Consider the following 72,089-nt stretch of genomic DNA (forward strand, 5'->3'; position numbering starts at 1 on the left):
AATATCATTGTTCATATATCACCTTCACATTAATGCGGCTAGAGGGTTAGCTGCAGAGCCTTTTATGCGGTAGTAACAACTTTCTCTAAGATATTTCTTAACTTTCCTTTATCCTATTCCCTCTTGATGTTTATCCTTACCAGTAGAATCATCCAGAGTATTGCTCTTGATGGCAGATCAAACCTTCTGACTTTTGTTTTGCTTAGTTGATGAGGCATTTCTCCTCGGCTACCTTCCCAAACCTTCATGGTTGGAATCCTTCCATAATTCACCGATTTGTACTTCTTTGCTAACATTTACTTGTCATCGGGTTACTAAATGTTATCGGACAAGGCCCACGGCCCAATATACATTCCTGAGTCTTTCATCCCTACAGAAATAATATAACAAAAAAGATAAAAATGAAGACTATCATAATTATATCAAACATGTAATATAATAATTCTTGATTAAAGATTTTTTTTTTCAAATGCATTTTAATAACTTTTTTGAGAATCTTTATTACAGTTATTGATGCATAATTTTTTTTTTCAAAATTAAAATTGAGAAAAATCCTACTTAAGATTGATTATTTACTAACTTCACATCTTAAAAAGCCGAAAAAAGTTTAAGATAATAATATAATATTAAAAAAAATAAAAATATCACTTAAGATATTTACACATAAAAAAAGACTTCTCTTATCTCTGTAATATTTGGCCTTAAATTGTTTTAATTCGGTCTAGCATGTTTTAGCTTGGTCGACAATATGTTATCTATATCTACTCACTTCAATTGTATCTAGCCAAATTGCATCTCATTTGACTTTTATTGATTGGATTTTTTTTTTTTTTGAAATTGAGCTAACTAAAATCTACTTGTACTTAAAATAAAAAATAAAAAAGCGAGATTTTAAAAAATTATAGATAAACAAATATATACTTGATATAAACATATTTGGATTGGAAGGAAACCAATGAAAAAGGCATGTATATGAACATAACTAACGTTATATATCATACGTGTTAACCAATAATATCATAAATGCAAAATGAGTTTTACTATGCTTTCTATATATGATAACTCAATTGTCACATCAATTTATTAAATAATAATAGTAAATTTTTTATACACGTCGATATTTTATTAAAAATTGATTTTATTGAGTATGATGACTCGGAATACGCCTCTACTAGCTCACATAGTTTTTTTTTTTTTTTAGATTTATAATCCATCAATAGTTGTTTCACCATCGTTTGTAAGTAAGTATATATATTGCAATACATATTAAACAAAATAAGCAATGCTCATGTATGTGAGAAGCAAAATTTTGCTTTGAAAGGAGTTGTGCCTCCGCTTGGCACTTGTATGACCTTTGGGTTGTGGTTAGGATCATTAAATTATAATCATCGTGTAATGATATTAAAAAAAAAAATACCGAATCTTTATACTTTCTGAGTCTCTAGTTGGAAAGGGAGATAAAAAATAAAATTAAAAAAAAAAAACATTTTCTAGAACCTTTTCTACATGCATTGAATCATGAGGTTCATCCCCTTCTCGTATGCCTCTAATTAGTGATTTTGGAATAAATCTTGTATGCCTCTAATTAGTAATTTTGGAATAAATCCACAAGTTATTACAAAGAAGTAAAAGGTTATCCAGATGAGTTTACCATTGAGGATAGCCAAAAGACTTAAATGATAATAATAATAAATTTATACATAGCTATTTGATTACCAGTTTACCACTTGTTTTCGGAGAGGACATGGGTACGTTGCAAACCACTTAAATCTTGTCATGTTATAATCACTACACATCTATATATAAATCTTGTCATGTTATAATCACTACACATCTATATATATATATATATATATATATTTAAAAGCTGAAGCGTAACATTTATTATTGCTATGTTCATATTGCGTCATCTTATCTACCATGTCATTGACTACATAATCATTTTTTTTCTTATTTAATTTTTATTCCTAAATTTTGTTGACAATATTAAATATATAGATATTTTTTTGAGAATATTATATATATATATATATATATATATATATATATAGATTGACTTTACACATTTATCTTGAACGGTTTTAACTTTATATATAACTTTACCTTTACACATTCATCTACTTTAATTCAGATGCTATAACTAAGCAATAAAATCAATGAAGAACTTAAAATAAAAAACAATGTCCATACATATCTATCTATACTATTATAAAATAATGGAAGTTTTAAAATAAATTTTACAAAAGTCCTTTTTGTGTCATGTCATTAGCAGTCTTTTTTTAATTTTTGCAATTTCTACTTTGTTTAACCTCTCATATTTTTCAACCATTGTCTTCTTAGTTCAATTTTTCATATTCTCCAATCATTGACTTCTTAAATTTTTCATTTGATTTCCTTTATAAATTTATAAATTTTCTCCTTTATATCTTCATAAATTCTACAATTTCACTTTTTTGAACCTTTCATCTCCTTCCACCCTTCCAGCCTTTCATCTTCATAAATTCTATGGTTTCACTTTTTTGAACCTTTCAACTGCTTTTACTCTTCCTCTTCCAACTTGATTTTCTTATAAATCTCTTTTACTTCAATTCCACCTCTCTCACCTAATCCTTTCATGTTGTTCATTGCAAAAAAGGTCAATTTTCTCTCTCTCTCTCTCTCTCTCTCTCTCTCTCTCTCTCTCTCTCTCTCTCTCTCTCCAATTTTGTCTCTTTTGATGTTTTTTTATTGTTTCAACCACTTTTTCCCCCCTAATGGTTCTTTTTGTTATTATTGATTTAATTGTTACTTCACATTTATTTCTCTTTTTGGAAAATTTGTATCAACTTTTATGCATATTTAGGTATTTTGATATTCTAATTCCCGAACAAAAAAAAATCATTTTTTTAGTGATTTAATTAGATGTTAAACTATGAGACTTTACTAAGTTTTATTTATTTTTTTAACCATTTTGTGTGAACAAAACTGTAGTTTTTGTAGAGAAAGTACTCTTAGTATTAGAAATACTTTATAGTGCCACTTATTTAGATAAAAGCAAAGGTAATCAAATGGAAATAATTGAATGAATGACATATTTTAGCTCTCACAATTGTATTTTCATAATTATTTTTGTTATTGTTGTTATTATTACTAATTATCATAATGATGCACATAGAAACTTAATTATGAGATTTGCTAATAATTGTTTATTTTATAATCTTTTTGAGAGTGGACGAATTTGCAGTTTCCACAGAAAAAATAATCTTAATAAATTATAAATAAAAAGCTATTTTCCTAATCGATCAAATTAATCATTGTTCAACAATAATTGATATGACATTTTGCAAAACGATGATTAATGAGACATTTTGTTTTTTTGCAAAGCATCTTCATATAGGTATGTTTTGATTTGATGTACTTTTATGGATGTATAAGTAATGTATTCAAGAAGAGAGATCATGATTATACTTTTTATACTTCAAAAGAGTGGTTTGGAATTAAAGATAACATTAAAATAGGATGCTAGAAGTTGAAATTTATTAACAGTGGGAAAAAAACTATTTTTCTCATTCTTTTCTAAATGTCATAATTGGAAATTTTTAATCCACACTATATTCTATCACTAGCAAATTGACTCATAATATGAATAGATGAAAATAATCTTAATATAAAATAAAAATATATATATATATATAATTTTTATTTATAGGGAACAAAAAATTCATTACTTCAAAAAAAGAAATCATTGCCCTTTGTTGGTTTCGTAAATAGTTATTTAAAAAAAAATTCTTACTTAATAGTTTAATACATTTAAAATGAAATTCTCTTATGAGAAAACACTATGTTAGTTCTAATATATAATTTTATAAATATTTTAAAAAATAAATTATATATTACATATTATTTTAAAATAGTTGGATATTCCCGTGCATTGCACGGGATTGCAACTAGTATGAAAGTAATGTTATACCAATCATAACTCTTCGTCTTAATAACTTATGATATTATTTGCAATTTTTTTTTAATCTCTAATGTTATTTTTTCTCTAGGGTTATATGCTTGTGTTCCCCACTAGTACATTGTGGTTAGATTCCATCAATTGGGAATAAAAAATTTTAATGGGAAAAAATGAAAATCATGACATGTTATGAAAGCAAAGCTGAGAGAAGTGAAAAAGTGGTGGGGTGAGTAGTTTCTTTTTCTTTTGACTTCTTTGGTGAGGGGGGGAGTATTGGTCCTATTGAATACAGTGGATGATGTAATGCTCAATACTTCAAGTAAAACAAAAAGAAAAATGTATTATAAAAAAAAAATGACTTGAGATAAAACTCTAAGAAAGATTATAAACTAAACAAGAAATGCAAAAGCAGCCAAAAGTAGATGGGTAGACATGAAGATTAAATTATAATTCGCTTCATATTCCCTGATACAGGAGCAACTCCATTTACCCAAAGCACAAATTCTACTTGACTACCAGACAAAATCTCAAGAGGCAGCCATTGCCAAGGGCTTTTCTTCACTGCCCCTGAAAAACACACTTAAAAGAGCAGCTGACCCTTTTAAAGACTTTTGCAGTTCCACCACTTACCCCATACCAGTACATCAGATACAAGTACTACTACCACCTATATTACTAGCAAGAATTGAACCCAAGAAAAAAAAAAAAAAAAAAAAGATTACGTGGGACCCAAGGTTTAGAATGATGATGATTTGATGGATGGTGTTGATGCCACAATATGATGATGCTGATGAGGATGATGACATGGTGATAATGGTGAAGGTAAACGCCAAGTTACTCAAGGAAACCTGTTTTTGTCAAGATAGCATTCCTGACTTTGCTAAGATCCCTTCCTTTCAGTGTCCTTCCAATCCCTTCACAAACAGAGAAAGATGAAATCTGACTCCTTGCAAGCTTCTTAGCAATCCATTCATGTGGAGGAACCATATCACCATCATCCTCATCATCATCATCACCCCCATAATTACCTACACCATGACGATCTCCATCATCATAAGCAACAGTTCCATTATATCTGTTACCATCCTCACCATCATCCACCAGTGATCCAACCCTTGAGCCCATTTTGGCACTTTTCCCATAAATTTTAGACCAATCAGGAACGTTCACAGGAGCTGAGGATTGCTTAACAACCACCTTGGTTTCATGGGTTGTTGGAGTAATATTGCTATTAGCCCTTGGAATCATTCTTGGGGTAGTAGAGAAGCGCCATGCAGAAGAAGAACCAGAAGAGTAGTCTTTGGATTTCCTCATTTTCTTAGGACTTAAATCCTCACTTTCCTTAATAGAACCCCACACATCTTCTTCTTCAAAATCTTCATCTCTCATTGATCTCCCACCAAGACCATTGCTTTTGCTCATGGTACCATTCCAATCTCCCATTGCTAGCTATTTGCTCTATGATTTCCAAAGAAGTTCAAATAGGAGAGAGAGAGAGAGAGAGAGAGAGAATTGAATGGAGTTAAGAGTTATTGAACCACTTCTTTCAATATAAATAGAAAGCAAACAATTTGAATTATTATTTTTTAAGTTATGGTTTTAATGAGCTAAATCTGATTTGTTCCTTGGGAATAGGAAAGGAGAAAGGTGAAAGAGAATAATATCAGGAATCTACCTTGCCTTTGTTTCAATATCCTCCAAAAGAACAAGGGCTTTTCAAAGATTTCTCAAATTAGTACTGTACATAACCCCGAAAAACCAACCCAAGACAAAGCAAGAGAAGCTCTGGAAGCCCTTTTCCCTTGCCAGAATACCTCCAAAGAAATCACAGATTTCAAGGGTCTTAGGCTCAGAATGGTACCCTGCAACCACAGAGAGCAAAAAGACAACAAAAAATATGTACCACATCAATTGATTTATTAACTTTCATACCTATCATAAAACCTGAAATGGAAAGGAAAAAGGCAAAAGGAAAATGATGGGCTTTGATAAGAATCTCTTACTTCCCAAACAACTCACCTAGATTCACTGTGAAGTGGGTTTATTACAAAAATCCAAAAGCCCACAGAATAGAGAATCCAGAACAAGAAGAAAAAGAAGAAGAAAGATGGATATTTTGGCATTGAGCAAACCCAGAAACCAAGTCTAATCCAAGCATATTTCTTTTACTACCACCTAGAGAAACAGTCAGTGGTGTGAAAGACTTCTTTAAATGGGGTTAATACATATACTGATTGATATACATGCTCTCATTTGTTTTGTTTTGTTTTTTTTTCTTTTTTGTTTTTCCTAAGATGAACAGTGAAAAAAATATATTATTTTTAATAAAGCTTAATAAAAAAAGGCTAGCTTTTGATTGGGAAAGGTGGAGAAGAACGATTGGTCAGACCCAACCCTTCACTGATTCCCGCAAACCTTATCTACAACTCACTACAACTCAGCTCAATCGGCGTTATATCAGTGAAAAAAAAAGCTCAGCGAGTGAAAAGGCATAAAAGCTTTCTCTATCTCTCATATTAGTGTGTGCGTGTGAAAGTGTGAAGCAACTTTTTTAAGGATGCCTAGGAGAGGGTGCTAGCTAAGCTTAAGGAGTAAAAGCACTTGTTGGTTGGTTGATATTGCCTTGAGAAATGTGGTGTGAGTGATTGAGTGAGAGAGGAGGGTTTAACTGTGACTGAAACTTTTCTTTTTCTTTTCTGTGTAACTCTTACCAGTTCATTCTTATTCAATGCTTCCTGGGTTTTGGGGATTATTGCAGAAAGATGAATAAAGGACCTAAAGACAGTAGTAGTAACGAAGAAAAAGAGAAAAACTTGCAGAAAAATTTAATAATGAAAAAAAAAAAAAAGTGTAGAGAGAGAGAGAGTGAGAGAGAAGGAGAGGAGAGTGTGGGGGCAAATATAGGTCAGGGGGAGTGGGAAGGTCAGGGGTCTTCTCAAACTTAAATCAGGAGGGTTCTGTTGGATTATGACCCAAGGGGAGATGTGTGGGTCAACGCTTTTATTTGAGGTTCATGCAGAAACCTCTTATCTCATCTTACATTGGAGTATATCTACTTTAGTTAATTTGTTTGCTTACTCTCCCTCATGCTCACTCATTTATTCCTAGGTTAAATAAGTTATATAGGCTTAATGCAAAATTACCTCTTGAGTTTTTATTCTTACTTGTAACTCTCTGATGTTTCTCTATTAGCCAAATTTACCATAGAGAGTAATTTTTATTAGCTTTTATAAATAGAAAAATTATATGAATATCACATCAGCATTAGCATTTGGAATTGCAAAAAAAGAAAAAAAAAATACTATCTTAAAAACTATGTCTATTATATCATCCTGCTATACAATAGACCCAACGTTTTTTATCTTACTATACAATATATTAAAATAATATATCTATCCAATAAAATACTATAAGCCAAAAGTTGTGAGAGACAATAAAAATCTATTTAAAAAGAGGTTTTTTTTTCAGGAACATTTAAAAAGAGAGAGAGAGAGAGAGAGAGAGAAATCATATAAAAGAGGTGAGAAACAATATAAAACCTTTTTTTTTTTTTAAATGCCATCCTACTTATTATAAGATATTACTAGAGCTGAGTTGTAATATATTTTAAAAATAGCTTTCCGAGTAATGTCCATTTTTGTAGTTTGATGGTATAAAATAGCAATTTGGGGGTTTTGCAACTTCCAATACTAATGCTCTTAGTGTCTTAGTGGCATGGATAAAGTATGGGAAAAGTTTCTCTCCAAACTAGTTTGGAGAGAAACCCTTCAAACTTATCAAATATTTTTATATTGAGTGTGAAATTTGAAATTCTAACCGTTGGATTGCATGTTCTTATTATATTATTCATGCTTGCAAAATTTCAAGAAAATCAAAAATCAATTGCTATGTCATCAAACAAATGTTAAAATTTCAAGTTTTTGTAATCTAAAATTGTGTATAAAAAATAAGTTCATTGATCAAATAGTAAATAAAATCCGATTTGAACGAAATTTGATATGCATGTTAAGAACATAAGGAACATGAAATTCAACGGTTAGATATTTTAAATGCCATCTTACTTATTATAAGATATTACTAGAGCTGAGTTGTAATATATTTTAAAAATAGCTTTCCGAGTAATGTCCATTTTTGTAGTTTGATGGTATAAAATAGCAATTTGGGGGTTTTGCAACCTTTAATGCTAATGCTCTTAGTGTCTTAGTGGCATGGATAAAGTATGGGAAAAGTTTCTCTCCAAACTAGTTTGGAGAGAAACCCTTCAAACTTATCAAAGATTTTTATATTGAGTGTGAAATTTGAAAATCTAACCGTTGGATTGTATGTTCTTATTATATTATTCATGCTTGCAAAATTTCAAGAAAATCAAAAATCAATTGCTATGTCATCAAACAAATGTTAAAATTTCAAGTTTTTGTAATCTAAAATTGTGTATAAAAAATAAGTTCATCGATCAAATAGTAAATAAAATCCAATTTGAACGAAATTTGATATGCATGTTAAGAACATAAGGAACATGAAATTCAACGGTTAGATTTTCAAAATTCACACCTAAAAAAAAGATATATGATAAGTTTGAAGGGTTTCTCTCCAAACTAGTTTGGAAAAAAACTTTGTTCATAAAGTATTTAAGTTCATGGTTTTAAAAACCGAACCGGAGGCAAAACCGTTTTTGCCTCTGGTTCCCAATTTAACCTGATTATTGATTGGTTTTAAGCGATTTTTGACCGATTTTGGGAATTTTTACTAGACCAAATTCGGACAGGCCAGTCCGGTTCGATTTTTAAAACCCTGTTTTTCTTAATGTGGTCACATAATGCTTGTGTGATTCTTCCATATATAAGGGCTAAAGAGAGTTAGTTCCACAGGTCAATTTAGTAAATACGAAAACCTTAAGGTGTAATAAAGAAGAATTGAAACCCTATTAGGTGTTTTTGCAACTGATCCCATGGGATTTTGGCTTAGGTTTGGAGTTAATCTTCCTCCAATGTATTATGTGACGATTGAAGAGATCATTCATGTGTAATTTTAATCATATAACTTTTTTAATGAATTATGTGACTTATTTAAATAATACACATTGATAGTCTTATAAATTGCCGTGTAGTAAGTTGGTGGAGATAGTTCTAAACTAGTTTGAAGCTAAAATTTGTCCTAAATAAATTATATCTTTGATCCTTAATCTCTAATCTTTATTCCAAAACACATATATATTTTACAATGTATAAAAAAATCCTTGCGGTCATATGTTGGATGGAAAATATTGATATAACAAAAAAGAATTCATAAAACATTAAACCTAGGTCATTTGATGATATGAAACCTGCTATGATATCACATAAATTTGTTTATCCTAGTAGTATTTTCTATCCATCAAATAACCATAATGACATTTTTAAACAAGTTTGAAAGTAAAGAGACTAAGGCTGCGTTTGGTTGGGTGTAAAATATTTTTCGGGTGTAAAATAATTTCAACTGAAAATATTTTCGGGAAAAGAAAATATTTTTAGGTGTTTGGTAACATTTTAAAAAATACTTTGAAAAATATTTTCAGGTGTTTGGTTGTGATCTTGAAAATATTATAGAAAATGCATTTTCTATTTGTTGCTCACATTTTCTCAGCTTCCAAACAAATATCATTTCCTGATATAGAACAACAAAACTCAAAAAAAAAAAAAAAAACTCATCAAATTTTCTCAATACAGCACAACAAAACCCAAAAATAAAAAAAAAGCTCATCATCAATTTTTCTCAATACAAATCAACAAATCTCAAATCCGGTCAGAGAAGAACGAAGACAGAGAGAGAGAGAGAGGCGACTGGCAATGGCGAAGGGGAGATCGCGCCGGCGCGGCGCGGCGATGACGAAGGCGAGATCGCGCTGCGATGGAGATGGCGAAGGTGAGATCGCGCGGCGCGGCGCGGCGATGGCGATGGCGAAGGGGAGATCGCGTCGGCACGGCGATGGCGATGGCGATCTCACTCTCTCTACTCTCTCTTCGTGCTCTCTCTCTCTCTCTCTCTCTCTCTCTCTCTCTCTCTCTTCGTGCTCTGTGTCTTTGTAAATCATGCTCTCTCTCTCTCTCTCTCTTCGTGCTCTGTGTCTTTGTTTTCTGGAAAATTTCAATTTGAAGGTAAAATAGACATGGAAAACGTTTTACGGGTGGGGAGGGTTTATTTTATGGTCAATTGGTTTGATTTTCCGTTTGACCAAAATTTCAGGTGTTGCCAAACACCCGCAAATGCTGAAAACATTTTCCGGAATTGATTTACTGTCGAAACAAACGCACCCTAAGGTGAAACATTTTAAAATATGAGGGCAATTTTGAAACAAAGGTTAAAGTTAATGATGAATTATGCAATTTAGCCTTTTTGATAGGTTAATGAGTGCCAAAATGTTTTTATTGTAATCAATTAGTTTTTCTAGGTAGTCAACCAATACTTAGTTAAAATAATATTTGATTATTTGCTTTTACTACATCCCAATGCACTGAAACCACTTGATTAATTTTACACGTGCACTCACCGATTAACATATTTCATTCTTAATTTGGTTCTAAGTGTAATCCCCAAATAAATAAATATATATAAATATATATAAATTTATTTATTTGGTAGTATTGTTTACCATATTATAAAACAAGAACTCTTTCTTACACAAAGTCTCCTATGAGATTTCTTTTAATACAGTAAGGTACTTCTAATCACTTGGCCTTTTTCAATATCCTATAGCTAAAAAAATGAAAATCCACAAGCTCAAGTTTCTTCAGTCATAACAAAAGGGAATCTGGACTTTCTGCAGTCATGAATAAGCAATGGCACGCCGCGTGAGAGGATCTCAGACTGAACTAAGGAAGCACATACCTGAGTTTGATTACGTGAGTGGTCAATATTAAGGAAGCATATATCCAATGTGTGTGAATTATGCAGAGCAGAATGTTTAGTTCTTTCAACGAATCCAAGCATATCATCCAAAACATGTCTTTGTTATTATCATAGTCCTACATCAGCTTATTTAATTTTATGTGTGGTGGTTATAACTTAGCCAAAGAATATATATATATATATATATATATATATATATATATATATATAATATCACCCAAAAATATTGTTATTTTATGAACTCTTAGCTTCATAGTTCATACAAGAGCCTCTGCAATAATTAACATCATACGTGGCGCTTGGACTAGGTAATCTCATTACAAATAACTCACCTAACTTTTCTTTATTATAATATATGTGTATTTTATATGCTAAACATCTCTCTTTTCATTGGGTAATTTTTTTTGCATCAGAGAACAGGAATAGTAAATCCTAGTAATGTCTTAGTTTGTTATGCATCACAGTTGCTACCCTTTTCAGCTACATTATTAGTGTAGTAGATGATTTGTCACAATCCAAAGCAGCACATCTTTTCACTGATATAACATAAAATTAGGTGGGATCTAAGAAATTCTTAGTACAGTTTGCCATTTGTTGATGGCACAACTAAAGTAGTCTCATCCTTTTTTTTTCCCCTTTAGAATCAAGTTGTCTTGTGCTTTGTTATAAATATTAAAGAATGTTAGCATTAATTTTGAAAATCTATTTAATCATATAGTTTATGACAAGGCAAGGTTCAGATTGATTGGAATCAGGATGGAATCAGCCATCTCAAACCCAACTCAGTTAGGCTCAACTATCTTTATCTCTCCTGGGTTTCAGTCAGCACAATTGAAAAAAAAAGTAAACATTATGAAACTCATATTATTAGAAGTTTCAAATCCTATTGTATCAAAACATAAAATAAAGTGAGAACCAATAGGTCTCTCCCTCACTCACTCTCTCTGGTCTGCCAGGGAAATTTTGAGAAAGCATAAATTGAAAATGGAGCTGCCCCAGAAGCTTTGTTTCAAAGAAACAACCTGTTGGGTTTGAGAAATAAGTTTTAAAATACATGAGTGGGAGATAAGCTTCAAATGTATTTGACATTGGAGAATAATTAGATATATAAACTATAATATGTTATAATAAGATCAACCAAACACTAGTGATTTTTATATAATATTATATAAATCCAGCTTGTGGGATTATCAGAACCATTTGAAATTGAATTGATAATCTACAAATGAAGCATTGAAATACTTAAAAGTCCGGGAGGTCTCAATGGCCACGATTTTTCTTATTTGTTTCTTATTTTTCCTGTAGAACGAATCATATATCTTGTTAAAAAAATATTTCAGATAAAAAAATCAGTTACAGTTCTATGCATGTTATTATAGTAACCGTACAAGCATCTCAGATTTTGAGGCTTAGCATGCTTCAGATTCCAGATTTCAGTTTGAAAAAAATGTATAATTATGTGGAATCCTTGTAAGAGACTTGAATTGGACATCAAAATCAACTTATCACAGTGTGTTAATCATTCTAAGAAAGAAACCATCTCTACCATCCAAAAAGGATCTACTTGATTAACCAATTGATAAGATAAGCAAAGTGAGACGCCTTTAACATATATCTTTCGGCCTTTCCTTTTATAGGGAGATAAGTGGGGTCTTATAGCCCAATAATCCTCCAGTTATTTGCTCCCCAAATTTTAGTCTTTAGTCCACCACCCCTTTGCACAAATCTATCATTTCCACACAAGTGTTGGTCGTTTCATTGCCAGCCAAAGATGAAGCAATTTTGGTGGCCAATAAGGCAAGATAGACTTATCAATTTGAGGACCTTTTTGCATTATGAACCCCTCTGTATTGCTCAAATATGTGATTAGGAGCTTGACACATTAGATACATTCTACCCCTGTTCCATATTGGTTGTACTAATTAAAAAAATTTTTTAGGAAACATCATTAATGCATTGTCTATTGGATAAAAATGTACAAAATTTTAAAACTACCACTATTAATTTAAACTCCAGGAATAGTATTAACTTTTTAAATAAAATAATAGATTCTATCCGATATACAAAACTCTCACTTTTACAAGGTCTAGAAGAGGTTATGATAAGCAACCTTACTCCCAATTTATTAGAGATGTTGATTCTCAAACTCAAACTTGTAACCTAAAGCTTTTGGTAAAAGGCATTTGCTATCGCACCAAGTCTCAATTTTTTAAAGAAGTATGTCGGTAAGATAAGAACTTTATCTATTAACTTTTTAAGAAAATTACATTTTGGAACATTTCAAATGGAGGACCAAATTATTGGGATGGAAATGAACATAAATGTGAGAGAGAGAGAGAGAGAGAACCACCATAAAATTTGACATTATTGAATGAAAGAAAATTTTCAAGTCAAAAAAGAAGATCAGATCTTGGTTTGTTTGGGTTGTACATACCCTAAACTCTAGAGTCTACACTGGACTTTTTTTGTAAATTACACCATTATTTGTCTAATCGGTTTGAAAAATTAAGGATAGTAAATGATGGAAGTGACAAGGATAATGCAAGAAACAATGCAATAAATGTGATCTGCCATAATTAATTTGTTGAGAATTTATAACCAACCACAAAATTTGACACTATAATTTTATTTTTACTATTATGATGATTGAGATATTTGCTAAAGATGATAAAGGTTTATCATGTTGGATCATGAGAGCATTATCATCCAGGGGAATGGAAACAAAAACAAAAATATAAAAGAGTACAAGCTAGGGTCAAAATTATGAGATTCGAAAATAATGCATTCACAATGTAAATAGAAAGTAAAAACCATTGACAAGATATTCAAACCTCAGTCACAGGCATTCCTTGGATGCTTCAAATTCAATGCCTCTTGTGCACCACTGGAAGAATTCAGCTAAATATATGCTTATAATTGTCCTCGAGCTCGTATTAGAAATACGGGCGTTAATGATTGAACAGCAAAAATAGTCCTTTTATAATGTGAGTGTGTCCTATTCCCATGCTGAAAATTAGAATATGTTTGGAATCTTTTTGCTCATTTGCAACTTGTCCAAATTGACTGAGCTCTCTTGATGACCCGGGTTAAGTTCGAGGAGCCGAATTCCCTACTTGAATCTACATGGACAATAAGGAAGGTTATAAAAATTTAATACGCAACACCCAAATCTCATAACTCAGTTTCCATAACTCAAACTCAATTCTCATAACTCATATTTCTAACTCTACTTTTTCACTCACTCTTGAAAATATTTATTTAGTTTCATATCTTGGTTGCATATCTCATCTCTAAAACTCAAATTTGTGCATAAAGTGGTGGGACCCACTTACTGTAAAAGGTTAAAACAGTAACTCATACCTACGTGCCCCTTCTCCAAAACTAGCACATTCGTAACTTCGGTTCACAAAGTCTAGGAAAAGAAATTATAACAGGATAAAAAATTTTCACAGAGCAACATCTCAAGAAATATAACAATGGACGAGGGAGAGATGGTAGTCACCTAGGATAAGAACTAGCAAAATGAAGAAGGTGAGTGACAAACCAAAAGTGACGGAACCAAAGGTTTTGGAACTTTTGATCTTTAGCTAGACTTGTGATCTTCGGCTAGGTTGAAGGTCTTCTTCAGATGCACCAAAAATTTTTAGAGGAAAAGTGGAAGGAGGAAGGAGAGAGGGTTAAGGAAAAGGAAATGCATTTATGAAATGAGAAGAGGTGGGTGTGGACTTCCCTGTGACGGGTGTAAAATTACAGGAGAGAAGCCTAAAAAGGTGGGGAAAAATAAGCAAGAGTAAAGAATTAGTTCCCAATGGTTACACACTGATTTGATTTAGCAATACACTGACGCATGCCCACTATGACTAAGTTATTTACAATAGTACCATTGAAATACTTAACCCAAAATTTGGAAATATCCAAATCTTATTTTCAATTTCCGTAACTCAAGTTTAAAATTTTGAGTTTGGAGTTATGGAAACTTAACTCAAAAATCAATCCAAATAACATGGTTTTCAGTGGAACCCATGTTTTTTGAGTTTTGGGTGATGAAAACTGAGTTATATAACTCAATTTTCATCAATCCAAATACCCTCTAAAATCAGTTGTTTTCATAACTCATTCTCACTTTTTTGAGTAATGAGTGATGGAAACTAAGAAAAAAAAAAATCAAACCAAACAAGAGTGGTGGTGGTGGTGAGACCTATAGAAACAAGAAATGAGTGATAGAAGGCTGTTTGGATTGATGACTTCTATAACTCATAACTTTATTTTCATAACTTATAACTCAAAAATGGTGGGACCCATAGTTGAGAAGTCCGTTTGGCACTCCATAACTCTGTTTCTAGTTTTTTGTTTCCATCACTCAATTCTCAAATTTTTGAGTTATGAGTTATGGAAACTGAACACATTTTAGGTGTTTTCAGTTTCCATAACTCTGTTTTCAATGGCATTTCTGTAAATAACACCACATACCTAGTCCCACAGTTAGAGTAATAACTCCTTTGGCGCTCCTTTTGATGCTCTCATCAACAGCTCTCTTCAGTAAAGCAAAGCTCTCATCTCAGACCTCTCTCGTCTCCATTTAGTGAAACCACAAGCTAAAAAAAGCTCTCACTGCCCTCACCTCCTCACGCACTATTTCACCGATCCGAGCTCAGCCAACCCGCACCGCCGTGTCATGGTCACGCAGTGCTTCACGCGCCAACCAGTACCGATCTCCCCGACCTCTTTCTTAGCTTTTTTCACAAAAATACGAAGGTATTATTTACATTTGAGCTGTTTATATATTTGATTTGTTGGTAATAGCAAGGTTTTTCGCATCTTTTACATCGAATCAAGGATTGGTGATGAGAAGTTTGCTTCTCTGTTTTTTTTTTTTTTTCTTCTTTGTTTGATGTTTGGGTTTTCGCATCTGATTTAACTGTATCAACCCGTGGTGATGGGTTTTCAACCCATGGGGAAATGGGTCACATTTCGTTATGCTCGTTGGCGCCACTGGGTCGCGACGGTAGAGATCGTGCCGCCATACACGTTAGAGAGATGGGTGTTGTTCACTAGTGACGGTCCTGATGAGGTGAGGGAGCTTGAGAAATTTTTTATGGGTTCATGTTTGTGCTTTGGGAGAGTGACAGGGCTGAAGGGGGAAGGAGAAATGAGAAATGAGAACAAAGAAGGCTGATGGGGATGAAAACCTTCCGCGGGTAACAATACAGCTTCGCTCTAACCAAGTGGCAGGTATGGGGCCCACAAATAGTGTGAAAAATATTGAGCGATGGCAAGTAAGTGATGGTACCAAACGGGTGTGGTATTTTAAAGTGATGAGTGATAAGTGACAGAAATTGAGTGATGAAAAAAAAGCATCCAAACAAGCCCTTAGTTATATGGGCTAAACCAAACATAGCTTTCCATATTTTCTTTCCTCCCAACCAAACCAACCCTTAGTGAGTTTGGTTCACATAGTGTAGGAAAATTTGGATTTGAACTTAATGCTTCTCTCAGTCACGAGCTTCGATTGATTCCCTGTTGTTTTGCTTCAGTTGTAACAAGTTAATTTTAGCAAGAAGTAGACTAGGATTGCTCCTTCACATACCTTCTTGGACCAACCACATAACTTAAGCCCACGGATGTTTTGTACAGGTTCTTGTGGGCTAAACTTAGTTGAGTGTTGACCCAATGAATTACATGGTGCAGGTTTGAACTAAATCAATCCATGGGTCAAGTTCACGGTCGTACGTGTTGAATACTTCATAGGCTTTGTTCTATTGATGGATTCTTCGGCTAGTTTTTGGAGATAACTTTTTCAATTCCTAATAAAGACTTTATATATATTAACCAGACACTTTCTCTATTGGTAAAATTTGTGGACCTTAATTTGGTGGGCCTCTTAACAAGTGTTTGTTTGGCATAAACTTTTTAACTTACACGTTAATGTATTGCTTTTCAAAGCCTTACCCTTTCTAAATACAACTATATTTCAATCGCCTTTCAGCAAATAAACAAATAACCAAATTTTTTTTTTGGTTCTTTTTATGTTGTCTGCAAATGAAGAAAAGCATTAGTGAACTCATTGAAAGTGAGACTATTTTCCACAATTGCTAAATCTCAGAAAATAGCCTTCATGGCTCTACTTATTGTTATAATTCACCTCTTTTGAGTCTTGATATGAACTGATAATTCATTTCTGCTTATTACATAAGTACACATTATTCTGAATCCAACCTATTGTAATATGCTACACAGATATGGATGAACCATTTTAAGCTCTAAAATGTGTCACCTTGCATTATTCTGACTATGGTGAATTATGTGCAACTAGACAAAGCTTTTTAATGAGAAAAATTAAATCAAGATATACCACTAAACCTGTACAAAGTGGGTAACAAGATTAAATTGCACTTCTAAATCAATTTCTTGCTTCACTTGCATGCTGCATGGTAAAGCTCCATGTAATCAAGAGCGGGCCGGTTCCAAGACCAGTCTTGCTCCATCACTGTCTTGCATAATGAATTAAACCAATCCCGACTGTCATACCAAGCAGAGATTGCCCTGAAAATCCAAGTGTGAATGAATATTTATAAGGAAAATACTAGAAGAATGTGTGCAGGGGCATACTTTTGTGGTTTTAGTGTGTGTGTGTGTGTGTGTGTGTGTGTGAGAGAGAGAGAGAGAGAGATTATAATAGTACAAACATATACTTTGAACCCTTTGGCTTCCCCCTCCCTCCCCCAAGACAAGTCCTAGAGAAAATATTGAATTGGTGAATAAAACAAGTGTGGGGTTACATTGAATTGTTTCTGTGCCACAGCATCTGTTAAGAACGCATGTCTAGAGTCCAGGCACAGGCTATGGTTTTCTCACCTTTGTGGTTTGTTATAAACCAACAAAGAAACATGTGCATTTGGAAACTAATAATGAGAAATAAATCCATTTGCCTCAGAAGACAAAATATGCATTTACTCACCTATTGAGAGCATAATCAACACCAGCAGCATCAGCTCCATCAAAATTAAATCCATTTGGTTCAAGACCCTGTGCTTGTGCTCTCTCTTTATCATGATCAACGTCAAATACAGTGTCGTAAAGTCCTATAAAAGAAATACCATGAAGTTGGATGGTTAACAAGAGAATCTCACTGAAAATCCCATGGTGCAATTATCTCATGGTCATAAGAAATGCAAGCACAAAGATCCAGTCCAACTGCATGAGATAATGTTAGTACCACCCGATCCTTCAAAACCCACTCATACACAAGCGATTGTAATTCTACAGTTAAACATGTCCGTTGATATTGCTGTTCCTACTTGACCCCAAGACAGAGTATCAAAGTCAATGTAAGATGTCTTACATCAAAAGCTAGGCACTCAAGGTAAAGTACCACAATATAGGCTAGATAGCATGGGTACAATATGAAATTTGCATTTCATGAGAATTAAAAGGTTGAACTACTTCAAAATTTTGGTATTTGGGAGAAAATTATCAATGGAAAGGGGGAAATCTATAATGAATATTGATGGGGGCAATGGAGATAGATTTTAGAAAGCAAGAAGCACATTTAAGAAATGATACGGAATTTTTTTTAAAAGACTTAGGAAGTTGTAATTGCTAGTATGAGCACACTATTAGTACAAAAAGCTGAAGCCATAAGGAAGTCGACCAACAATGTATTTTGAGCTCACACATTTATCAACCCCTCATATGCAGACCAGCCCATGACCAAAACCCAAATGCAGGCCTTCCATGTGGATATCAGGGTTACCAAGACTTGAATCAAAAACTTCAGTTAAAACCCAGTTTGTTTCCATGTTGGTGACGATCCCAAAAAACTTGAGCCGTTGGGAAGTTGGCCAACAATGTATATTAAGCTCTCACACATTTACAATAAGAAAATCAATAAGGTGCATATAATTAAATCTAACATCACAATATTGGGTCCTATGCTTAATTATGAAAAACGGAAAAGGCAATATTAGGTTGTCAGTGATAATTTCATAAAATAGAGTTACAAATTTACAATATCAAAGGGAAAATTCCTTGAAGATTTACAATTTACAGAAACTTAAAAAGTTTTCTTACCAGGCACAAAGTACAAAATTATGCAAAATGGTCTACATAGTGAAAACACTGTTCAATACAATTGCCTAATTTCAATGTGAAGGTCATTGAGAAGACAATAATCTAAAAACTTGAGGTATGTGCTACCACGACCTTGATGTCACATATTTAAGTAAACATTAAAAATAACAAGGTATCATTAGCAGTAAAGACAAAATAGACACATGGTTGAATGGCATCACTCTCTAGTTTTGTATGAACGTACCTCCAGTTTTGCGAACAACTGGTATTGAACCATATCTCATTGCTGTGAGCTGGGTCAGTCCACATGGCTCAAAAATTGAAGGGACTAGAATGAAATCAGCACCGGCATATATCTATTTTAAGTCCAAATGTATAAGTAACTTCCAGGGTCACACTGCAGATGTAAGTGGCAAACATGCATCCAGGAAAACGGAGAAAATTTGAAAATTTAAGTTCAGTGAGAACATACTAAGTGTGATAGAGGCTCATCATAAGTCAAACAAAGGCGAGCACGGTCACCATGAGTAGAGTGCAATTGATTGGCTAAATTCACAAAATCATTTTGAATACGAGGATCTGGGGCTGAACCAAGCAATACAACCTGCAGGTAGATGTTTCATGAGCATAGACAAGATATGCTTTACCAAAAGAAAAATGTTGTAACATTATTAGCTTATTAACAAGCATATTTTCAAAGTATACATTATAGTCATTCTTACATTCACACGCAACTATATGTGACAACATCATCCATGATACGAAGAGAAAAAGGAAGAAGTGTGTGTGTGTGTGAGGGAGTGACAAGAGAGACAGAGACAGCGATAGAGGGTTGTTAAAGTAAGTGAGCATTCTGGAGGATTATCATATTATTGAATTCTTATAATTAGTTGTACAATGTTCACATGCTGAGGAAAGAATAAAATGACATTCATAGTACAAAAATAAATAAATAAAATAAAATAAAAAAGAAAGAAGACAAAAGATGACCTGTCCATTGCGATCTAAGGTGCGCCAGATGGTGTGCTTGATGAGATGAATTCCTTTCTGATGAGTTAAGCGAGTGATAATTCCGACCATAGGGAGATCAGATATTTTCAAACCAAGCTTCTGTTGTAAGGCTTCCTTGGCAGCTTTTTTGCCTTCAACAACATTGTCTGAGGAGTATGATATCTGGAATAAATGCATCATGTGTTAGCTATACACGTAAAAAAAAAAAAAAAACCATCAATAGGAAGAAATTAATGGCAGAAGAAAAGAGGGGTGGGAATTTGGGGGAGTGTGCACGTGCATGCACACATGAGAGTGAGAGAGAGAAACCGACTTACAGGAATGAACTTATCATTATATGGGTCCCATATATCTGGGTCAATTCCATTTAATATACCATGGAACTTGTAGAGATGAGGAGCAACTGCAGGATTTCCAGCAACCTCCTTTGAGTAAGTGTGGGATACCTGCATATTCAAACATAACTTAGATGCTACAACAATAAGAATATGGATAGACAAATTGAATCTATACATATGATGCATTAGCTTTTCCATTTTCAACCATTTAAGAAACTGATACACTGGAACAGTATAGAAATGTAATTTGCATATCAAGGGACCAGTAACAGTTTAATTAACTTTATCTGTCACTTATTGGGATCATTAGGAGGTTTAACAACACGCTGCACAAGGGACCGGTAACAGTTTTATTTTGCATAATTTTTTCCGTCAATCTAACCAATTCTATTTTGAACAATCAAAACCTACCCAATTCTAAACTCAAACACCCCCCAAAAATGTTACATCTATGCAAAGAAAATAGGGAAATTATAATGTATAGTTTCATACGATTAAGTCATACTGAAATATAACCAATTCTTAAACACTGCCATCTTTTTCCTGCTTAGATATGATTCTGTCTTTGCTACTCTTCTCACTCAATTCCCAGTTCCCAAAACTCTAAACTCTAATTAAGTGTTCCATATTAGCATTGATTCATATCCCCTACAGCTAGCTGAGTGGGAATTCAATGACAAAGACAATTAATTGCAACAACCTAAAACCCCTTTATTCCAACAAACAAAATAAAACCACCAAATGAAATAGAAAAGTAAATAAACAAGCAAAATACTAATAAAATCTAGAGTAATTTAAGGATAGAGGGAAGCATGTCACTATTACTCATTTCTTAACAGAGTTGATGACCATGAATATCTAAGTGTTATAGAAGCACATCACACAGCTCCAAAAGGAACAAATCAACTGATTAAAAAAGAACGGTATAGAAAGCATAAATAGTATGGAGACTGAATAATCTTAGGAAATTATAAGTACTTACAGTTGTAGCCTTGTCTGAATATGCCACAGCTTTCCCAATTAAGGCTGCCCCAAATTCAAGGTTGTGGATCGTGAAGACAACCCGAGCTTTACTGAGACCATAATGCATATAATGATCCTTAAACAACCATGCAACTGGTGCAGTGGACCAATCATGGCAGTGGATGATATCCTGCCCATTGTAAAGCACCAACAGATGGATATTTATAAAATTAAACAAAAAATTTCAATTTTTTCTTGTCTGGAAGTGTGTGCCTGTGCATAGTAAGAGGAGAGAAAAAGAAAAGGTTTGATTTGATTTAATAGAAATGCAATCTGCTCTAACAGCAACAGAACTCAACATTGGCAAAAGGTGGTCTTGACAATTGCCCATATAAATTGATAGTAGTCATAAACACACATATAGCACGATGAATTAATGCAATGGATTTAGTTAATTTTGCAATATTGGCAGGAAAAGATGAAAGGTCACTGAATAACTTCAAACTGTTGCCATTCACAATAATTGCTCAAGCAAAACTCATAAATGAAAGACTTGATATCATAGAACTTACAGGATGAAATCCACTTTGGAGTAGAAATTCAAGAGCAGCATGGCAAAAGAAGCCAAACCTCTCTCCATCATTCCTACAGCCATATATGCAACCTGTTGAAACGAATCTGCAGGAAAACCAAGCACATTAAGAAACCTTGTAAAATATATTTTGTTGCATTTGGCAATCAAAGTTAATGGAGACAGTGCACAACAGTAGTCATGCAAAGGACGGACATTCTGAGAAAGAATAATATGGATATGTGTCTCAATATTCCGACTTGCAAGAATAGGTTCTGAGCAGAGTAGCATAAGTTAATAATTTCACAAATGAGCCCCATATAACTGCAATCCCCAGGATGAAGAAAAGAAGGTAAAAAAGAACAACCAAAGATGAAATTTGTACACTGTATCAATGTGGATGTGTGAAAAAGAATATTTGAGGTTCAAATGGTTTATATGTCAACAAGCTGTGTTTCTGAAGTTGTTGAATTTTCCACATAGCTGACAAATCTAAAAGATGGATCTTTGAAGATCATATCATTAGGAGTGTAAAACATACTCCACATTAATACAGCCAAAATCCTCACTATAATTTTAACACATAAAGCAACTTTTTCATTCATAATTTTGCAATGCAGTGGGGTGGCATATTGCCTAGAAAAAACAATAAAGCTATGACTCACTCTTCAAGTGTTTGATCACAACTCTTAGTGCAATTTTACTTTGTATTGAGTGTAGTCAATTATCAGCACTAAAGTGAGTGAAGAAAACAAAAAGAAACAAAAAAAAATTAATACATGTTTGGTTTAAAGCAATATAATAGCCTCTGTAAAGTAAGTACAGAGAGTGAAAAGTGAGATACAGATTGCCCATGAGTACATGTTGTAAACTAGATCAAATACAGAACATATAGCACAAGAAATTTTATGAGCGCAGCAGGAAAACAGAATTACCCATTTTGAGGCTCCAAAAAGTAGACAGAAAGGCCTTCGACCTTCCCAAACCATACTTTAATTTCGGTCCCACCCCAGGAATAGCTTCTGTTATACTGAAAGTCCTTCACCTGTATCAAAAAAAAATATTAAGTTAATTCAACATCGAACTGAGGTTAAATAAGTATAAATAAAACCATAATGCAGGAAAAAGGGCAGAGATGGCGGAGTTTATAATATTACAAAATATAAAAATAAGAAACATTTTTTACTTATCATAAAAAAGGAATGGAACACAAGAAGCGTCCACACAGCCATCACATGTATATTCAGAAAGTCAGAGAATAGAAGGGCCCAACTAGCAAATTATGGAAATATCATTGTTAAATACCCATTCGGTCTAGCAAAGAAATCATCCAATAAGGCATATCTCAACTTAATTCTGAACATAATAAACTCATACTACAGTCATCGCAAAATGGACCTCTACGAGAGAGTATAACCACCGCATATAGGACCTACAAAGAACATGTTCTCTCTTCTAAATCAATAGAGAAAACCCCAAAACTTGAGAATAGAGATTAAAAATACTTGCACAAAGAAGTAAGACATTACAAATAGACCAAAGAAACAGCAATGAAGCTTACATTGCTAAATTTCAAACAGTCATACTTTGGAAGAATGATGTCCACATTGTGGTTCAAATCTTGTACAGCACGAGATAGACTAGTAACAACGTCACCAAGGCCTCCAACCTGCAACAGATATTAGACATGACAGATAAAAAAAATACGCAAAAGATATTGATTTTGATCCTTAAGCTACTATATTTAAATAACCTATTCTTTAACAAGAAAACTATTATAAATAAAGTAAAATTGCCATCCTTTGGAAACAAAAAGTAATTATGCCAGGAAAAAAATCACACTGCCTATGCTCCCTCCCTCTGTCATTTAAGACATCTTTTTCACATTAACAGAGGTGTATGTGTGAATTTGTCTCTTTTTTGCATTTCCATTAAGGTATTAGGGCTGTAAACAAGTCCAGCTAAGCCAAGTATTAAAAGTTCAGGCTTATCTATTTAGTTTTATTTCAAACACAAGCCGAGCTCAAGCTCATTAGTAAACAAGATACATGTTCAGGCTTGGTTCATTTTCTTGTTGAACAAGCTCAATCTTGTTCACAAACTACTTGATTAACTTATTATCTTCTCATATATAGTAAAACCATGACTAAAATTTTCTACTACTTCAAAAATATATGAATTTTTTACTACAAATGAACTGCTTATATTATCAATAAACTACAGATAAGAATTTGAAATCAAAATTTGAAATCATATGTACCTATTTATAAACTTACACAATACAGTTTCAAGCCTATAAGTAAATTTTTAGACAAGTATAAATATAAAAATATAATATTTTGTATAAGTAAATTGAGCCTCATGTTCACGAACACGTTAATATGTTTGAGCTTGGTTCGTTTAATATTCGAGCCTAAATTTGGGCTTAAACTTAGCTTGTTAGCTAAATAAATGAACATAAACAAGCTTTTTCTTAAGTCAAACTTGACTTGTTAATAAACCCACATGGAGAAATTTTCCTCCTTTTTTGCAAGCGATAAGCACTCTCCATCAGAAACCCACGAGGTAATAATGCAAAGTAACCACTTATTCCAGACATTAAAACTGTGTTCCAGGATTTTAAACAAACTTCAATTGGAACTGCTAGATATCAGTAAATTAACTAGAGTATTGCCCATGATACAATTACAGAATGTATGGTCAAATTCCTAAAATAATAACCTCAATATTTAAACCCCCCCCCCCCTCCCTTTCTCCAAAAAAAGAAAAAGAAAAAGTGCACAATTTTATTCACAGATCAACATACCCAAAGATTAGATGAAAAATCTTCCGTACATATATTAATTAACTTAATATTCTAAACTTACTTTTGCAATGGGGGCCATTTCAACAGAAATATGCACTATGTGCATTGGTGGCTCCTTAACAATTCCTCCAAACACAGGTATGTGGTAATCCATGCCATTTTTATTGTCAAAAATTCCACCATCTTCCTTCTCAGAGAATACGAAGTCCATCATGTATGCATCCAATGGAACCTTGACTGCAAGGACAGAAGAAACGGTATATTTTGGGTTTGAAGAAAAAAAAAAATCTTGATGCCTCAAAATTTTTGCACCCTGCCTGCAGAGCACATGGTAATCTTTGCATGTGACATGACATAGCATCATATTGCATTCTGTCAATGTTTTCTAATATATGATTGGTTGGCTACTTGAACATGTACCTATGCTAGATACTTGGCATGGAAAAGATGTCATTATATATGAACACTATTAGAGAAAATGAATAATTTTCAGCAGCCTCGCTCACAATGAGCATAATGGGAAAACATTTAAAATGCAGATAAAAGAATTCATACCAGCTATGTTTTAAAGATCAGCAAATTCAGAAATGTGACAACCTTCCAAAGAGTCAAAATCTAAAAGTGTTCCAATAAGCTCCAAATTACATTACTTATGAACAAAAATTTTGAGCCATTAAGAATAAGACCTTAATATCCTAAACTTTCACTGGTATTGCTAACTAAGAAAAATGATTAGGAATTCAGAGCTTATTGGACAAAAATTCTGAGCCATTAAGAAAAAGCCATTAATATCTTAAACTTTCACTGGTATTGCTAACTAAGAAAAATGGTTAGGAAAAGTATGTCAAACATTAAGCAACCAAGAAACATTAGTATTTTTGTATTGTGAATATTGCAGTTTGGCTAGGTCATCATCATGTACAATATGTTGATATTTCTCAAGATTATAATGTGATTTGTGAATTATAAGCTGTGTGTATGTGCAAGACACTCATTCAAACGTCCAGAATATTTTTCAAGACTTCTTTTGCATATTCCAGAGTAACTGGCACACAGTTGGGCAATAAATTGACAATAAAAGGAATGCACAGGACAGACTGTTACAAATCAAGAGAACCCAAAAGAATTAGAGAGTGAACCCTTTAAGCCTCCATATTAAAGAGAAAAATTGATAACTAAACATGAAATAACTCACCAGTGCTTTTGACATGAGTACCATTATCTGAAGGAAACATTTTCTGAGGCGGCAATGGACCCTTGCGGTGGGTCCAACGGTTAAATGAACCTCTGAACCAAACTTCAGGTTTTCCATTGAGAACTGTGTTGGCAGGATTATAGAAAACCTTCACTGTGCTTCCTGCATGAACATCAAGAGGTTCTGTGTAGACTACGTGCTTTTGAGATAGCAAAAACCTTTTCAAAGTTCTTTCCTTTGTTTCAGCCTTCATATGTGCTGTTCTTTCAGCCTGTGACAGGAGAAGCACGGAGAAATGGAAATTAGTAGTGAACAGAAGAGAGTGATAAAATGCTAAATCAATAGCTTTGAAAGGATCAAAACTACAATGACTCAATGAGTTTTTATTCATCCCTGGCATCCATCTTGAACATCTTAAGATTAGCCCAGGAAACTCACACTTATCAGGACCACAATAACTAAAATAGACACACTAGACCAGAACTAAAGTTGGTCCTCCCTATCCTCTACGTGTGAGCCACCATAACCAGTACCCCACACAATATTTATGTACAATATTCTTAGATGCATTTCCTCTGAGAATAAAAAAACGATGACCAAGTATGCTTTAATCAATATAAATTAGCCATATCTTGCATGGAAGATTTTTTCTAAACTGACCTTGGCACGTATAGCCTCTTCTCTTAACCTCCTCTCCTCCTGGAGTTTCCTATAAATCTGGTGCTCTTCCTCAACCCAATAAAGTTCTTCAGGTATGTCTTTTGAGACAATTGCATGGAAATCCTGGCGGTGGTTGTTATCATACACAATGGCTTTCTGTGGTGGTCCATCAGCAAAAACCCAATCTAAGACAAATGCTCGATCAGGTACAACAACTGCAGAAAATAAAGTTGATTACTCTTATTTGTCTTAAAACATGCAACACTGACAGTATAAGAGAAATTCCATATAATACTGATCCATGAAAAAATAGTAAGCAAGATTATTATTTTTTTTTTTAAAAAAAAAAAAAAAAAAAAACCTCCCTTAATTTTACAGTTTTCTTTTGGTTATCCCCCTGTTATTGTCCATCACTCCATCCAGAATTACTAAAACAGATGGGAACAAGACATCAAGCTCTGCTTGTACAGGACAAAGTTTGAGGCTTTTTTTTTTTATATAAAAATAAATGGAATAAAAGAAAGTAAAGAAAAAACACCATCTCCATTTTGCATAATTCTCAAACAAAAATGAGTAAAGATTTCAGGTCATCAGAATCACCTTGCCTGGTTAAAAGGGCTCATAACAGCCCAACAAAACTAAAAACCACAAACAGCCAACATTTCAAGAGACATATTAAAGGTTATTGCCATTACCTAACCATAAACTGCAAGCTGGGGTTTGGGTCAAATTAGTGATTCCTGGCCCTTCAATATATGCTAGTTTGGCCCCCATTAAAATTAAAATGCATGGACATGGCAAAAGGGTGGGAAGTTTGAGAAGTAACTCATTATCTGAGTTTGCTAAAAAATATATACTCCCTTGTATGAAACACTCAACCTTTACATGTAATTTATTCATACACATAAAAGAAAAACAAATATGTATATTTGTGTGTGTATAACTACCTATCTACTCTCTCTCCCTCTCACTGTTCATGACAGAGATCAGAAATTTTTAAGAGATACGTGTCAAGTAACAATGTTTGGAGTCACACCACTCACTTTCAGCAACACCACATTTGGATCGAAAAGTTAGTACATATCACATATCATGGTACTTGGCATGACTGATGAATGCCAACTGACACCATCTTGCATATGCACCTTATATTCTGTCACTCCAGCCAGATAATCTAAACTTGAAAGTCTAAGAAAGCATCGTAAAACATTAAAGATAAGAAAGAGAATATATCTATTTATACATACCATCAGCACACCACCAGTCACCATCCTTTTCTTCAGAACTGACAAGCCTTTCAACAATGGACAATCCATCCTTCCAATTATTATGGCCCCCATGAATCCATAGTTCCTTCGCATGAGCAAGGGGGCCAGAGATTTTATTATAATATAACCTGACTGAGTCTTCACCTTTAAACTCACCAGGCTCTATGTACCAAACATTATCAACAGACCTTACAGCATTTTTTGTCAACTGTTTCAAAGCTTCTCGCCTCCTTTCAATCTCCTCCCTTGCCAGTGCTCTATCAGCTGCACTTGCAGCTTTCTCTGCATCTATTCGCCGTTGTTCCTCCGCTTGTCTTTCCCTTTCAGCTTGCTCCTTAGCAAGTTTCTCTAGTTCTTTATGTTTCTCTTCAAGCAAGAAATCCTCAAATTCAAACACATCCATTCCACCTTCCACAGTTATACAGAAATCCTTTTCATCATTATTGTCATAGACATTTTGCCCATTGAAAAAGACAAAGTCCATCTTGTAGGCTTCCTTGGGAACATGAAGTAGGCAAGACCACCAATCCCCTTTCAGATGTGTTTTTTTCAACCTTACTGTAAATGATTTCCATCTCCAGTCATTAAAGGCTCCCATTAACAGAACATCTGGCTCATTATTTAAAGTGGAGAGATCCCTATTGAGGAAAACCTCTATATCTTGATCAGGTTTCACAACTTGAGGAAAAACAAACATCTTGCTCCCTATCGAGAAGTTCTCTTCAGCAAGCATCTCAATTTTCTGCTTACGCAAGTTTGCTTCCATCTCCAACTTTAATTTTAGAGAAGCTTCTTCTCTAATCTTTTCATCTGTTTCAGTGCTTTTATCTCTTATGGTGTCATCACGCTCTATGATGTCCAAGTATCTTCCTTCTGAAACCATTTTATCAGGAACATTCTCAATATCACTCTTGGAAGCTGTTTCTATTTTCTGTAATTCTGCTATATCCTCATTGGCCCTAGCAATGGTTCCATTGTTCACCACTTGATTTTTCTGAGCAATAGCTGATGATTTATTTGCTGATGACAATTCATTGGCTTCCTCAGTTTCAGCAATGATTTCTTTCTCAGATTTATACTCTCGAGAATGTTCAACTGCCCGCTCTTCGTCAGTATCAACTTTGTTTCCAACGGTTTTCCTGTTGGGTGACACATGCTCACTAGATGTTGGAGCAATTGACAACTTTTTCTCTCCATTATTTATTTCATCCCTCTTTTGGGTGCTCGTTCCCACCGGTGCTTTTGGCGTCAATCCCTTTGAAGCAGGGCCTTTAGGCCTTGCATTTGACATTTTCCTTGATCTCCTCCTTGGAAAATCTACCAATATGCAGAACCAGAATTTAATAGAATAAAGGATCAAAATTCAACTTTGAACCAGAATAGAACAACAGCAACTAACCTGAACTAGCAGTGATCTGATATGAAACTCCACCTCCCTGGCAGTCTTTTCCCCATGAAGAAGACTGAAACCAAAATGTATGACTTCAATACATTCAGAATAAGAATGAAGTAGTACGAAAACAATCCCAGTTCAATACTTGAATAATTTTTGAAAACAAAAAACCTACCATTAACACTCAATCAATTGTTGAATTTAATGGGGTAAATTACTCCAATCCCCCTTGAGGTTTATCAAAATTACACTCCCCTCCTTGAGATTCCTATAAATGCAACAAAGAAGTTCATGCCCTCCCACACCATTACTTCCCTAAAAATAAAATAAAAAGTCTCATACTCAGTTGAGGGAATGTCATTTCATTCATAGTTTGGGTGGAAATCAAAATTTATTAAAAATTGAATATTCCTTTAGGTAAGTGGCCTTATAAGTTGCATTTATACATATACGTAGGGGGGGTGTCATTTCGTGAAAGCTCAAGGAGGTTGGTGTAATTTACCCAATTTAATTTGATTACCTAATGAATCAATCATTTAGTGAAAAACCATAAAGGAAAAACAAGAACTTCATCAACAAAGCAAACGTTCAATCAATTGATCAACAAAGAGCCCAGAAAACAAAACTCACCAAGTATATCCTATCTTTCATGCATAGAACTTGAATGAACATTTTACAAATATCCCATTTGAGATTTAAACAAACCCACAAAATCTCTAGTAAAACCAATCACAAACTCTTACTGGGTGCTATCAAAATCAGACACTACAAGAACCCATTGAAACAGAGAAACAAGGAACACCAAGAAGAGTTGCAATGAATAAACAAACAAACAAAAAAAAGCAATAACCTTTGAGAAGTGAGTGACTCTTCCATGAGGAAAATACCCAAGAAAAGGTTGGAGCTTTAAGTGGCTTCTCTGATTGAACGCTGTTCTGCAACTGCAACTGAGTGGCCTATGTACTTGCAAAGTCACCTCCATAACCGTGTCTCTCTGTTTTAAGAATGTTCTTCAAGGTTCTTCTTCTTCTTGTACTTGTTTATGTGTCTATGACCACAGTTTAATCAGAATTCAGAACAAAAACATCCTTTGATTGAGGATCCTGGTACTTGCTCTTTCAATTTCTCTATGTCTGTGCATTGTAAATAATTAAATAAGAAAAAAAAGAAGATATTTTAAATTTTAAATATTAAATAATAGGATGACGTTTTTAGAGTGAAACAGGCTAAACAGCTAAAAGAGGATCCTAGAATCTCAACCATTTATGTCTAATGTGTTACTATGTTTTGATTATGTACATGATTAATTTCTATGTAGCATTAATGACTGCTGATGTGCCTATGTATGTTTTTGATGAGGAATTGGATGGTGGAGATGAATTTGGATCAATGGTTATTGTGGATTTGGGTGTGTGGTAGAAACATTTGAGATTATTTTTTTTATTTTTCAAAAATTTTGGCATATTATAAGTAGCTAAGCTAGAGAACTTATTGAAAGGCTAATAGTCCGTGATATATAGGATACTCAAGTGGTGAGGAGAGGTATCTACCAGGAATTGACACATCAAATGGGACATGCCACGTGAGGACAAACCTAGAAGTTGGTGTAAGGTTCTCTTATGTAGTTATTTACACGTGCTTAGCTAAAGAAGAAAAGGGTTATATTTATTTTCTTTATTTTTTTTGGGTGGGAAAAGGATGGAGTGCTATGCAGCAATCAAGCTAATGATTGATTTTCATATAAAAGTTGGGGTGCTCGAGGATCAAGCCAGCTAGAGGATTGTTGAAAATTGATACCTTGTTCACAAGAATGGGTGGTGTTGAAGTATTCTTCTCTGCAAATAAATAAAAGAATTGTCATTTGGATAAATAATAATTTTTTAAAATCATTTGGATAGTTTATGATTAATAAATAATAATTTTTTAAAATCATTTGGATAGTTTATGATTGATAAATAATAATTTTTTATATTTTAAAATTTAAAGTGGAAAATGATTAATTTCAGATTTGTTTAGACTTTAAAACTAGAGAAATGATACATTTACAACATTTTTACAATATTTTCACAACAAATTATAAGTGGCAGGTTATTACTAGTTGTTATTGTTGGGGTAAAAAAGTAATCTTAATGTTAAATTTAAATTTGAACCAATAATAACTAACCATCTATGATTTGTTGTGAAAATGTTATAAAAATGTTGTGAACGTAACACTTCTATATTCTTTCAACCCACTAAAAGTGCATAAAGCTTCCACTTTTATAGGATCTATGAGTGGAACTCTTTTTCTTTTCTCCGACTTCATCCGCAAGAACAAATTACCAAGTAATGTAAGAGTATTTCACCCTGACAAACCTAAACAATTTTTCTCATGCTTAGATGCATCTAGGAGTGGAACTTGCTAGAACAAATTACCAAGTAATCTAAGAGTATTTCACTCTGACAAACCTAAACAATTTTTCTCATGCTCAGATGCATCTAGGAGTGGAACTTGTTAAATGGAAATTTATAGATATTGAAATATATAAAAATTAAGTTGAAATAATAGTATCTTGTTGAATTATGTTAAATTCAGATAAAATGATGATAAATGTGTATAATTTATATAAATTAATATTATCCTTGTTGAATAATTGAATTATGTTCAAATGACGATAATTATGTCATAAAAATATTAGGCTATGTTTAGTAACTGTTTTTCCCTTTATTTTATATTTCTAAAACAATTTTCTATTTTTAAGACTAAAAAACTTTTTTGGAAACTTAAAATGGACTGAAAACAAAAACTGTTTTCAAAATTCAATATGTGAAGGAAACTAAAAATATGCAAAAAGCTATTTTCATTTTTCAATTTTCAAAAGTCAATGAAAACACTCATTTCATTTAATGAATCTGTCTCATTAATGAGTTAGCATTAGAGTTCAAATCCTAGTAACAATATATTTTAGTATTTTCTATTTTTTTTCTTCAAAAAACTTTTTTTTTTTAATTTCAACTAACCAAACATGTTTTTGATTTCAAAAATACAAAAAAAAAAAAAAAAATATATATATATTTATATCTTTATATTCCCAAAAACAAGTTTTTGAAAATAAAATACAAAAATTGTTACCAAACATAACCTTAGTGATTTAAAAGAAATTATATTGTTCTTTTTTAATATATTCATAATCAATTATGATATATATATATATATCAAACCAATTTAAAGACTGTTTTTGAAGCTGGTTATCTAGTTGTAAAAGTGACTACTTTTTCTTTGAAGTCTCTCTAAAATTACAAAATTTTAAATGAAAAGAATTACACTACAACCGTAGAAGTATAATGCATAAACCATGTAAAACAAATTAAAACTCATGTAATTAGCTAATCAAGAAGTGTTTGGGGCCACCATTACGCACCCTTGGCGCAATGGCCACTTCACAAGTATAAGTGTTTGTGGGGTGTGGGGGAGCAAGGACTGAGGTTCAAATCTTTTGGGGGGAGCTTCACACACATATACACTTAGATTATGTTAGAGTACCAATTTCACTCTCCTTTGATCAGTATACTTTGATTATTGTCCTGATTAGTATGCTCTGTAATTTACAATTGCCACAATAAGTGGATCCTCTGTATTTATCACATCAGAATACTGAATTTGATAATCAAGTAGAACACTAAGGGGTTGTTCTTAAAGTTTCAAAGAACCTATTTTTCCTGAGTCATCTTGTGGACGTGTGAGCCTAAAAGTGGCGTTTTAGTCCTGTCAGACCTTAGGAAAACAGTTTTTCTTTTTAGAAACTATCATGGCTAATTCATCCTCAGCAGTTACTGATACCATTACAACTATGTGTGATCTTTCCCTTCGTAAATCCATTGCAAATAGACTAGACTACTTGTATGAAATCTCCCATGTACCTGAAGATAGTAAAATTCCTATTACTGATTTCTCTATTGTAAATCCTTACACTGTCTTTGATAAACCTCAAAATACCTTCAAAAAATCCATAAAAAAGTTTTTAGGGCCTTCTCATCCTTCTAGTGTAAAAGAATATGTCCAAACTTCTAAGTTTGACCAGTTCAACATTCCAGCTAGTGAAAAAGAAAATTTTATCACCCTTGCCCTTCCCCGAGAGTTTGTAATTCCATGGCAAAAACAATGATACACTCACCTTCATTTCGGTGCAGTAAGACTGGTACTCACTTTTCAAGGCAGAAAAGGACTCCCTATAGCTTCTAGAATTTCTCTTCTTGATTCTAGATTTTTGGAATACCATAATGCAGTTATAGGAATTGTCCAAACCACCCTCAATGCGGGAACAGTCTTTGTCACCCTTTTCCCCAATTTTAACATATCTCTTAAAGACCCTCACATTTGTGATGCTCTTGAAGTCCAAGTTCAGATCACAAGAGCTTCACAAGTGCACGATACTTTTGCAGCCACACTCTATTATCAGCTGGCCTACAGACTCCAAAATCATGTTTTTGACATAGCTATACCAGAGATAGCCCAGTATAATGATACTCTTTTAATCTAAGTTGACCCAAGCATGACGTCTATGTGCACATTTGTTCCAAGACAGTTGAATAAAGAGTAGATGACAACACTCTTTCGAGAACCATGGATTACAAAATATGAGAACCTTCATCAGGCAGCCTAGCCAATCTAGTCCAACACTCCTTTCTTCATCAAAAAACAAAATGGTGAAGTTGAAGTTAGGTTTTTGGCAACTACACCAAAAAAAGAAGAAGTAACAGTCTTTCGTACTCAAATGGCTATGATCCAGCCAGTCTCATATGAAGGTCTTGAGGGCCTTCAAATCAAAGCATTTTGAGAAGATGGAAAACCTTGTTATGAAGGAAAATCATCCTCTGGCCATATATGGTAGGATGTTTATGACTGTACTGACTGTCAAGAAGAAGAAGTCATTGAAGAAAAGTAGAAAAGACAAAAGAAAAAGTCTTCCCAGCAGCTTCTTAAAGAAAGATACGAGACAGGAGATCTAGAAGTTGACCTCCTTGGAGAACCCTCTAGAAAGTTTGATTATTATGTCCTCTATCCCAGATCCAAAAAGCACAAAACTTCATCCCTTTCCCCATGCAGAGAAAATTATGATCAAAACCAACAAAATCAGAAACCACCACTAATTCCATATTACCAGAAAGTCCTTCCCCAAATACCAAAATGTCAACCCAAGCCTACCAGTTAAACCCATACACAAGAAATCTTACCTTGTTATATGTTTGACCATGCTTCACCCTCCTATTCACAAAATTTTCCTCCTCTTGAAAGTTTTGACCATCAACAAGTCAATGTCAAACATGTTTGGAAAATCAAAAACCATGTTGGAATCAATCCAGATGGAACCAAAAAACAAGTCTCTTCAGCTGAAGCAGCTCTAAATTGGCAAGCAGAAAATGTTGTTGCACAAAACCAAGTCCTTTCAAAGATTCTTGATAATTAACAAAAGATGACTAAAGCAGTAACTCATACATTCTCATCTTCAAATTCTCTTATTGAAGATTTGAAGAAAAAAATACAATCAGTTGAGCAAGAATTGGCAACGATTGCCTCCACAGTAAAAGATTTGTTTGTCTCATTTCCTCTCATTGGGCAAAAAGAAAAAGAAAAAGAAAGAAAACAGTTGTTGATGCAACTCCAGTCTATATAGAGTTCACAAAAGGTGGCTACCCAAGCTCTTCCAATGCAAGTCTACATGCCTTATCAACTGCGTCAATCATTGTATAAAGATTTGTCCATACCTTTACCCTCACCATTCTCCCCAGTCTCCCCATACCAGAACCTCCAACCATTAACCATGACACATCCTGCTCATAATCCTTTTAAACTAAGTGGAATTTTTCCCAATATAATAAGCCCAACACCACTCCAACTAGAATCTCAAACCAGACCACAAAATGAACCTCCTCTCATCAAAAAAGACAAAGAGCCATTATACCAACCACCAAATCCAACTATTGGTGCTTATTCAAGACCCCCAGATATGAACATGTTGGCTATAAACTCTGATCCCCCAAACCCGATTTCATCATTTCTTAAAACTCTAACTCTTCAAGAATCAACCGAACCTTTTGTCCTCCCAGTCATTGATGACACAAATCTAGACTTGTCTGGCCTTGAATTAGACGGAGTATTTATGACAAATCCAAAGGTAGAAGAAGAAGATGATGTCCTTCATCCTGAATAACCTCCACAACCTCCACCACCACCAATATTTCCTCCACCACCTTTCATCCCTGATTACCACACAAGATTAACCTACTCATCAACCATAGATTCAAAGCACTTGTTTATCATTGATAACAGTCCTCCTTCAAACTGGCATGACGAGATCTTTAACATGTATTCTAGGTATACAGCTGAACTTCAAGTCCCAAATAATACTGTTGCACAGATCATTGCCAAGTTTGTCGCAAGACTTACAGGAAGATTGAGACAATGGTGGATCAATCTTGGAGAATACAGGCAAAGACAAGCAACATAGTGCAACACTCTAGAAGATTTTTTCACAATCATTCATAATGAATTCCTTGGTTCACTGGCCCATTACACTGAAGTAGCAAGAGAAAAATTCTTACTGATGAAATATTGCTATTTTGAAAGAAAAGATCTGGAAAAACATTTTGACCGAATGTCAAGCAGGTACTACTCCTTTAATGGAATGGATGATGTCAATTCTAAGCACACTTTCCTTAACTCTTTTCCAGAACCATTAGGAGATGAAACTCTCCGCATGATGAACCTTTAAAAAATCACCCTACAACAAGCCTCCTTAGGAGAAATCTATCAGTATGTGCTCATTGCTCTTGAAAAACTTTGCAATCAAAGAAAGTTTCTTTCAAAAATCGACAAGGTCCACAGTAGGCTTAAGGACAATTATAAAAGGAAAGATTTGCAGATTAAGTGCTATGACAAAAATTGTGCTTGTCTAACTAAGAGAAGAGATCATTTCAAAAAGTTTTCTTGGAAGAAGAAACGTTCTCAACAGAAGAAGAAGTTTTTCAGGAAAAAGAAAGCAAGTTCCTCAAAAGAAAGCAGTTCAAAGGAAAAACTTCAAAAGTTTGTTTTGTATGTAGAAGGCTCGGTCATTTTGCAAAAAATTGTCTAAAAAGGGAAAAAGCAACAAAGCTTTTAGAGCAAGCCCAAATTCATGCAGACGACGCTCCTTTTTCAGATGTTGAATCACTCTTCTCACTGTATGATGATTACTCTCCCCAAGCCTTGGCAGTCATGGCTTATTCTACCTCAAAAGATGAGTCAGGCAATACTGATGATTCAGACCCAGAAATCCAAACCATATACACATCTCAGCCTCTTATAGCTCCACTAACTGGCCCCACACCAATAGCTCAGCTTCACATCCTCCTTGATACTTATTCCAGACCTATCCCGGTAATAGCCTTGTTTGATACAGGAGCAGCAGCAACAATTCTCCATCCTAAGATATTACCTGAAAACTTTTGGCTACCCCATCATCAGATGTTCAGAGCAGTCAATGGAGAACCATTTCTGATTACCCAGAAAAGTAAGCCCCATTCGCATTCGAATTTTTCCAACCCTTACCATTAGACACCAAGTCCTTGGATTCCCACTCAGAGGCAGAGACCTTCTCATAGGATTTGATCTTCTTTATCAGATACCCAGTCTTAGATAGTCATCAAAAGTACTTTTGCATAAACAACACCTTCTCACCTGGACCTAGGTACCCCATTTTTTCTCAATAGATCCCTTTGGCTCTTTGAGATTCCAGATTATCAATGAATGTTGTGCAACCACTCACTCTGAATTCCTCCTTAAAAATCCAAATCCTTTGTGGAAAAATTCATCTTTTTTCATACACCTTCTCTTCAAAAAATATGAAGACGTTAACCCCACAAAAGCTAGTCATAGAGGAATGAACCTAGAACATTTGTCCTTGGCTAAGTAGGAGTTATCCACCATTCTTTTAGAAGACCTCATTGAACCCACAACTTCTCCATGGGTGTGTGAAGCTTTCTATGTTAACAAGCATGCTGAACAAGTCCGAGGAAAGATTAGATTGGTAATTAATTACCAAGATCTTAATCATTTCCTTGTCGATGACAAGTTCCCTTTGCCAAACAAAAGTGCCCTTTTCCAACATCTTTCCCCTGCCAAAGTGTTTTCAAAGTTTGATCTCAAAGCAAGATTCTGGCAATTAGGAATCCATCTAGAAGAAAGATATAAGACAACATTTTGCATCCCAGACCACCATTATCAATGGACTATAATGCCTTTTGGCCTTAAAAATGCTCTATCTCAATTCCAAAAAGCAATGGTAACGCTGTTCCAATCGCTTTTGACAAATGCATTGATCTATGTAGATGATATTCTCCTATTTTCAAAAGATACAACATCCCATGAACAATCGCTTATTGAATTCTACAATTTAGTAAAAGCTCAAGGGATAATGCTTTCAGAAAAAAAAAATAGTCATAGGAGTATCTTCTATAGACTTCTTGAGCATAAACATTTCAAATGGAAAGTACACTTTGCAGCCCCACATAGCAGTTTCTCTTAGTGAATTTCCAGATACGCTCATCAGCACCAAACAGATCTAGCAGTTTCTTGGAATTGTTAACTACATGTTAGATTTCATCCCAAAAATCTCCAGACACAGGGATTGTTTGTCTAAATTGTTGAAAAAATCTCCCCTAGAATGGAATACAGTTCATACAGAAGCAGTCCAACAATTGAAAAAATTAGCAGAAAAACTTCCCCCTTTGCAGATTTCGGGAACAGGCAAACAAGTTCTATAGACAGATGCAAGTGATGAGTATTGGGCAGCAGCTCTCTTTGAAGAAATTGATGGCAAAAGAAATATTTGTGGATATAAAAGCAGTGCATTTAAGCCTTCAAAACTTCATTATCATTCCACTTTCAAAGAAATCCTGGCAGTTAAACATGGAATTGAAAAGTTCCAGTTTCACCTCCTTGGCTACAACTTTCTTGTAGAAATGGACATGTCCTCTTTTTCTAATATGCTCTAATTCAAAAGAAAAATACTCCCACATCCTCAGTTACTCAGATGATCAAATTGGTTTTCACAATGGTCTTTCCAAGTCAAACACATCAGAGACATAGATAACCTTATCACTGATTACCTTTCCGAAAAGCCTCCAATCCTTCATACCATAATAATTCCTCCACCTTTATGTGTATATCCAATAACAAATCCATTCTCATCCTCAGGCCCTTCTACTACAGCCCCTAATGATATCCTTAATATGATAGAAACACTTCCCCTAGAAATAAAAGACTAAATAAAGACCTTGACTTTTCAAGCCAGATCCAAAAGAATCATTAGAGTCCTCTATGATTACCTCAAAGAACACCAACGTCATTTCCTTGCCATTTTCCCAGAAATTGAGCAATCATGGAAAACTCTATTTGCATTTTGGCTAATAAACTGGACTGTTGTACACTACCTCTACATGTGGTACTTACTCAATGAGTACTATTTGTGCCTCCATTTCAAACCAGAATTTTACTCATACATTTTCCCTCATAAAAATAAATATTTTCACAAATTCTGGTCTGAAATTTTGAAAAATGATGCTCATGATGGCCAATGGTTCAAGTATCCTAAAATAAAACACCCCCGTTTTGGTCACAAAATTACTTCTGCATGCATAGTAGCCAAGCTAAATTCCAAAAATAATGTTCGGGCAGAAGGAATCCTCCACCCTTCAGATATACATTGGGTGACTAATGCTGATGGTACTCTTCACACACACGTGGACATGTTTTGGATATCTTGTCACTATTCCCTCACAATGGCAGAATCTCTCAATCAGGAAATCTTCCCAGACATAGTACCAGCCAATCCAGATATTTGTAGACAGCAATGGCCATATGAAGACCATTGGGAGATGCCTAATCCTTTAATTGGCTATGATGACCCTTACTATCATAATCATGATCCAGACGTAGATGTTGATGAAGAATGGTTTCAAGGCAGAGATGGGTGGGACGACTAAAGATAGATATATAGATATATACAAATATATATTAAAAAAAAAAAGAAAAAGTGTCAGGAGCCACTATTGTGGACTTTTCCACACAACCACTTTTGTGGACTTTCTTCTTTTTTCTACAGTAGGTTTGCCGTATCTATTGCCTTATGATCACAATGGACAATTTTGCTACACTTTCTTCTCCTTTTTCCACAACATGTTTATCTCTTGTCAGCAACATATCCGGAGGAGAATATCTACTGCACTGGCACCCTTGCTTTCAGAAGACATTTGTCACTCCAATCCCAAGACCCCCACTCCTTTGGACAATTGTCAAGAACAAGCCGGCCCTTACAACTCAAAGATTATCTTCTGAATGTAAAATATTTTTGTAAATTATTGCCTATAAATAGGCTTCTTGAGTCCTTAGTTTGGCAAAGTCAGAGAGAAAGTTAGCAAGAAAAAAGAAAACCTTATGTAATATTTTCCAGTTATGTCTTCCAGTCTTGTAAAAAGCTTGTTTAATCTAATAATATTCCTCAGTTTGTTCAATCTCGTTCTATGTTCTATTCCATGCTTTCATGTAATTTTTTATAGTATCTTATTAATATATGCCATTAATAAGCTTTCATGATCTTCTTACACTCCCATTGTCAGTTTGTTTATCCTCTACCACTACCAATCACAAACATCCCACTATATATGGCCAGAGGATGATTTTCCTTCATAGCAACGTTTTCCATCTTCTCGAAATGCTTTGATTTGAAGGCCCTCACTTGGACCCAGGTACCTCATTTGTTCTCAATAGATTAGAGCATCACAAATGTGAGGGTCTTTAAGAGATAAAAAAGTATTTGGGGCCATTTTTTGACAAACCTAAAATCGAACCGACCCAAGTAAAATAAGAGGCCCAACACTAAAGACTACCAGCCTAATGGGCTTGAGCCCATTGAACTTCCCTTTCTTTTGTCAAGCCCATGAAAAATTTAGGAAGAGGTTTTTTTAAGGGATGGCAATTTCTGCTTGACCCGTGGATACTCGGCTCGACTTTACCCTAATGGGCCGAATTTTACCTAGCCTGATAAAAAATAGGATTGAGTTTGAGTTTAAAAAAAAAAGAAAACCGAAGCGGGTCCAGGTTTTTACAAAAACCCGGCCTGACTTGGTTATATATATAGTTATAATCCTAAAATTTTTTGCTTACACTCTCAGCTCACTCTCACAATCTCTTCAGCCGCTTCTCATCTCTTCAGCTCACCACTCTCACTCACAATCTTACAACCAGCCCAACTGCCTAACCTCTCATCGTCGCCGTAGCTTACTGCCAGTCCCTCTCACTGCTATCCCAAGCTCATTCACTCACAATCTCACCACTGGCCCAACTGCCCAACCTCTCACAGTCGCCGTAGCTCTCACTGCCAATCCCTCTCGCCACCTTCCCAAGCTCTCACTGCTGGTCTCTGTCTGTTTTGTTCTCTATTTCTTTTCAATTTTTTTTTTATATTGATGTACTCGATCTGTTATGTTCTATAGCTAAATCAAACATCTTTATGTATATATATAAATGATAAAAGAAGAGTTGAATGTGGTTGTGGTTGTAGTGGTAGTGAAATCAAACATCTTTGATTTCTCTTTGCATTTGCCAAAGTATTTGAGAGGGGTTTTGTAAGTCTCCTCCTTCTTTTATTTATTTATTTTATTTATTTATTTATTTTTTTTTCTTTCTTTCGGTTGGGCCATGATTTGGGTCCAAATCTGGCTAGGCTAAATGGGGCCCGTGGGGCGAGTCTGGATCCCAAATAAAAAACCCATTTAATAAACGGGCCGGGACTGAGTATCGGGTCTAAGCCCGCAGGGCGGGTTCGAGTATGAAAAAACTCGATTCGAACTTGACCCGTTGCCATTCCTAGTTTTTTTTGGGCACATAGGACTAGATTAAAAATCATATTATCTCATTTTGCCACAAATCTCATTGTTCAAAGTTGTGATCCTCTCAAGATCCACCAATTAAAGCTACCCTCACTTCGTGTAAAAGGATTATCCACTTCAATAAGGGAATTTTTTGATAATCCACTTCAATGAGGGAATATCATGCTAAGATTCACCAAATGTAAAAACACTCTCAATTTTTTTTTTTTGAGAAGATAAACATTCTCCATTTTATATATTATAAATGAACTTTTGTTGGATAGCCCTCACTTCGTGTACTAGGATTATCCACTTCAATGAGAGAATTTTTTGATAATCCACTTCAATGAGGGAATATCATGCTAAGATTCACCACATGTATAAAAATTTTCAATTTTTTTTGAGAAGATAAAAATTCTCAATTTTATATATTATAAATAAACTTTTGTTGGATGTGATAGGACTAGCCACATAACCCATTGTATTTTAACTTTATATATTATGTATTATTTAATAAAAGTTGGCTTTTATAATACATGATTATAATAGTCAATACCCTTTCCATGTACGTGTCACGTGTAAAATAAAAAAGTTCTCACCACACTATAAACACAATAACATTATTAAGCTAATGTTACCAGACATGAAACTCTATACCAAATATTATTGTATTAAATTACAATTTCAATTGAAATTTTTATTATCAAATGTTTGAATATTTTTTGAAGAAATGAAATTTCATTATTTATTTTAAATTATTTTATTAATCTTAAAAAAAATAGTTTCAATACATGATAGGCTTCTATAACATATATCAAATTTTTTTTTAAGTCATGCCAATATACGAAACTTTCACTTTTTTGTGGAGTTTAGGAAAAGTCATGATAGGAAGTCTTATCTTCCATTTGTTTTGAAGAAGCTAATTCCCATACTCATACATGTGACGTGTCGCTTTTGGTGTAAAACACTTTATTTTAATATTCAATTTCATTGATATTTGTACAATCTATTTTACTTTACATTGATTATTTTGTTGTTAACCAAAACTCATCACATCAATTAAAGATGCTCTCTACCAGAAAACAATTCTCTATTATCTTTAGACTTGGCAAAAGAGGTTGCATTAGGCTAGTTTAAGCTTGACCGACTCTGGACAAGTTAGAAACATGTCAAACTAAAATTGATTATTATTTTTATGACCTTACTCAATCTTTGATGGGTCGGATCAACTTGATATGACTTCGTATATTTTTACATTAAATAAAGAAAAAAAAAATCTTTCTTAAGAATAGGTTAAAATTTTTATTTATAAACTTAAAAGGAATGTACATTGCCTGCTAATCAAACAAAACAAGAAGAAAGGTTCTCTTTTATAAATTAAAAAAAAAAAAAGATATGAAAGGTTCTCTAAATGAACATTAATATTACAAGAAGATTCGTGAGGCCATCAACATAGACACTCTATTCCCATTTCTATGCACAAAAGCAAACTATCAAGAACAACAACTTGTCAAAAGTAATTTGATCTCTTAAATCAAATGACCATACAAGCCTACAAGGTTGTTTGAAAATGGCCATTTTACATGACTCTGACAAACTCAGCATCATCACACTCAAAGATGGAATAAAAAATACCAATCTCCTGGGAGAACTTGAAAGTCTCTCAATGGCTCCAAAATATAAGAATTTAGTCAGTTAATTACCAATAGCACTCGTGAACTGTGAAGTACACAATGGACTAATCAAGTAAAATAGAATAGGATCCCAGAAAAAAAATATATGGGGGAGAAATGAAAACTAGATTCCAGCTGACTTAAAATAGTAACGAAAGAAAAACATGAAGAGGACATATGAGTATAAAATGCAGAAACAAGATTACTAATAGCAACGGTTATAACAAGATGCAAATATATATATATATATATATATATATATATATATATATATATATATATGTGTGTGTGTGTGTGTGTGTGTGTGTGTAAGTGCACAATTGTACCCGAACCCAAAAACGAATGTTGGGCTCAGGCCCAATGAGCTTTATACAATAAAATTTGTAGAGTATGGGTTTGAAATCTAGGTTCGGGATGTTGGAAGTTCGATTAACAGGTTGGAATGCTACAATTTGTGCAAATGATGAATGAATATAACAAATAGATCTCCTCAGACGTAAGTCGAGGATGGTTTGTATAAATACTCTCTTTCCAGGTCAAAATTTACAATCCTTAGTTCCTATTTTTGTTTAGCAGAAAAATGCAGATCCTTCCTCCTCCCTCTCTTGCCTCCTTATATGCTTCTTCTATATTGGCTCCTCCACATGTTATACAAATCTTCCCCTTATATACTTATCCCATCCGCCACCATCTTGAAGTCTTCAAACCATAGCAAGAAAGCTGAATTCTACTGTTCAGGGGTCATTTCCCCATTAATACGGTCAAGAAGGTAGATGTAGGGTCTTTAATATGGAGGTAGCAGCCTTTTTCTTAGATATTTATCTAACATCCTTGCATCTTAGAGGGTACTTGGATCACCCTCTTACTCATCAGTTTTTCCAGGATTCTGCCCTTAACTTTCTTGGCAAATCCCAGGGTCTTCGGCGGACCTGTCCGAGGAGACATTCATCCTTGGACAACTCCTCGGACCTCTGCAGTATAGGCTGACTCGTGGGCTTAGGGGCCTAATGACAGAAACAAACTGGTACCAATGATCAAGCCCAAAACCCATTTGTTTATTTAATTACTCTTACCCCCCATAATAGCCCCTCAAAACTTTATTTTTCCCTCCCATCCGAGGAGAAAGATAGAGTTTTGAACCAAACAGTACACATTCCGCATGCTCCGTAGACCGCCACATGTGTGGGGATCCTTTCGTTTCCCTGAAAATGTTGTCTGATGCTTCGAAGCCCGGAACACGCGCATTTATGACCGCAAGTTACATCCGGTTCCTCACGTTCAACGGTGAGATGAACATCCAACGGTCCAGGTTGCCCCCTGAAAACTTAAGCGGGACAAATCTAATTTTGAGGCCGCCTCCCGCATGTCAAAACGCTTGGAAACTCGCGCCTTCATTCATTTCTTCAGAATTCAATCATATCAAAGTATCAATCATCTCCTTTTCTCTCCAGAAACTCGTGAAGACTTGCATAACCAAATCTCGTAAGTTCTTACTTTCTTTGCCCCTCCCTTCTCGGATTCTATCCTCGGCTCCACTCTAAACTTCTTTTCTTCTTCAAACTCGTATTTTCGCTTCTCCTAGATGGGTAGATTCAAGTGCCTAGTTGATACCGATGCTGGGATGGAAGGTTTTAAGGCCAAATACTAGATTCCCAATGACGTAGGTCTAAAATACTGCCCAGTAGAAGTCGTAGGTGGCGCTAGAAAAATGGGAGAAGTCATCCTTCCCATAATCGCCTTCAAAGAAGGTGGAGTGACTCTCCCTATGAGAAATGTGACTAGGGAATACCTTCGTAACCATAGGCTATGCCCAGACCAGTGCGCACCAAACGTGTTTAGGGTCTTAGGTAGTGTAGATGCTCTAAACGAGCAAATGGGCCTAAACCTCACATGGCACGATGTTGCCTTCATGTACGAATGCCACAAACTCAAGAATGTAGGGTATTACATTAAGTTGCGGTCTAGTGTAGTTAGGTTGATTTCCTGTCTGCCTAAATCCAACAAAGGCATGAAGGACGACTACCTCATCGCCTCTGAAAATTGGTATGACAGTCCTCACTGCCCAGTCGAATGGGGAGAACCAGGTGTGACTTCTTAGGAATTAGATTTACTAACCCGTAATTCAATCCTGCTACCTTCTACTGCTTTAATCCTCATTGATCACTATTGCTTCTGATTTTTATGTTTACTACTAATTTGACCATGCTTGTCTTCTCGGATGTTTCTTCTCACAGATAAACAGCACGTATGCCCACACCTGAGCTTCTGCAACGTTGCTGACTTAAATTGCATTCTTCGCTCGAAAGTCTTCGTGAGTGAAGATTTACAAGTGAGGGTAGCACATTTGATATTAGGATACGATCCTATATCCTCGGACTTCCAAGAGATAGAAAACGCTATCATTGCAAGGGATAAGCGTCGTAGAAGGATAAACGTCGCAAGGCCAGGCTTCCTTTCCAACGACGATCTTCCTGACGACCCCACCATTATCCTGTACACACGCCCTATTGTGGCAGTTCCCCTCTTGGCACACTCCCAAACAACCGCCGTCCAAGAAGAACAAGCATCCTCGCCGCACTTGTTAAACGAGGAGATAGACCAGTTTCAAATTGAGGATGTCGAAAGGCCTTGAGGAAACCCGTTCGTCATTCTCTCGGACGAGGAGCCTGAGCCCGCCGAGACTTCGGGGATACAAGGCTTAATAGTTGCCCGCCCTGACTCCAGCTCTGAAGAAGAAGAAATGGACGTCCTGAAGGGACTGATGCACAAGAGGGGCGAAAGAGTCTTTAACAAGGGAGCAGGTGGGTCACAGGTCCCCCCATCCTTGCCCCCACCCCCTCCTCCGTCCAATCCTAAGCCTCCCGTAGCGGAGCCTAAGAAGAAGAGGAAGAGTGAGGCCGAGGAGGCTGATGGAGAGAGGCAGAAGAAGCAGAAACAAGAACAACAACAACCACCCCCGTAGCAAAGACCTGACAAGGGCAAGAGGCGTGCCTCGTCAGTGGAAAGTGGGGAGATCAGGGATCTTGTCAAAGTGCGCCGTGCACCAGCTAACTAGTCTCTCGAACTTAAGCTGGACGGGGCACCTATCTCCAACCAGTCCAACATCAGGATATTCCAACAAGGCCATGCTTTCCACCTGACCGATGCCTTGGAAAGTCCTCTCCTACTGCCCAAGGACATGGAAGCTTTGGAAAAAATGAACCAGTCCTACCTGTTCCTTTCGCTAAAAAAGGACTTGGCCCTGGTAAGTTTTAACTTTTATCTTCATTTTATTTTTTCATCGCATTTAACTGTTAGGAGACATTTTTATGCGTTTGACCTTTTGATATTCTGTCACAGGCCATCCAGGAAGTCTTTACTGCCGAGAAGTTTGTGGAGGATTCTCGGAAGAAGGCTGGACTGGAACTAAAGCTTCGATTGGAGACCGAGAAGTCCCTAGGCCAAGCCCTCGCACAAAATGAGAAGCTCACCACACAGCTAGCGGAGCTAAAAAGGGAAAGGGATGGTGCCGAGGCCAGCTTGAAGACGACGAAGACCCAGGTGGAGGGGCAACGCAAGCTTCTTCGTCAGAAGGATGAAGAGTTATCCAAGGCTCATCAAGAGTACTCAGACTTGAAGAAGGAGCTCGCGAAGATGAAGGATGAGGCCTGCACCTTTAAGGACTCACTGGAGGCCGCAAAGAAGGCTGCTTACAAGGAAGGGGTAGCGGCGACAGAAGACCAGCTGACAGAGGAGTTCGCCACGCTGTGCCGGGAATACTGCCAACAAGTCTGGGGTGAAGCCTTAAATGTAGCAGGGGTTCCTCCAGCTTCCGAGTTGAGGAAGCCCGAGAACATTTGGCTTCCCCTAGACATACAGGAGATAGAAGAGCTTCCTCCTGTCGCCCCTGCCCCTGAGACAGCTCCTCCCATGCCCTCTCCTGTGATCCCAGAGCCCATTCCTGCTCCTACAGAACCTACAAGTTCCAATAGAGAGAAGGAACAAGGTGAAGGTGCCGAAAAGGCAGCAAGCCAAAGTGCCGAGACTAACGTTCCTCCACCAGTAGCGGCAAATAAGGGAAAAACAGGTCCAATCCTCCTTTGAGATGGAGCTAAAAGGCATCGAAGCTGGCAACACTTCTGAGCAAGACCCTCCTTCTAAAGTTTAGGGCCGAGCCTAGGACTCCTTTTTTGTAATTAAGATTTTCTTTGTAATATATATTAAAAGCAGTTAATGAAAGTCTGTCTTGTTTGATCTTCATTTGACCTGTATTTATCTTATTTTTATCTTTACTATAAGAGTTCTCGTTAGCGCACAAAAAAAGAATGAGTGGAATAACTAACTCCACTTTCAATAGTTGAACTATCATAACTTTAAACGACAGTACACATGCTTAGCTTGTACTTTACAAATTACGCCTTAAGAGTATAACATGTGTGACACAATGATGAATGCCTGACAAGCTAACTTAGATATCAATTTGAGGCATAAAGTGATCAAAAATACTTCGTCAAAATCTCAACATTAATATGACATGGATTTACGCTAGTAATCCTAAAGTAAAGTATTCAAGGACCTGACATGAACAAACTTTGCCTTGATGATAAGTACGATATCAATTTATACAAGGTACATGGGCCGAGAACCATGCAAACCTAAGGTTCTGTTTAACAAATGATAAGACATCAATTTCCACAAGACATGTGGTCTGAGGACCATGCACATCCAAGTTTCTATTTGATACTTAGTAATAGTAACTTAAGATGTTAATTTCCCCAAAGTAGAAGGTCTGTGGACCCGGCATAACTAAGATTATGTTTAACAAATGATAAGACATCAATTTCCACAAGGCATGTGGTCTGACGACCATGCACGTCCAAGTTTCTGTTTGATACTTAGTAATAGTAACTTAAGATGTTAATTTCCCCAAAGTAGAAGGTCTGTGGATCCGGCATAACTAAGGTTCTGTTTAACAAAAGATAAGACATCAATTTCCACAAGGCATGTGGTCCGAGAATCATGCACGTCCAAGTTTCTGTTTGATACTTAGTAATAGTAACTTAAGATGTTAATTTCCCCAAAGTAGAAGGTCTGTGGACCTAGCATAATTAAGGTTCTGTTTAACAAATGATAAGACATCAATTTCCACAAGGCATGTGGTCCGAGGACCATGCACGTCCAAGTTTCTGTTTGATACTTAGTAATAGTGACTTAAGATGTTAATTTCCCCAAAGTAGAAGGTCTGTGGACCTGACATAACTAAGGTTGTGTTTAACAAATGATAAGACACATCAATTTCTACAAGGCATGTGGTCCGAGGACCATGCACGTCCAAGTTTCTGTTTGATACTTAGTAATAGTAACTTAAGATGTTAATTTTCCCAAAGTAGAAGGTTTGTGGACCTGGCATAACTAATGTTCTGTTTAACAAATGATAAGACATCAATTTCCACAAGGCATGTGGTCCTCGAACCATGCACGTCCAAGTTTCTGTTTGATACTTAGTAATAGTAACTTAAGATGTTAATTTCCCTAAAGTAGAAGGTCTGTGGACCTGGCATAACTAAGGTTCTGTATAACAAATGATAAGACATCAATTTCCATAAGGCTTGTGGTCTGAGGACCATGCACGTCCAAGTTTCTGTTTGATACTTAGTAATAGTAACTTAAGATGTTAATTTCCTCAAAGTAGAAGGTCTGTGGATCAGGCATAACTAAGGTTTTGTTTAACAAATGATAAGGCATCAATTTCCACAAGGCATGTGATCCGAGGACCATGCACGTCCAAGTTTCTGTTTGATACTTAGTAATAGTAACTTAAGATATTAATTTCCCCAAAGTAAAAGGTCTGTGGACCCGGCAAAACTAAGGTTCTGTTTAACAAATGATAAGACATCAATTTCCACAAGGCATGTGGTCCGAGGACCATACTCGTCCAAGTTTCTGTTTGATACTTAGTAATAGTAACTTAAGATGTTAATTTTCCCAAAGTAGAAGGTCTGTGGACCCAGCATAACTAAGGTTCTGTTTAACAAATGATAAGACATTAATTTCCACAAGGCATTTGGTTCGGGGACCTTGCACGTCTAAGTTTCTGTTTGATACTTAGTAATAGTAACTTAAGATGTTAATTTTCCCAAAGTAGAAGGTCTGTGGACCCGGCATAACTAAGATTTTGTTTAACAAATGATAAGATATCAATTTCCATAAGGCATGTAGCCCAAGGACCATGCACGGCCAAGTTTTTGTTTGATATTTAGTAATAATAACTTAAGATGTTAATTTCCCCAAAGTAGAAGGTACGTGGACCAGACATAACTAAGGTTCTATTTAACAAATGATAAGACATCAATTTTCACAAGGCATGTGGTCCAAGGACCATGCACGTCCAAGTTTCTGTTTGATACTTAGTAATTGTAAGAGATAAACCCAAATAGATATTCACAATTTGAAACACGAACGATAAAAGTGCTTTTTATTAGTAATAATACTTCGAAGGTTGTTTACATTCGGCGTTATACAATTTTTTCATCTAGATCAGTTAGTCGATATGACCCTATGCCTGCTACAGAAATGATTCGATATGGTCCTTCCCAATTTGGTCCTAGCTTTCTCCATGCTGGGTTTTTGGCAGTACCCACAACTTTTCTTAACACTAGATCCCCAGGCACTAATGGCCTTAGTTTCACATGGGCATCATACCCTCGTTTAAGCTTCTGTTGATAATAAGCCATTTGGACCATAGCAGCCTCTCGCCGTTCCTCAACCAAATCTAGGCTTTTCTCCAAGAGGCTGTCGTTATTTTCTGGACTAAAAGAACTCGTCCTTAGTATTGGGAAACCAGATTCTAAAGGTATTACTGCCTTGGCCCCATAAGTCATAGAGAACGGTGTCTCTCCAGTGGATCTGCGCGGCGTAGTTCGATACGTCCATAAAACATGTGGTAGCTCCTTTACCCATCTGCCCTTCGCATCGTCCAGCCTCTTCTTGAGTCCACTGACTATGACCTTGTTAACGGCCTCGGCCTACCCATTTCCCTGAGGATAAGCTGGGGTAGAGTATCTGTTTATAATGCCCATGTCACTACAATACTTCCTAAAAGCTCTACTATCAAATTGAACGTCATTGTTCGAAATGAGTGTGTGTGGTACCCCAAATCTAGTGATAATATTCTTCCAAATAAATTTCTTGGAGTCGATGTCCTTAATATTTGCTAAGGGCTCAGCTTCGACCCACTTGGTGAAGTAGTCGGTTCCCATGAGTAGCCACCTTTTGTTTCCTACAGCCCTTGGAAAAGGCTCTACTATGTCCAATCCCTATTGAACGAAAGGCCAAGGACTGGACAGAGGATTAAGGACTCTCCCAGGCTGATGAATGTTAGGAGCGAACCTTTGGCACTGGTCACACTTTCTTGCATAATCCTGAGCTTCCCTCTGCATATTAGGCCACCAATATCCCTGAGTCAAAGCCCTATGGGCTAAGGACCTTCCCCCAGTATGGCTTCCACAAATTCCCTCATGCAATTCTTCCAAAAGCGCCTCCGTTTGCTCGGGGTGCACGCATAACAAGTATGGTCCGGAGAAGGAACGTTTATACAGTTTCTGATCCTCGGATAGCTAGACACGAGGGGCCTTTTGACGGATCTTATCTACTTCAGACTTGTCCTCAGGAAGAACATCGTTTTTCAAAAAAGATACTATAGGGTCAATCTAGCTAGGTCCAGGCCTTATCAGATGGACACGGGCGGCCCCGAAAGTGGTTAGAGTGGGCTCTAGCATGTCTTCCACGAGGATAATCCTAGGCAGACACTGAGCCGAGGACGTTGCCAAGGTGGCCAATGATTCTGCATATGTGTTTCCACCTCTGGAAACGTGAGAAAGGATAAAATAATCAAATTTTGATTGTAAACGTTTGACCTGGGTCAAGAACTCTTGCATTCTTGGATCCTTAGCCTCCATGGTCCTTGTCACTTGGCCAACCACTAACTGAGAATCCGAGAACATATGAACTTCCCTTCCGCCCATCCTATGCACCATGTTCATGCCGACCAAGATTGCTTCATACTTGGCCTCGTTATTAGTCGTCGCGAACGCTAATCTCAAAGATTTTTCGAAGACAATTCCCTTAGGGGATACCAAAACAAGTCTGACATTAGACCCCCTCTGGTTGGCTGCCCCATCAACGGACACTTTCCAAATCGGTGGTCCTTTGTCCATGATCATGCCAACTGATTTTTCATCCTTGTGTGATTCCTTTGCAGTTTCTTCCAACAATGGTTCAGTAAACTCGGCCACCAAATCTGTGAGAATTTGGCCCTTCACCGAGGTGCGTGGCATGTATTTGATATCAAAAGCTCCCAAAATAGTTCCCCACTTAGCTACCCTTCGGAAGTAGTCAGCACTGCGTAACACTAACTTGAGAGGCAGTTGGGTCAAAACCACGATGGTGTGGGACTGAAAATAGTGAGGAAGCTTTCGCGTAGCATGGACTACGGCCAGAAGTGCCTTCTCCAAGGGTAAATAACGCACCTCAGCTTCATTTAAGGACTTACTGATATAATAGACCGGTCTTTGCACCCCGCCGTCGTCCCTTATAAGGACCAGACTGACTTCATGGACGGCGACAGCTAGGTACGCAAATAGGATTTCATCAACCTCCGGCCGAGACATAATGGGTGGCCGGACAAGATATTCCTTAAGTTGCTGGAAAGGTAAAATGCACTCCTCTGACCATTGGAATCCTTTCCATTTATTCAACAGTTGGAAGAAAGGCTTGCACTTGTCAGTTGACAGAGATAAATCTACTGAGAGCAGCGATCATTCTGGTCAACTTCTGAATTTCCTTTGGATTTCGAGGTGGCTATAAGCCTTGGATGGCTCTGACCTGCACCGGATTCACCTCTATTCCTCTATGAGTCACCATGTAGCCTAGAAACTTTCCGGCACCTACCCCAAAAGAACACTTTGAGGCGTTAAGGCGCAGCTTGTATTTTCTAAGTATTTGAAAGGTGTCATCCAGATCTTTCACGTGCGTGGGTATTGTTTTACTCTTCACTACCATATCGTCCACATATACCTCAATGGTTTTTCCAAGTTGTGACTCAAACATTCTGGTCATCATCCTTTGATAAGTAGCCCCTGCATTCTTTAACCCGAACGGCATCACTTTATAGTGATAGTTCCCTATTGGAGTAATGAAGGCAGTCTTCTCCTGATCATCCGCCGCCAAAGGAATTTAGTGATAGCCCTGGAAGGCATCTAAAAAGCTCATCCGAGGATGTCCGACCGTGGCATCCACAAGCTGATCGATGCGTGGCATCGGGAATAAATCTTTTGGGCAGACTTTGTTCAAATCTGTGAAGTCCACACATACTCTCCACTTTCCATTCTTCTTTTTCACCACAACTGTGTGCACCAACCACTCCGGGTAGAAAACTTCTTTAATAGCCCCGGCCCTCTTGAGCTTGAGCACTTCTTCTTTAACAGCCTCGGAGTGCTCTTTGGAGGAACGTCGAGGTAGCTGTCTACTAGGAACAATAGCAGAGTTGACGTTCAAATGATGACAAATGAAGCTCAAGTCAACCCTCGGAGCCTCATAGGGATCCCAGGTAAAAACATCGATGTTGTCCTTTAAAAACTCCACCAATTCCATCTTCTCTTGGTGTGGTAAACGTACCCCAACTTGAAAGAACCTTTCGGGGTCATCAACTATCAAAAACTTCTCCAAATATTCACACATGGTCTCCTCTGACGTCACCGCTTCGGGCGCATCCGGAGTCGTTAATTGCTATAAGTCCTTTCCGACCAAGGACTGATGCAATACTGTAGCAGATATGCATTGCCTTGCCATTGATTGGCTACCAAGAATTTCTTCGATGAATTCCCCCGAAGGGAACTTTACTTTAACATGCAAGGTGGAGGAAACAGCACCCAAAGCATGCAACCAAGGCCTGGCGAGGATGGCCGTGTATGGGGAATACGCATCAACCATGATAAAATCCACCTTGACCGTTTTCGAGCCAGACTGTACAGGCAATCGAATCTGTCCCTTTGGTATGATAGGTTTGCCTTCAAAACTTATCGGTGGCGAGTCATAAGGAGTGAGATCCTCCAGTTTCAACCTCAACCCCTTGAATAAGTCAGGGTACATGATATTTGCACTGCTGTCTTGATCGATCATCACCCTTTTTACATCGTAATTCCCTATCCTCAGAGTGACCACCAGGGAGTCATCATGGGGTTGGATGGTCTCAACCTTATCCTCCTTTGAAAATCCCAAGACAGACACATTCCCTTTCAGCCTCTTCAGCTTTGCGCTTGACTCCTCGGCCTGGGAGTGCGAAACTGCCATCACTCTGGTGGGACATGAACCGGTCCTGCCAGGTGCAGCGAAGATAACGTTAATCGTTTCCAAGGGCAGTCAAGATGAGTTGTTCTTTTGACTACCTTGCCCGTTAGGTTGGTACAGGTGCTGCTTTAATTTCTCTTCGCTAACAAGCTGTTCCAGAGGGTCTGACACTTCTCGGTGGTATGACCTACATCCTGGTGGTACAGGGCCATCTGAAGTAGGGTTCCCTATGGACTTTCTCCAGTAGTTGGTGCACTGGTTCTCGGAATACGGTGTTAACTGTTTGAGGAGTAGTTGAGCTAGCCTGCCCAGAGTAATCTCTCCTCGGCTTATTGTTGTGATACCTGTCCGACTTGAAATCCCTTCTCTCCTGTGGGATAACCTTTGCCTTACCCTTACCTTGCTGTTGATCCTTTTCGACCCTTTTGTATTCGTCTATACAGTCCATGAGGCGACGTACGCTCCGTACGGGCTTCTTGGTCAAAGACTTCCTCAAGTCATGATCAGTAAGAAGGCCCACTTTAAAAGTATTGATCGCCACCTCATCAAAATCTCCATCTATCTCGTTGAACATCTCCCAATATCTATCGGAGTATGCTTTCAGCGTTTCCCCCTCCCTCATGGCCATAGATAATAGCGAGTCCAACGGTCGAGGAACTCTACTGCATGTAATGAACCGAGACGCAAATGCCCTAGTAAGTTCCCTGAACGAACTAACAGACCCCAACTTTAGCCCATTGAAGCATCTTATAGCGACAGGTCCCAAGCTAGAAGGAAAGACTTTGCACATCAAGGTTTCATTGTGAGAATGCACCACCATCCTCTGATTAAAGTGGCTCACGTACTCCACCGGGTCTATCCAGCCGTTATAAATAGTGAAGGTGTGCTGGGTAAACCGCTTGAAGAGCCTTCCATTCTCAATACTGCGTGAGAAGGGCGACTTGGAGAGTTGGTGTAATGCTCGGCTCATAGCGTCGTTCCCCAAGCCCCTAGAGGGGAGATTCCTACGCCTGCGATCCGGCAGGTCATCCTCTTCGCAAGAGGAGGTTTTGCTAGGGGGCGTCCAGGACCTTGAACTGTGATTGCTTCCCAGGGATTTTGCTGGAGAAGGGCTGGATGGAGGTGAAGCCCGCCTTCATCTGACACGGCGCAGCTTCTTCTTGAGGTGGTTAATCTCCCTCTGCATGGCCTTGGCATAATCCTCATGGGAGGCGCTGCCTCCACCGTGCACATGAGTCGCACCAGGATACATAGTATGAACGCTTCCCTCTCGATCCCTCGGGCGCTCGAGCTGCTAAAAAAGATCTTCGGGCTGCGATCCTTGAGATTCTGCATGATGCAAACCTAAGCCTGCCATGATGTTCCAATTCCTCCAACGTTAGATTTCCCACAGACGGCGCCAATTGTAAGTGCACAATTGTACCCGGACCCAAAAACGAATGTTGGGCTCAGGCCTAATGAGCCTTATACAATAAAATTTGTAGAGTATGGGTTTGAAATCTAGCAAGAAAGCTGAATTCTACTGTTCAGGGGTCATTTCCCCATTAATGCGGCCAAAAAGGTAGATGTAGGGTCTTTAATGTGGAGGTAGCAGCCTTTTTCTTAGATATTTATCTCACATCCTTGCATCTTAGAGGGTGCTTGGATCACCCTCTTACTCATCAGTTTTTCCAGGATTCTGCCCTTAACCTTCTTGGCAAATCTCAGGGTTTTCGGCGAACCTGTCCGAGGAGACATTCATCCTCGGACAACTCCTCAGACCTTTGCAGTATAGGCTAACTCGTGGGCTTAGGGGCCCAATGACAGAAACAAACTGGTACCAATTGATCAAACCTAAAGCCCATTTGTTTATTTAATAACTCTTACCCCCCACAATATATATATTCTTTCTTTAAGACATAGCATTAAAAGGATAAAACACAAGAGATGTTTGTTAACGGATATGGAAAAAAAATATGTGAAGATTAAAAAAAAAAAAAAAAAAGAAGAATGAAATCACAAAGAAAAGAAAAAAGAAAATCATGAAATTCCTTATTTGTTTGTAAGCATAGAAGGGAAGAGACTTGAACATATGGCAAGATAAAAAAATACTCTTGTATCAACTTTTTAAAATTAGAGATCTTGGAGGAGAAGAAGAGTCAAATTCTTTTGTTAAGATTTCACAAAAAGATGATTTTGATATGAATTATTCGTAAGAGTGATCTAGTGAGAATAGAAGTCGGGGGTTAGGAAAGAAAACTCTGAGACAAATAAAAAGAAACAACATATTATTTTTGTCTTCCTTTTTAATGTAAGGGTAAATTGCAAATTACACCCTTAAAGTTTGAGGGTGTTTAAATTTTACACTCTGAAATTTCAAAATTTAGATTTTACCATTTTGAAATTTGGGGGTGTTTAGATTTTACACCTTAACATTTCAAAATTTGGATTTTACTTCTTAAATTTTAGAAGTGTTTGGATTTTACACCCCTAAAATTTGGGGGTGTTTAAATTTTACACCCTAAAATTTTAGAACTTGAGGGTATACAATTTAAACACCTCTAAATTTTAAGGGGTAAAGTCTAAATTCTGAAAAATTAGGGTGTAAAATCTAAACACTCCCAAACTCCAAGGGGTAAATTTCAAATTCTAAAACTTCAAGGAGTAAAATCCAAACATCCCTAAACTTTAGGAGTATAATTTGCAATTTACTCTTAACATAAATAAAGAAACCATAAACAACAGCAGTATTAATAAAACAATGACAATTATTTATTTATATTATGCTTTTTTTTTTTTTTTGAGAAAGGATTTTATATTATGCTAAACAAATGATTGATGAGACTAGTTAAATAAATGTGTATAATATTGTACATATTTGCAAAAAAAAAAATGTACAATATTGTACTATATTTTTATAGAATTATTATGCACATTTGTTTAGTCTATAATGTAAATTTTTTTTATGAGATGTAACTTTTTATCACTTGCTTCACGACACTAACTGTCGCATGCAGTTTTAATGTTAGTGTGTGAGTGTATTCCTTTATCTCATCTCTCTTCCCCATATATATGTGTGTGTTTATCAAATAATAATAAAAAAAAAACTATGTAAAGTACTATTTTTCATAATTTTTTGTAAAATAAGTTTCCCCTTTGATAAAACAAACATAATTGCCTCGTGTAAATTAATTATACATTGGACATAGACAACAATATTAAACCCTAGATGCCAACCCCCACGGCTTACCTTATTTGAATTTTGAAACCCAATCCACCCTCTGAACCGTTCTTTCCCGCCACAAACTTCCACTTTATAAACCACCTTAACCCTTCACTCATTTCTCATCAACCACAAATATCATTCCCCAAGCAAAACCCATCTCTCTGTCTCTCTCTCTAACCAGTAACCATGAAGGGAAGCCATAACAACATCACTGGCAACAGTTATATGACAACAAAGAGAAAAGAAGGGTTTTACAGATATCTAATGCCAGGAACACTTGCCCAACTCAGGGATTCCAAAATCACAGCAAAGTGGCATCAAAAGCATGATCTCGAAACCCACATGATCTCTTCCTTTCAACTTGCACTTCATGGTGCAACTCTGTCATCGCCAAATCAAAACAACAACACACCGTACCCAAGGGATGCTGTCCCTTGTTTTGCTTCAAGGATCAATTACCACCCTCGGTGTCTACAGCGTAAAAAACTCATCGCGGTTACACCAGTTTTTCATGAGACCGACCAAGTATAGTCACAGAGGTTGTTCTTGTACTGTTGTACAAGCCTGAGAGGCTTTTGTTGATTTAGTGGATGGCATTATCTTTACTGGTCTTACCCTAATTTTTGTAAATTCTTTTTTTTTTTTTTTTTTGTTGCTGTAACCCTAGTTTTTGCAAGGAGGATGTATATGCCTGACGGCTCTTGTTGATGTATTTGATGATGTTTCTTGACATAATAATTTGTGGGTTTTTTTAATATATTTATTATTATTAAATTCATGAGGACTATTTTTTAATAGATAATCTGAATCGATTATGGAATTGGAATTCTCAATTCACTATTGTGGATCTATGCCTTGCAATCAGTTTGGATTTATATTTGGTTTGATCATAAGAAGTAAAAGAGATATTCAAGGTTTTTTTTTTTGTTTTTTTTTTGTTTTTTGCTTATATTAATCTTTTCTAAAACCACTAGGTTATATAAGTGTGTTAATGAATTATTTTTACACAAATAATGTAGTAAACAGTTTATTGCGGTTAATAATTATACCGCATCAGTGGTTTAAATGGTTGTTTAAGTGTTATTATTTTTAATATACTTTTCCTTGATGATATGAATGTTTATGCACTGGCAAGATCTGTAAACATTGGCCACAGGCCTGTTTTGAGGTTTGAAGATTGTGCTTGAAGCTTGTTAACCTTCAAAATATAGCATGTGCCATAAGATGACTTAGTATCCTTACTACTTATACAAAAGTATCGTATGCTTGAGCTTGTTTGGCTAAGTATTCATATAACTTATACAAAATAAATTAAGGTTTAGGTTTATTTGAGTTGAGGTTCTAAGTCTGTTATCGTCTTGGTTTAGTTTCTGCAAATTTCTAAAATTTAGTTTTTCTGTGTTTAGTAACTCTAAAATTTACATTATGTTGTCTATGCAACTTATGATAATTTAAGCATAAGATCAGGATATACATATTGAAAGTTTTGAAAATATGACTTTGAGTTGAATTTTTAACATGGGGAATTGAATTGATATTTTGAGTTTTTTTTGGTAATCATAGTTTGAATTGAGAGTTCCATATATGAATGAAGTTTAAGAAGATGACTTTTATGCTATCGTGGATTAATGGTTATTGAGGATTTGGGCGCGTGGTAGTGACATTTGAGATATTTTTATATTTTTCCAAAATGTTTGACATATTATAAGTAGCTAAAGAGCTAAGGCCTTATTGAAAGGCTAATATATAGTCCGTTATAGGATACCCAAGTGGTGAGGAGAGGTATCTACCTGCAGGAATTGACACATCAAATGGGGACATGCCACGTGAGGACAAACTTAAAAGATAGTTTAAGGTTCTCTTAGTACTATAATTTAGTAGTTATTTACACGTGCTTAGCAAAAGATAAAAAGGGGTTATATTTGAGTTTCTATCCATTCTTTCTTTCTTTCTTCTTCTTCTTCTTCTTCTTTTCTTTTTCTTTTTTGGTGAAAAGCATGAAGTGTTATGAAGCAATCATGCTAATGATTGATTTTCATAGAAAATTTGGGCGCAAGAGGAACAAGCCAGCTAGACCAAGCCAGCTAGAGGATTGTTGAAAACGGATATCTTGTTCATAAGAATGGGTGGTGTTGAACTAATTTTAGTTTAGTGCTATATTCTTGATTTCTTTCAACCGTTAAAAGTGTATAAAACTTCCACTTTTATAGGATTTAAGAATGTTTTTTATTTTTTTTTATGACATAAGAGAACTTTACTTAGATTGATTACATGTCTTAGAGCATATTGCACAATAATTTTTATGGTTAATAAAACTCTTATGGGCAACTGACCTTACTTGCTAGAGCCAACTATCGAGTAATCCAAATATTTTTCGCTTCTGACAAACTAAACAATTTATCTCTTTCCTAGAGGCATCTTGGAGTGGAACTTGTTAAGTTGAAGAATCACAAAATTATGTTGAAATAATAGTATCCTGTTGAATTATGGTAGAATGATGATAAATAAAAATGGAAGAATAATATATTGAAATTAACATTATTCTTATTGAATTCTATTCAAATGGAAATATGTATGTCATAAAATCAAAAGTGATAAATTTATAAGATATTATATGGTTCTTTTCGCAATATATTCATAATCACACAGGCGGCTCCAAGTTAGAGTCAGGGTGGTCATAGGACCACCTTGGCTTGGAAAAAAAATTCATTATTATAAATAACATTAAAAAATTTTATGATTTTTTTTACCTTAAAAAAATGTGTGACCACCCTAAATTTTTTTAGGTCCAATATAATTAAACTTTGGACAAAATTTAGTAACAAACTTGGTTATAAATTAAGGCTACAACTCCACTCAATATTTTTTTATTAGATATGAATTTTTAAAATTCCACAATTAGATTACATTTTTTTTTCTTATATCCTCCATGCTTGCAAAATTTTAAGAAGATTAAAGATAAATAGCTTATGTCATCGATCAAATGTTTAATTTTCAAGTTTTTGTAGTCTAAAATTATACTAAAAAAAAGTTTATGGATCAAATAGTAAATAACATCTGATTGACATGAAAATTGACCTGTGTTTTAAGAACATTAAAAACATACAATTCAACAGTTAGATTTTTAAAATATGTAATCATTTTAATTTGTTTAGTGAAAATTAAAGTTTTAGACTACAACTAAGTTTGTAGTCAAACTTTGGTATTTTTAACAATATATTAGGCATTTACAAACAAAAAGAAAAATCTAAGAAAATTTTTATAAAATTTTAAGAGAGATATAGCTTGCAGCATTGATAATGAGATATAACTATTATTTTTATTAAATATTGTATAATTTAAGTTTCTTAATGACCACCCTGCAAAAATTTCCTGGAGCCGTCACTGCATAATCATCCAATCGTGATATATCTCTTTACACCAAACTATCTAGTATAAAGACCCTTTTTTAAGCTGGTTATCTTCTAGTTGTAAATATGCCTCCATAAGCTTTTGCTTTCAAGTCTCTCTAAAATTACAAAATTCTAAATGAAAAGAATTTTACTACAACTGTAGAAGTATAAACTTTGTAAAACAGATTAAAACTCATGCAATTGACAAATTACGAAGTGTTTGGGCTTTGGGGCCATTTTTTGACAAACCTAAAAGCGAACCAACCTAAGCAAAATAGGAGGCCCAGCATTAAAGACTACCAGCATAATGGGCCCATTGCACTTCCTTTCCTTTTGTTACGCCCATGGAAAATTTAGGAAGAGGTATTTTTGGACTCATGGGGCTAGATTTAAAATCATATTATCTCATTTTGCCAAAAATCTCATTGTTCAAAATTGTGATCCTCAAGATCCACCAACTAAAGCTAGCCCTCACTTCGTGTAAAAGGATTATTCACCTCAATGAGGGAATATCATGCTAAGATTCACCACATTTATAAACATATTAATAATTCTCAATTTTATGTATTATAAATAAACTTTTGTTGGATGTGATAGCACTAAACAGTAACCACATAACCCATTGTATTTTAACTTTATATATTATATACTATATAATAAAAGTTGATTCTTAAAATACGTGATTATAATAAATAATATCCTTTCCTTGTGTCACATCTAAAATAAAAAAAGTTCTCACCACACTATAAACACAACAACATTATTAAGCTAATCTTACCACACATGAAACTCTATTACCAAATATTATTGTATTAAATTACTACTTCAATTAAAATTTTATTATTAAATGTTTGAATACTTTTTGAAGAAATTAAATTTCATTTTTTATTTTAAATTATTTTATTAATCTTTAAAAAAAAAATTCAATACACAATATGCTTCTATCAAATATGATGATACAAAGAAAATCAGTAGACTGGATACTTCAGGCTTCAAAGGGCTAGTGACTGTTTTGAAGGTTTGAAACGAAAGAACAAACGATCAAAGGTGACCAAGGTTGACCGGCCAAGAACCCTCCGATGCCAAAGTTAGTTTCTTTCTTAAATTCTAGAGTTCCAACTTTTCAGGAATTGTAAAATGTACCTTTGTCTGGTTTGAATGGGCACTTATATAGTGTACCCTGTAAATGGTTATTAGGTTTGTAACTTTCCCTATATTCGAGGAGGTTAGAGGATTCGGGGATAATTGCCTTAACCGCCTTGGGAGTTATATATATTTTCATATAATTGTCATTGGAAGTTAAGTATTTAATTAGTTCTAGCAATGAACCTGGATCTTACTCATGCCTTGGAATAATAGTATGTGGTTCCATCACCAGTTTTGGTAGGCTAATCCATACTTGAGAATTCCCCAAGTGTTAGGGGGTCGTCTAGGACCATTCCTGGCAAGCACACCCCGTTCCCACGGACGATCGTCCCTCCAAGGATGACCTTTTCACGGACAGTCATGTATGGACGAACTTCTTGTGTGGAACGCCTCTTCTACTTTGGACGTCTCCTATGGACGAGTTGGAGTTAGTTAGATTTTAGTTCTCCATCAGTTGCCGCCTTATCCAAGGGTCGTCCAGAGTGATGGAGGATCTACTGACGTCCTTTGGACGCGTGTCTACATATTGGTAATCAGATGTTGTTCCACATGTCATGATTTTAATGGCTGAACTTTTAATGTTCCAGAATGCACCAAGTGTCATGGTTTTATTGGTGAACTGCTGCGTCGATTTAAGTTTCCAAGGGAAATGCCACGCGACGCTTCTTGATTGGTCACGTCTTTCTAGGTACCAATTTTCAATGCCTATAAATAGTGGAATTCCTCTCATACCTTTTACATTTCTCAAATTTTCTTCTTTGACATTTCTCATTCATCGCCTCATCTAGAAGTATTCCATCGTCCCTAGTTTTCCTTCGTCTAGAGCCAGGTATCTTCTTTATACTCGTCTTTAGGTTTTCCTTAAGCTTTCGAAATGTCTGAAATTGTCGTTTCTTCGTCTAGTAATAGTATTGATAAAGAGATAGACGAGTATCATAATTCCACTAGCTACAGTGGCTTTAGTAGTGATAGTAGTAGTGGGGGAAATACCACGGACGAGGAGTATACTTTTGGGGTTCCTGGGGTTCCTCTGGAAGTCCTTCAAGAACAACTTAGGATGAGAGTAGCATCTAGGTCTAGGGCCGGTCCTTCGAGTGCTCCCCCACTGTCCCTCAGGATGAGGTAGAAACCATATATAGCTGTGTTGTGGGAGTCCCTTCTAGGACAGATGATAAGAAGTTAGCGTCACTTAGGAGTTGCTATCAAATCCCAAACGAGTTGAACCCTAGGTTAGCCGTTTGAGAGGAATGGTGTTGCCAGCCTCGTTTTTGTGTGGGAGTTTATGAGGCCTATCTCTTAAGAGGTCTTAGGTTGCCTCTTAATGCTTTTTTTAGGGAGTTACTCACTAGGTTAGGTTTAGGGTTGTGTTAATTTAACCCTAATGCATGGAGACTAGTCGTCTCTATGCAAATTTTATGGAGAAAGGTGTTTGAAGGGGATCGTCCTCTTACCGTGGACTAGTTCCTTTATTGTTATAAACCCTCTGAAATTAGCCAATCCCTTGGCTTCTATCAATTCAAAGCCAGAGGGAGAGATTGTAGGATTATAAAATCTTTGGTTACGTCAGATAGGAACTGGAAGACGGAGTTTTTCTTCGTCTCTGGTTTTTGGGCAGGATACCCTGTTGAGGTTGGCAGGGATCTGTTTGCCCCATATATTGGAGAGTTAGGGAATCTTCATCCTAAAGATATGCTTATTACCATCGTGTTGTTATCTTCATCATGTATGTCGTTCTATAATTATTTAACTCCCCCTTTCTTTTTTGCAGGCATTAGACAACCATCCTTGAACAAGTTTTACCTTGGACGCATTCAAAAAGCTCGTCTTCACCCTGAAAGGGATTTCCACTCCTTGGTTACTCTTCAACGCCTCGCTACTTGGGGGCTTGGTCTTGAGCCTTCTCCTGAAGCCACAGCCCACGAACTTACAGGCCGTAGACGTAAGTTTTTACTTTGAGAAATCCCTTTTTGTCATTTTTAGGAATGGTTCTAACAAGTTTCTTTGCAGGAATGGCCACCATGAAGGAGAACAAAGGGAAAGAGATAGTGGATGAGGCTGTTAGGCCAAAGGCTTAGTCTCAGCCTCATCTTGCCATTGGGGATAAAATGAAGAATTTGTCTAAGACGCTAAATTTGGAAAATCTTCCTAGTTGTCGAGGGCATAAGAAGCCGAAACATGGGTTGTCTAAGCTCGAAATTGTTAAGCCAGGCACTGTCCTTTCTGTCTCCCAAATGCCTCTCGTCTAAGTCCTTGACATGGAAGTGCCTGAGCCTGCTGGTGTTACCCCGTCCAAGATCGTCACTCTTGCTTCATCTCAACCTCGTCCAAAGGTTCTCATGAACATGATTGAAAATGAGGATCTAGCTTGGAAGAGGTTTGAAAAGTCTGTGGCTGAGGAAGACGTGGCTGCTTGCTATGATATGCCTTCAAAGGAGTTTGAGCACTCTACTGTCCATGACCTCTTCAAGGTATGTAACTCTATCTTTTACCTCGTCCTGTCATTTTACTGTGGCCATTGTTTTTATTTTTAATAGGTCTTTTAATCGTTTGTTTAGGCAATGTTAAAGTTCATAGTAGTGTCTAGGCAGGCCACAGAGATAGAAAAGGAGAGGGCCAAGCTTGAGACGAAGCTACGGTAGGTTAAGGACGACTGTAGAGGTTGGGCCGAAGTAGTAGGCAAGGCTAAGGACGAGATTAAGGAGCTTAAGAATCTCGTTGAGGAGCTGAAGGCTGACATCGTTGAAAAGGACACTCGTCTGAATCATTTTCAGAAGAGGAATGATGAGCTTAGTACCCTTGTCAAGGACGTCAAAAAGGTAGTTGTGGAGGAATTCAAAGCTTCCAACCAATTCACTGACCTCCTGGACACGAACTATGCTGCTGGCTTCGAAGATTTCTGTATGGATGCCGTTGAACGCTTCCCTAAGGTAGATTTTAGCCCCATCAAACTTCACCTCGGTGGCTCTGCTAGCTCCCTCCTCCAGATGAGCTCAGGAGACGTTAACATTGAGGACGATGCCACCACGTAGCCTACCCAAGACGAGTCTAAGGCTGGAGATGCCCTTCAATAAAAATTTGTAAAAGTTTATCTCAGTTTTTTTTTTTTTTTTTTTTTTAAAATAAGGTCCACAGTCTGGGACCATTTGAAATTAATTCAAGTACATTACACTCGTCTAGGATATTAGGACGAGCTAACAAACAACTACCTTTTTTAGGTTTTTACTTTATAAGGATTTTTGGACGGTGGTCGTCTACCCTCTAAAGCTTTGACCTATGAATGTTTATTTGCATTATTTATCTATTTTTGAACATATTATTGTATGGACGAGTGCATATATATACACATTTATTTTTTCTTTATTTTTTTTTGCACCACTCATGTTACTGGCTTTTAAAGGGGTTTGCCCACTCCCAAGTGTTGGAGGGTCGTCCATGTGCTTTTCCTATGGACAACCTGTTTGTATGTAAATCTTTTAGGTACAACTCGTCCTAGAAGTGGCAATGATAATTTTACTAGCTCTTTTCCTCGTCCTTAGACTGGACAATTGGCATTCATCTTTTGTCGGACATTTTTCAGTATTTCACTCATCCAGACTAGACGCTCGTCCATGGACTCTAGTGCTCACTGTATGCTTTTTCTCGTCCACTACTGGGGCGTTACGCTTACAGTTCTTTCTCATCATTCTCTTTGAACGAGGATAAGTTTTCCCATCTATTTATTAGATGAATATGCCTTAGCTTAATTTTCTTTGCTTTATCCTCATTTCAAGTAAAGCTATTGAATGTTACATCCTCGCTTCCAAAGATTTTTATTCGTCTTAGGCTTTTCAGCCTTTTTGTGGATACTATAATGGAAATTAGATTCATGCATTTAATACATTAGAAATTCAAACCATATTTATTATATAAACATTGTCCACAAATATGGCACACGTTTAGAAGCTAGTGCCTTAGGAAATTAAAATACAAATACAGAACCTTGTCTTTCACAAATTTGCCTATAGACAGTGCAAAAGTTGGAAACTAGTGCACTTTTTATTTTTAAAACACGTAATAGTAGTAAAAACACGCCACAATAGTAAACATGAGAAAATACGCAAACCACAGCTATAACCTCGTCCATAACTCTCGTCCAAGCTCACCCTTTATTACCTCCTTAGATGCTCCACGTTCCAAGGATGTTCTAGTTTCCGTCCGTCTAGAGCTTTTAAGTCGTACGACCCCTGTCTCTTGCAATTGATTACCCTATAGGGTCTTTCCCAATTGGGTCCTAGTTTTCCATGAGCTGAGTTTTTGGTTGCCAATGATACCCTTTTAAGGTCGAGGTCCCCAATGTTGAAACACCTAGGTTTTACCATGGCATCATGCTACCTAGTCATGAGGTTTTTGTATCTTGCTGTCATTTGCTCTGCATTCATCCTCACCTCATCAATGAGATCAAGGCCAAGACGAAGTTATTCTTCATTCTCTTTATCCTGGTATTTCATCACTTGATGGTTAGCCATATTAACTTCCGCAGGGATGACTACTTCACTTTCGTAGGCTAGCTTAAAGGGGGTTTCTCTTGTCGAAGTCCTCACAGTCGTCTTGTAAGCCCAAAGAACACCTGGCAGCTCATCTGGCCATACCTCCTTTGCTCCCTCGAGCCAAGTCTTGATGATTTTCAGCAAGGATCAATTTGCTACTTCTGTTTGTCCATTCGCCTGTGGGTGAAAGGGCGAGAAATAGTGATTTTTAATTCCAAACTACTCACAAAAGTCTCTAAAAGGTGTGTTGTCAAACTATCGTCCATTATCAGACACTAGTACTCTAGGTACTCTGAATCTACATACAATATTCTTCCAAACAAAGTTCTTAACATTCTAGTGAGTAATTTTTGCTAGAGGTTCGACCTCCACCCACTTGGTAAAGTAGTCAATCCCTACTACCAAAAATTTCATCTGTTAGTTCCTAGCGGAAAGGGACCTAGGATATCTAGTCCCCATTGCGCAAAGGGCCATGGGGCCATCATTAGGGTCTGGTACTCCAAAGGCTGTCTGGGAACATTGCTGAAGCACTGACATTGATCACACACCTTGACATAAGCCTTGGCATTTGCTTGAATCGTTGGCTAGTAGTAACCTGCACGGATGACCTTATGAGCTGGCGACCTTGCTCCCGAGTGATTCTCACATACTTCTTCATAGACTTCCCTCAATACATAGCTTGACTCTTCTGGAGCTAAGCATCTTAAGTAGGGTGGAGAGAAACCTCGTTTGTATAGTACTTCGCCAATGAGGACGTACTTAGCAGCCCTGACCCTTAACTTTCTGGCCTCGTCCTTGTCTTCTGGTAGCCTTCCATCCTTAAGATAGACTATTATTGGACTCATCCAATTTTCTTCCCCAACTATCTGCTATATCTCTAAAAAGTCTATGCTTGGCATGTATTGGATTTTGTCATACTCGTCCATAATTCCTCCTGCCGAAGCTGCTTTTGCCAAGGCATCTGCTTTCATATTTTCCTCCCTCGGAAGTTGAACAAAACTGGCATCTTTGAATTTTTGGACGAGCCGCTTCACTTTACTGAGATACCTATTCATTCGATCTTCCTTAGCTTCACACATTCCATTCACTTGATCAATAACTAATTAAGAGTCTCCTTTAACCACTACTGACTCCACCCCTAAAGACTTAGCCAATTCTAGTCCTTTGAGGAGAGCTTCATACTCAGCTTCGTTGTTGGTGGTTTGGTATTGTAGACGGGCTGAGTATTCCAACTTGTCTCCCTCCGAGGATTTTAGTATGACTCTAATCCCACCCTGTGTATAATGTGGATGAACCATCTACATTGATAATCCACCTTTGAGACCCTACGTCTAGCTCGTCCTAACCGGGAGTGAACTCTGCAATGAAGTTTGCCAATGCTTGTGCTTTTATCGCGCTCCTTGGTTGGTATCTGACATCAAACTCACTAAGCTCTACAACCCATTGGGTTAATCTTCCAGCGGCTTCCAACTTATTCATTGCCTTTTGTAGGGGATGATCTGTTAGGAAGTTGATAACATGAGCTTAAAAATAATGTCTTAGCTTCCTAGAAGCTGTGATTAAAGCAAAGGCTAGCTTCTCCATCATTAGATATCGTCCTTCCGCTCCTCTTAGCGCCCGGCTCGTATAATAAACCGGCTTCTAAATCCGCCTTTCTTCTCTTATCAATGCTGAGCTTACCACATGCTAGGACACTACCAAGTACAAATATAATTCTTCACCAGGTACGGACGGGCTCAGCAAATGTGTTGTAGTGAGGTAAGCCTTAAGGTTTTGGAAGGCCTTCTGGCACTTGTTCGTCCACTCAAATGCCTTTTTGAGAACCTTAAAGAATGGTAAACACTTTTCAGTAGCTTTCGAGACAAACCTGTTAAGGGCGGCAACTCGTCTGGTGAGAGATTGGATTTCTTTGATATTCTTTGGTGGCTCTATGTTCAGTATCACCTGGATTTTGTCGAGATTCGCCTCAATTCCTTTATGTGAAACCATGAATAACATGAGCTTGAAAATAATGCCTTAGCTTCCTAGAAGCTATGATTGAAGTAAAGGCTAGCTTCTCCATCTTTGGATATCGTCCTTCCGCTCCTCTTAGCACCCGGCTCGTATAATAAACCAACTTCTGAATTCGCCTTTCTTCTCTTATCAATGCTGAGCTTACCATATGTGGGGACACTGCTAAGTACAAATATAATTCTTCACCAGGTACAGGTGGGCTCAGCAAAGGTGATGTAGTGAGGTAAGCCTTAAGGTCTTGGAAGGCCTTCTGACACTCGTCCGTCCACTTAAATGCCTTTTTGAGAACCTTAAAGAATGGTAAACACTTATCAGTGGCTTTCGAGACGAACTTGTTAAGGGCGGCAACTCGTCCGATGAGAGATTGGACTTCTTTGATATATTTGGTGGCTCCATGTTCAGTATCATTTGGATTTTTTCGAGATTCGCCTCAATTCCTCTGTGTGAAAACATGAATCCCAGGAACTTTCTTGATGAAACTCTGAAAGCACACTTGATTGGTTTCAACTTCATGTTATACCGCCTAAGTGTATCAAAGGTTTCTTGAAGGCCGTCTAGATGCTTCTCCCCATCCAAAATCTTCACCAACATGTCATCCACATAAACCTCTACATATGGCCCGATTTGCGAATGAAACATATGGTTAACAAGTCTTTGGTAAGTCACCCTTGAATTCTTTAAACCGAAAGACATCACCTTATAACAAAATAATCCTTGGCTAGTAATGAAGGAGGTCTTCTCTTGATCTACCTCGCCCATCCTTATTTGGTTGTAGCCTGAAAAGGCGTCCATGAAACTCAGCAATTTATGACCCGTTGTCGAATCCACCAGCTGGTCGATGCATGGCAATGGATAACTGTCCTTAGGGCAAGCCTTATTTAAATCAGTAAAGTCTACGCACATCCTCTACTTGCCATTAGCCTTTTTGACCATAATCACATTCACCAACCAGTCCGGATAATAAACTTCTCGGATAAACTCCGCCGTAATTAACTTCTGGACTTCTTCTTTGATGGCATTGTCTTGCTCAGGAGCAAAAACCCTCTTCTTCTTTCACACAGGCTTGGAGTAAGGATATACATTTAGACGATGGGTAATGACACTTGGGTCAATACCCGTCATGTCCTCGTGACTCCATGCGAAGACATCAAGGCTTTTCTTCAAAAACTGGACTAGAGTATGCTTTGTCTCCTTTTCCATACTCGCCCCAATTCTAGTAAACTTCTCGAGGCTGCTCTCGTCCAACGGGACATCCTCTAACATTTCAGTGGGTTCCGCAGGAATCCTTCTCTCGTCTATGCTCATTGTTTACACGTGCTCGTCCATTGCCAACATGGCTAAGTAGCACTTTCTGGCAGCTAGCTGATCTCCTTGTACTTGATCTACTCTATGCTTGGTTGGGAATTTGATGGACAAATGGTAGATAGAGGTTACCCACCTCCCAACTATTCAAAGTCGGCCTTCCAATAATAGCATTATATGATGATGAATAATCAATAACAAGAAAGTTTACCTCTTTGGTTATTTGTTGCAGGTACGCTCCAACTACTATAGGTAATGTAATGGTGCCCACAAGCTGCACCTTCATTTCTCCAAATCCTACCAATGGCGAATTCATTGGTCAGAGTTGATTTCGTTCTAGCCTTATTTGTTGGAAGGCGAGGTAATATAGGATGTCCGCCAAGCTGCCTAGTCGTATAATTGGCAATGAGCAAGGTAATGACGATCGCGTTGTCGTGTGGGTGGTGAACTCTTTCAGCATCCTTGTCCGTAAATGTGATAGCTTGCTCGTTAGCTACCCTCATCTTGGGAGACCGTCCAGACAACTAGACATTTTGTATCACCTTTAGGTATGTCTTCCTTGACTTGGATGACTGGCTTACTGAGGTTCTTCTTATAATAACTCTTATTTCTTCAAGTAGGGGTCACGATGATTCTTCCACCTTTGCCTTTAAATTCTCGTCCTTGTGGTCTCGTCCAAGGAAATTCCTCAACTTTCCTTGCCTGATGAGATTTTCTATCTGCTGCTTCAAATTAAAACACTTGTCTGTGCCATGCCTATGGTCTCTGTGGAAGCGACAATACTTGTTGCTATTGCGTTTGTTAGGATTTCCTTTCATTTTTTCCGGTCATTTCAAGGATGGATCATCCTTGATTTGCATAAGCACTTGCTCAAGTGGCATATTCAAGGGAGTGTATTACTGATTTCTCGCTAAAGAACTCGCCTTCTTGTTGTCTCTTTCCTTTTTCTCTCTTGCCCGAGCCTTCTTTGGATAAGGACCCTGATTAGGATGACGTGGGAGATCCACTTCCGTAAGTTCTGCTCTTTTCCTCTTCTTGGCTATGATCACATCCTCCGTATTCATGAAATTTTGGGCCGAATGGACGAGTTCAGCCATGTGGCTCTTGCTCGTAAAGCTTATGAATGAATAAGTTAGAGTTGACCCTATTGTGGAAGGCGGCCAACAGTAACTTGTCATCCATCTCATCTACCGTTAAGGCTTCTCTGTTGAACCGAGTAATGATGGACTGCAAGCTCTCATTTTTCCCTTGCTCTATGGTTAGCAAACTGGAAGAAGAGTGCTTGTGGCATTGTCCTCCAATAAAATTGTTGACAAACAACTTACTCAACTCTTCGAATGAGCCCACAATATTTGGGGGTATCTTGCTGAACCACACTTGCACTAGCCCCTTAAGGGTGGTAGGGAATGCTCTGCACGTAATCTCGTCCGGAACCCCCTGAAGGTGTATAGTAGTCTTGAAGGTGGCGATATGATCACACAAGTCACGGGTTCCATCATATAAATCCAAGGAAGGCATCTTGAACTTTGGGGGTAAAAGATGACTATTGATGGAAGCTGTGAAAGGGGAGTCCGTTCGATGAACTAAGTCATCCACGGGGTTCGCCCTTCTCATGTTCTCCCTCATTTTGTCCATGGCTTTTCTTATCTAGTCCATCTCCCTTTCCAAGTGTAGTACTCTCCTTGATGAAGTACCCCTTGACTGATTCTCAGACTCAACGTTTTCTCCCATACCTTCTTGACTCTAGGCTTGCCCTTCCGCGTGTCTTTCATAGTGTTACCTCCTTAAATTAATCTCCGTATTCAATTCTTGGTTCTAAAGGGTCAGTTCTGCCATGGCAGCAGTCATCAACTGTATGTGTTGGATGGAAGGCGGTTGCATGACAAGCGCTGACTAACGATCATGGTGGGGATTACTAGAAGTATCCCTACTCTTCTGATGGCTTGGGTTGGTAGCCCTTGATCTTGTCCGAACCATATAGTCTTTTGTTTGGGAAAGACAAATCGATAAAAGCACAAATAATTGAACGGAACTTTCCCACAGACGGTGCCAACTGATGATGCAAAGAAAATCAGTAGACTGGATGTTTTGGGCTTCAAAGGGCTAGCGATTATTTTGAAGGCCTGAAACGAAAGAACAAACGATCAAAGATGACTGGGGTTGACCGGCCAAGAATCCTTTGATGCCAAAGTTAGTTTCTTTCTTAAATTATAGAGTTCTAACTTTTCAGGAATTGTAAAACATACATTTGTCTGGTTTGAATGGGCACTTATATAGTGTACCCTAGAAACGGTTATTAGGTTTGTAACTTTCCTTATATTTGAGGAGGTTAGAGGATTTGAGGATAACTTCCTTAACCACTATGGAGGTTATATATATTTTCATATAACTGTCATTGGAAGTTAAGTATTTAATTAGTTCTAGCGATGAACCTGAATCTTACTCATGCCTTGGAATAATAGTATGTGGTTCCATCGCCAGTTCTGGTAGGCTAATCCATACTTGAGAGTTCCCCAAGTATTAGGGGGTTGACCAGGACCATTCCTAGAGAGCACACCCCGTTCCCATGGACGATCGTCCCTCCAAGGATGACCTATTCACGGACGGTCGTCTATGGATGACCTTATGGTCGTCCATACATGGACGACCTTCTTGTGTGGAACGCCTCTTCTGCTCTGGACGTCTCTTATAGATGAGTTGGAGTTGGTTAGATTTTTAATTCTCCATCAAAATATATCAAGTCTTTTTTTTTTTTTTTAAAGTCATGCCCAATATATGAAACTCCCACTTTTTTGTGGGGCTAAGAGAAGTCATGATAGAGAGTCTTATCCTCAATTTGTTTTGGAGAATCTAATTCTCATACTCATACTTGAGATATATATGTCGCTTTTGGTGAAAAACACATGCCACCACTTGTCCTCTTTCTATCACATATCTTAAATTAATTTTTTTATAAAATATTTTAAGGCTCAATTTCATTGATATTTGTACTTTTTTTTTTTTACTTTACATTGATTTTTTTTTTGTTCCAATAAGACTCATCACATCAATTAAAAAAGCTCTCTACCCAAAAAAAAAAAATCTCTATTATCTTTAGACTTGGCAAAAGAGGTTGTGTTAGGCGAGTTTAGGTTAGACGGACTATACCACCGCACATCAAGGGTGTGTGATGGTCACTCCACAAGTATAAGTGTTTGTAAGGGTGTGGGGGACAAGGGCCGGGGTTCAAGTTTCCAGGATGAAGCTTCACACATATATACACTTAGATTAGGATAGAGTAGAATTCTATCTTGTATAGAAAAAAAAAGGCTAGGCCGACTATGAAACATGTCAAACTAAAATTGATTACTATTTCTATGACTTTACTCCATTGTTGATGGGTTGGATCAACGTTTTTATTTTTTTGAAAAGAGGTCGGATCAACTTGATATGACTCAGTATATTTTTTCATTAAATAAAGAAATAAAGAAATAAAGAATAGGTTGAAAATTTTATTTATAAACTTAAAAGGAATGTACACTGT

General features: G+C 36.6%; 2 protein-coding genes across 2 annotated transcripts; both read right to left on the reverse strand.

Annotated features, from left to right (window-relative positions):
• Positions 1 to 4,364: 4,364 nt before the first annotated feature.
• Positions 4,365 to 6,833, reverse strand: LOC142637076 (uncharacterized). The gene is made up of 3 exons (XM_075811367.1): positions 5,957 to 6,833; positions 5,613 to 5,799; positions 4,365 to 5,395 (listed from the first exon to the last, which is right to left on the reverse strand). Exon 3 carries the CDS (start codon positions 5,378 to 5,380, stop codon positions 4,772 to 4,774), a length of 609 nt encoding a protein of 202 aa, XP_075667482.1. The 5' UTR covers positions 5,381 to 5,395; positions 5,613 to 5,799; positions 5,957 to 6,833; the 3' UTR covers positions 4,365 to 4,771.
• Positions 6,834 to 16,921: 10,088 nt separating this feature from the next.
• Positions 16,922 to 30,282, reverse strand: LOC142636018 (starch synthase 3, chloroplastic/amyloplastic). The gene is made up of 16 exons (XM_075810077.1): positions 29,948 to 30,282; positions 29,104 to 29,167; positions 27,684 to 29,021; positions 26,437 to 26,651; positions 25,777 to 26,047; positions 24,643 to 24,818; positions 23,337 to 23,444; positions 22,711 to 22,820; positions 21,777 to 21,882; positions 21,224 to 21,394; positions 20,221 to 20,349; positions 19,883 to 20,065; positions 19,365 to 19,496; positions 19,137 to 19,248; positions 17,781 to 17,904; positions 16,922 to 17,365 (listed from the first exon to the last, which is right to left on the reverse strand). Exons 1-16 carry the CDS (start codon positions 30,077 to 30,079, stop codon positions 17,236 to 17,238), a joined length of 3,501 nt encoding a protein of 1,166 aa, XP_075666192.1. The 5' UTR covers positions 30,080 to 30,282; the 3' UTR covers positions 16,922 to 17,235.
• Between the last annotated feature and the right edge of the window lie 41,807 nt (positions 30,283 to 72,089).

The sequence above is a fragment of the Castanea sativa genome, chromosome 5 (genome assembly GCF_040712315.1).
Source record: "Castanea sativa cultivar Marrone di Chiusa Pesio chromosome 5, ASM4071231v1".
NCBI classification, from domain to species: domain Eukaryota; kingdom Viridiplantae; phylum Streptophyta; class Magnoliopsida; order Fagales; family Fagaceae; genus Castanea; species Castanea sativa.

Bases quoted from the DNA above. Each gene is read 5' to 3' on its own strand.
- LOC142637076 (XM_075811367.1), bottom strand. From the start codon at position 5,380: ATGGGAGATTGGAATGGTACCATGAGCAAAAGCAATGGTCTTGGTGGG.
- LOC142636018 (XM_075810077.1), bottom strand. From the start codon at position 30,079: ATGGAGGTGACTTTGCAAGTACATAGGCCACTCAGTTGCAGTTGCAGA. The intron at 26,048-26,436 runs GTCAGTTTAGAA...CTCCTGTCACAG, and splicing joins AAGAGGCTATACGTGCCAAG to GCTGAAAGAACAGCACATAT. The intron at 21,395-21,776 runs GTAAGTTCTATG...TACAATGGGCAG, and splicing joins TCCAAAGTGGATTTCATCCT to GATATCATCCACTGCCATGA.